The sequence below is a fragment of the Lacerta agilis genome, chromosome 12 (genome assembly GCF_009819535.1).
Source record: "Lacerta agilis isolate rLacAgi1 chromosome 12, rLacAgi1.pri, whole genome shotgun sequence".
Taxonomy (NCBI): domain Eukaryota; kingdom Metazoa; phylum Chordata; class Lepidosauria; order Squamata; family Lacertidae; genus Lacerta; species Lacerta agilis.
This window is the reverse complement of record NC_046323.1, coordinates 45,092,652-45,153,599: the sequence shown is the minus strand read 5'-3', so window position 1 is coordinate 45,153,599 and position 60,948 is coordinate 45,092,652. Positions and strand designations below refer to the sequence as shown.

General features: G+C 46.5%; 1 protein-coding gene across 2 annotated transcripts; it reads right to left on the bottom strand.

Annotated features, from left to right (window-relative positions):
• Positions 1 to 18,944: 18,944 nt before the first annotated feature.
• SHH (sonic hedgehog signaling molecule) lies at positions 18,945 to 47,801 on the bottom strand. 2 transcript variants are annotated; one of them, XM_033165235.1, is made up of 3 exons: positions 47,401 to 47,801; positions 38,732 to 38,993; positions 18,945 to 20,067 (listed from the first exon to the last, which is right to left on the bottom strand). In XM_033165235.1, the coding sequence occupies exons 1-3, from the start codon at positions 47,701 to 47,703 to the stop codon at positions 19,364 to 19,366; spliced, it is 1,269 nt and encodes a 422-aa protein (XP_033021126.1). In that variant the 5' UTR covers positions 47,704 to 47,801; the 3' UTR covers positions 18,945 to 19,363. The 2 variants fall into 2 exon arrangements, with proteins under 2 accessions (XP_033021126.1, XP_033021127.1); XM_033165236.1 differs by lacking the exon at positions 47,401 to 47,801 and adding an exon at positions 42,972 to 43,010.
• Positions 47,802 to 60,948: the final 13,147 nt, after the last annotated feature.

The following is a 60,948-nucleotide window of genomic DNA, read 5'->3' as shown; positions in this document are numbered from 1 at the left end:
AGCACATAACGAAAACTCTGCCAAAGACCCGCAAACTCTACCACAGTCGCTCCCTACTTTCTCAAATTCCAACTCCCCACAGGCCTCAAAGGTCAGTGCAAAGGCTCCTGGAATAGCTAGCTGTTTCCCCCCCACTCTTTGTGCGCCATTTTTGCAGTTTCCCTGGTCTTTTGGGGCCTCTTATGCGCCTTGTTTTCAGTTTTAATCAGTTTAGTTTATTATTTCCCAGTGTCGCGCATATACCCAGTTGCACACGAGTCTGACGTGCATAAGTGGGGAGACGCCCGTATTGCCCTGTTCCATTAGCCTTCCATTACACGAGCTCTTACGCAAAGTCTTAAAGTTACTGGCCTCACTGGTGGACAACCCTTTCTTGTGTCGTTCTTTGATCGCTTGCTTATATAACCTGTCTTACTGTCTTCTTAGCTTTATTTTGCAGCAGCAATTTTGGACAAAATGAAGATTGTTTTAAGAGACAACTGAGGGTTACAATTAGGTTTTAAGCCATAGGGTACCTCTAGACTCCTGACTTGTTGAGGGCTTACCTGTGGAATGTTGCGTTAGCATCGCTCTCTATATATCAGGATGAATTTATAATCCCAATACTATAAGAGGATTATTGCAGTAGTATTAAATCCTAAGGATTTTACGTAAGGTTTTTTTTGATAACCTGTTTAATCTTTTTTTTAAAAACGAGCTTGTTTAGCTACCTATATAAGCCTGGAGGGCTTATTTACATACCACTGATTCACATTGAATCTCATGTATACCAGCTTCTGGTATTTATACTTCTGTCTGGGGAGAATTTTTCTTGGGGTGGGGGATATTCAGCGGGTTTATTCCATGCTCACCTTTGGGAGAAGTGTCACTTTTCACATTACATGGAAGTTTTGTGTAGAAGGTCAACTTTTTAAAGAAATAACAATAATAATGAATTGCCTCTTTTCCTCTTTGGTTGGATGTAGATCCGATAAAAAGAAGGCAACCTGAACACTTGCTGATTTTTCAGAAGGTCATTGTTAGAGGTTATTAGCACATACTGACAAACTGGGAAGCTAAATCCATAAAACCCAATTAAATGGAGTATCTAGTAGGGTTTTTGTTTTTTTAAATGAGTTAAAGTAGGAATGTTATCTGTTCATTCAGTGAAGATCACTGTTAACTCTCAAATTGTATCATATTTATCTGATTATTTGTACATCTTAACTCTGGTGTAGCAATTTTTCTTTCTCTGATTTCTGCATAACTACAATTAAATACAACTTTTGTTTTAAATAACCAGATTACCTTCTTCACAGGTATAGGACACTGGGGAGTTGGTTCTTGTCCATCCCGTCCCGTCCCGTCCCCCCCCCCAGCTTAACCTGGAAATAAATATATTTCTTTTTACAGATACAACTGACGCATTAAACACTTTTCATTCACAGCAAACCTTTGGGCTAATGTATGTTATGCTGTCTAAGCTTTTTAAAAAAACATTATAACAGCTTAGATTCTGGTTGATGCCTGGGTTTACTTTTTATTCTGTAGCACTTTTCAATTCCAATTCACAAAATGCTTTATAGTTCTTAACTCATTGACCCTCAATAATAATACCCCGAGCAATAAAGCGGCCTTTGTGAGGCTATTTCCGCAGAGATAGTAGTGTTAATCTGCTGTAGAAAGTAACAAAGAGGCTTGTAGCACCTTGACTATAACATTTGGAAATATTAGACATGTGCCCAAGGCCATCCATTTAGCTAAACCTCATAAGGGGGTAAAAAATTCCTTCCAGTAGCACCTTAGAGACCAACTAAGTTTGTTCTTGGTATGAGCTTTCGTGTACATGCACACTTCTTCAGATACACTAAAACAGAAGTCACCAGACCCTTATATATTGTGAGAGAGTGGGGAGGCATCTCAAATGAAACTGATCTGTAGAAAATGTAACTTGAAAAAAGAGACATTGCACATACTTTTGTAAACCAAGAAACCTTTAATAAAAATAAGTTAAACTACAGAAAAATAAAATAAAAAATAAGGGGGTGTCATCCTTTTGGCCATGACTTTCCACTGTCCAATGCTGATTTACTACGTTTCCCATATAGCTATTTAAGAAAATAACTACATCCCTCTTTGCTGTCATCTAGTTCCACGGCTCTTCTTCCTATTTAGCTGGCCCGTACAACCCAATAAGTTGAACACATTAGTTTTCCTCCTCCTGGACCATTGCAGATCTAAGGAACTTCTTTAAGTTCTTGGGACACCTGCTTGGGAGAGAGAGCAGGGTGTGGAGAGATTTGGGAAGATGTCAGTGTAACTCTGCTGACACACACAAAGACTCTCCTGCTCCTCATGCTGAAGCATTGTGGTGTCTGTTGGTTGCTCTCCTCTCGCAAATGGTATTCCTGCTTCCGACTCCTTCACTGTGAGGTGTGGGAGGATCTTGCATGGAAGCAAATGCCATGGCTAAGGCAACATTGTAGCCTTGCACATTGCAAGGAGAACAGGGGAGGCACCCCACACCCAGCTTGCAACATACGGAACAAATAAAACACCATCCCTCAGTCTTCCACCAAATCAAAAGCTTGTTTGTGCCAGCGGTGTTTGCTCTCTGCTTAGGGCACGGCTGGGGAACCGTTGGCCCCAGTTCTTGGACTCCAGCTCCCATCAGCCCCAGCAAACATGGACACTGGTCAGGGTTGATGGGAGCTGTAGTGCAGCAACATCTGCAGGGCCCACAGGTTTCCCCGCTTTGGAGGATCCCCATTTCTGGGCCTTCCCCTGTCACAGAGGTGAACCTCCTTGAACCCCAAGAGTCCTCTTGGCTTCAGGAACCCCAAGCACAAGACTCTCAAGCCCCTCCAGCCATTGCTGAGCCACTATTTTTGAATCCATTTGGCCAGTTCGCTAACAAGGCACTTTGTATCAATATTTTAGATTGAAAAGAGGTGTTTCCACATCTCTTTGAATATTATCATTATTATTGTTGTTGTTGTTGTTGTTGTTGTTGTTGTTGTTGTTGTTGTTATTACCCCACCCATTAATACCCCACTCTGGGCGGCTCCCAACAGAATATTAAAAACACAATAAAACATCAAACATCAAAAACTTTCCTAAACAGGGCTGCCTTCAGATGTTTTCTAAAAGTCAGATAGTTGTTTATTTCCTTGACATCTGATGGGAGGGCGTTCCACAGGGCAGGCGCCACTACCGATATTAAAATATCATTTTAATGTTTGCAGGTGCTTTAGCTGCTTCCGAGGTGCAACTAATCTTTTTCTTTACAGGTTTTCTTCTTTTTAGGAACAATGTGCGTTGCAGAAAACTGGGGGATATATGATTTTACCATTCCACTTATATGCATTCCTTACCCATACAGGAGAGTGGTACCTTTGGCAGGCCTGAGAGAACAAAGTGTTATTAACCTTTTTCCTCCCCTTCTTCCTTTTTGCAGGCTCTCCTAATTCTCTCTGAATTCAGTGGTAGGAGTAGCTCTATAACATTTCTCACGTAGCAATAGTGTTAACCTTTTGAGCCATTTATTACGATTGCTGTGGTGTGATCCTATCCTGTAACTTCGTGAAATACTGTATACAGCTTGAGCACAAGAAGCAATGCCGTTCAGACTTGTATTTCTCTGATATGGACTGTGTTCATTAGAATAAATGCAAGAGACAGCTCTGACATGATAGTGACTTCTCCTTGTGTTCTCTACTGAATCAACAACCCAAGTTATTTTGCAGCTCATTTTGTTACATGTAATCTTGTGTGCATTTTTGCTTCAAAATTCCTTCTTGCCTTGGAAGATATCTCTGGAGGTTGTAAATGTGATATGAATGTAAAAATGCATGACTTCTCAGAAATGATCAGTGTAAAAAAGAGAGAAAAGATTGGATTCCAGATTTCAGCTGTCCTGCAGTTAAAACGCATCCAAATGTAATTGAAATGTGCAAATAAAAGTCCTTTCATTGCACCTTGTTTTTGTGCACTGTGGTTTATTTGACAAGCATTAAAACTATTTTCTAATGTGAATGCAGTTTTTCACAGTACAGTGGTACCTCCGGAGCTCTGGTCGGATCCCGAGGTTTCCGCAACCGGAGGTACCTATTCTGCGTGCAGTGCGTAGAGTGCTTCTGTGCATGCACAAACAGCGAAAGACCAGAAAAATACTTCCGGGTTTGCTGCTTTCGCCACCCGGAGTTTACGTTACCCAAGAGTAACGTAAACAGTTTCAGAAGCTCTACTTTCCATAGTTCAAGGGTTTAGGACAGCTTATCCTATACTGACTTGTCCCCACAATACCCTGTGAGGTAGGAAAACCCTTGACTAAATGAGGTGAATATGACTTTGCTGTGGTGAGAGAGAAATGAGACAAGATTGACACCCAGCCAAATCAATCCCTCCATCATTTTAGCTTCACCGCTGCCACCAAGTGAATATATGTATTGTTCCCTGGTTGCCTGCAATAAACAGCCCTTTAACCTCCTGGGCTTTAACTGACCCTGCCCACTCCCTGTTGCAAGTCCATCTACTCCTTCCCTATCACAAGTGGCTTTGAAGAGAGGGCATCATACTAAGAATTAAGGACAGGGTGCCTCTGAGCATATGCTCAGCCCTGGAAACAGCTCCACTCCTGATCCTGCCCCCCAGCGTTCCTTGTTTCCGAAGCCTAATTTAGGATGTGGTGGCTTTCGGTGGTAGGTGTATCGTTAGACAACTGGGAGTCAGAAACACCTGCAGGTCTACTGCAACCCCCCCACAGTAGATCCCGATCTACCTTTTGCCCACCCCTGCAATTAATTGGGTTGGCAATATTCTTGGTGGTTTTACCAGAGTGTCTCCACTAGGTGGCAGCAGAACTTGGCCGTTGTAAGAAGAAAGTTTGCGAGATTTCAGAGGTCCCTAAACCTTTTAGCTTGTGGCTGGCTCATACGCTTAAAAGCAACTCACGCCTACAATATGTGTGAGCCATATTTGAAGGAGATAGCTCCTTTTTACTGCAATTGTTTTTTAGATGCAATTGTTTTTACTGCAATTGTTTTTTACATATTTGAAGGAGATAGCTCCTTTTTACTGCAATTGTTTTTTAGATGCTTTGATTGTTTTATCCCTTTTGGGTTTGCTACCCTGAGCTCCTTTGTGAGGAAGGGGGGGATATGCATTTAATGATGATGATGGTGATGATTATATAAACACCATAAATTATTCAATTCCTCCCCCCCTCCCCCCCCCCCAGCTAATTGATGAACCAAAGTAAGGTACTTATCTCTCCATGTTTACCACAGCAAAGTCCCCACCAGGCATTTAAAGCACTACGTTTCAACTTTCACTAGGCATGGCTCCCCTCAAAGAGCCTTGTGAGCTGTAGTTTCAGGGTGCTGAGAGCCGTGGAGTGATCCTCATTCCCCTCACAAAGCTACGATTCCCAGAGCTCCCTGGGGAAGAGGTATTTATGGTTATACCGCTCTGGCAACTGTACCTCAGTGAAGGGAATATCTAGCGACTCTCGGCGCCCTGAGCAAACTACGGGTGTGAATTGGTGCCCAGCAACACGATGGCTAGGCCTGCATCTACTGTGTGAGCCCAAGAGAAGCCATGTTGTACCTATGCAGAAAGAACCAGTGCTATGCAGTCAGAAACAGACTTGTTTCTCCATTGTGCGGATGCCCTTCAGAGGAAGCATAGTCTGCCGTCCACCCCTGATGTTGGATGCCCAGCCATCACCCCCAAGAACCCCACAGGTGAGTGCAGTACATGCAGTATCTCATGATATAAAATCCCTACATACACGCAGCAAATGACAGGTAGTTTTGCTAGGGATGGAGTGCTCACGTTTCTCCTGCCGCTACATTAAAACACAGGGCCAACTTTCTTCAAAGCTATAAAGGTAAAGGGTAAAGGGACCCCTGACCGTCAGGTCCAGTCGTGGACGACTTTGGGGTTGCGGCGCTCATCTCGCTTTACTGGCTGAGGGAGCCGGCGTACAGCTTCCGGGTCATGTGGCCAGCATGACAGCTGCTTTCTGGCGAACCAGAGCAGCGCATGGAAACACCAGTTACCTCCCCGCCGGAGCGGTACCTATTTATCTACTTGCACTTTGACGTGCTTTCGAACTGCTAGGTTGGCAGGAGCTGGGACCGAGCAACGGGAGCTCACCCCGTCGCGGGGATTCGAACCGCCAGCCTTCTGATTGGCAAGCCCTAGGCTCTGTGGTTTATCCCACTGCACCACCCGCATCCCTTCGTAGCTATAGCTCTCCTTAATTGGGGGGAGTTTGTTCTCACAGTCCTTCATAAGCCCTTTCCTAAAATAGCAACCTTTTAGGTTAGAGGAACAGACACCTAGTAAACTCTGAAATATTATGTCCTTTCTCTTTCCTCCTGTTTGCACCCCCTCCTCCTGGGCCTTGCCCACGTGTCCCATTTAATCAACGGCATCTTGAACGAGAAATCAGTTCCTCTCCTGGAGAGGGGTGGTGACTGCATCACGTCTCATCAGCCAAACCCTCAATCACTCTGTTTCAGTCAGCGGGTGGTCGGGGGACCCTCATTTTCATTTAAGATCCATTTTTAGAGTGTCCATCATTTTTTCTGCTGCTGGCTCCCTCCCTCCCTCCCTCCCTCTCCTTCCCCCACCCCCACCCCTGCACACATGCCCCCCCCCCCCCGGCCTCTCCTCCCCACTTTCGCCTGCAGTTTTTTTTTTATTATTCCTTGGAGTTTGTGACTAAAGTGGTCACAAGCACCTGAAAATTATAGCAGCTAAAAGGCCGTTATGGTTGCAAATGAGGCTGAATGATTATATACTTGCCAGCTGCTTAAGGTGAACTGATTGGACCTAATTGTCGAGAAATAATTACCTCCTCTTGAAAGAAAGAAAAATATTTTATTTTTATTTTTTTAAAAGGCAAAATGGGCTCTCAGGCTGAATGCAACTGATGAAAGGGATTCAGAAAGGGATGGAGGCCTGGAGGGGATACTCAGGCCAAGAGTGGTTTGGGGTGTCTACATTATGCTGGCTTCTCCCCTATGACTTACACTGGCACCTACCAGCTCCCTGGCACCTTAGGAACTGGGTGTCCTGCTGCTAAGCCAACTCACTGGTCGTCCCACCCTTCCTGGGATATTCAATTAGTTAAACACCCCCCAGCCCTCCCCTGATTCTCCAGTTGTTGCTTGGAATGATGCCAAAATCCACCCCTTCTTCCTGATTAGAAATGGGGTGAAATCTCTTAGATGGGTCTTTTTTTATATATCTCTGGGAGGGCGGATTTGCATAATTTGCAGCAGGAAATATTCCATGGTCTCGAGCAAACATGTCTTTAAATCAGCAAAAGGCCCTCCTTTGCCCCCAGGTGCTGTAAGGGGGTTCAAGGGACAAATGCAAAGGACAGGCGAAGGGGGGTGACATTTGCAAGCAACCAGGCCATGGCAGCTTCCCAGCGCCCTTCCAGACTTGGGTCCTGCTTTGTTCTGTCGTACTGTACAGGTGTATTTTGCAACATGTCATTGAAGCATTAGGGGGTGGGCTCATACTGCACAGTGCACTCACCATTCTGTTTTATTCTGTTAAAATTCACTACGATTTTTATGTGAATTTCTCCAAATGCATACGTTTTTAGTGCATTTTTGCCAACTGCAATGCATTTGTGCGTGTTTGTCACTGATACATGCATTTCCACACACTTCCCCATAGCGCATGCATTTTTCTGCACAGTACTTGGCTGGAGAATGGCACGCAAAAATCAGAGAAAAGTGTTTTTGAAGGCTAGCTGCATTTCTGTTCGTATTTTGGGAAGTGTGAATTAAGTAAGCTTACCACTAAATATCTAAATTAAACGTCTCTTCCATCCCTATAGTAAATCAACTATGGCTATCTCATGGTTGGCAGTTTGGTTGAACCCATTCCTGGAGATCCTGTCCCCAAAGCCTCATGAGAGAATCAACACTGGCTTCCATAAGTTGCATGAAATCTGTTAGGAGTCTGTCCTGGGCAAAGAACTGAGGTTGCAGTATAAACTGATCTCTTAAAAATTGCTTCAATTTTCAATTTTTTCAATATAAAGTCTGTAAAATTTTTCTTGAATACAGTGGTTCCTCGGTTTACGAACTTAATCCATTCTGGAAGTCCATAATTAAACTAAAGCCATTCTTAAACCGAGCCACGCTTTCCCTAATGAGGCCTCCCGCCGCTGGTGCCCTTCCACCGTTTGCTTCCATTCTTAGGCAGAGGTAAAGTTCGCTAATCAGAACACTACTTCCAGTTTTGCAGAGTTCGTATACCGAATAGTTCGTAAACAGGGCTGTTCTTAAACCGAGGTGCCACTGTACTACATTTGTCAATGTGTATCTAAATCAAAACTAGGTCCCTGTTGACTTTTTTTTTTTATTCCTCGCTAGATTTACATGTTTATAATCTGCATACACACACACACACACACACACACACACACACAAAATAAAGGCAGTATACAATATGTAAGAATAAAATCAGCAAAAAGATGTAGAAAAACTTTCTTTAAAATCTAAATTTGGGGCCTCTAGTGACAGAGATGAATGAAGAAGTACCGGAGTTAGAGGAATGTCGCCCAGAACAGGCAACTGACTTGTTGATCCTGGACATGGAAACACCAATCTATGTATTCCCAGTTTGCTACCTAGTTTCTCTACTCTATCCGTTGCGACATACAGGTATGCCTTCATAAAGGCCAGATTCAATGCTTTCCCGTCAAACGTCATGGGTAACAGACTCTCCAACGGCCAGATTTCACATCTATGCGACTGTGATAGTGGTTCTATAGAATCCTTGAATCATATAATCTTTTGTTGTCCATTACATCTGGCTGCTCGGACCAGGTTTCTGTCTCCATTTTTATTGCGAACTGCGGGTGAAACTAAGGAAGCCCAATTAATATACTTACTGAACGATGAAGAGTCAAGCAGATCCCTTATGGTCGCTAGATTTCTGATTAATGTTTTATTTCAAAAGAAGAGAAATGGATCACTTTATGATTTTGATAGCTCAGCTAAACCAAATAACCATTAATGGGAACCAGAACTTAGCTGTAAAATTATATTTTATTTTATTTGATAGAGTCTAATTTAAGTTTTAGATGGACGAATGAATTTTATTGAATACAACTGTCTTATCCAACTGGAAATTTTGTATATATATAGAGGCTGTTTTAAATTGGAAAACTGTTTTAAATTGTATCGGTTCAAATGTTCAAATGATGTATTGTTGTTATTGTTGTTTTGATATGGACCAATGGTCGTAATAAAATTACTACTACTACTACTACCTAGTTTCTCTGTGTTCCTACATGCAGCAGGATGGAGAATGAGAGATTGACGACGGGGAGCCTTTAACCCTCTAGTTCAGAGGTTTTCAACCTTTTGAGTCCACAGCTCCCTTAACCAATTACATACTTTTTGCGGCACCCTTGTGGGGCTCAGGAGCCCAGTTATGTCACCCCTTGCCTGCAGAGCTAGCAGCCTCTCACCCTTTTTCAAACACCCTCCCTTGTGGAGTGTTCCCTCAGCCTCCCCTCCCCTCTCCTTGGGAGTCCTTTGGGCAGCTGCTGCTTCTCTCCCTGGTCTTGATGAGCTGCCCCCCCCCACACCCCAAAGAGAGGTTCCTCCCAGAAGCACCATTCGCCTGCGGAGCTTATAGCCAGGGCTGTTGCAACAAACAGCTGTGCAAGACTTCGGAAGACAGAGACGCGAGAGGGCATCAGAGGAGGGAGAGAAAGAAAGAGGGACAGAGGCCAGTGTTTCCTGCGGCACCCCTTACCATCATTCAAGTTGTTAGACTACAAACTCCCATGGGCCCCAGCCAGCATGATAGTACGAACTGCTCCCCACTTCTGTCATAAATGCTTTGCTGGTTCTCCAGACCCACCACTTTCTTCCCCCTTGCCCTGCCAAACACAACAAAGTATGCAAATTACAACACAAATCAATGAGATCAGTCCCCAGTGGATTTTCTACAGCATGTGGTCTCACTTGACCTCTGGGCTGACTGAAAGCAAATGGGCTGTGGTTTCCCTGCTAATTGATTTAAGGTTAGAATTAACTTTTAAATTAGGCAGTGTCTAATACTGAACAATAAAGGTAGGATCAGAGTTAGGCAGCTGTAAAACCGGCTGAGATGCAAACAGAACACACCTCTGCGCTAATGCACAGCCTGTGCAAGGGGTACTCTGACTGATCTAAACTTTACGGGACTGGGAGACTTGTGGTTCTCCTCAAATTGTTGGACTACACACACACACACACACACACACACACACAGAGAGAGAGAGAGAATCAAATGGTCAGTGATGGTGGACAACAACACCTGGAGGGGCCACAGGCCCACCCATGGCTTAGCCTTAGAGAATCCAACTCCCAGTGCCAATCCCTATCATGCAAATGAAACCCAGTATGGTTTGTGAGGCCTCTTGGCTCCAGCATCCTCAGCCAGGAACAAAGGCACAAGATTTCCCCACTGACCATTGTTGGAACCCATTTTGGCTGCCATTTTGGAACCCGTTGGGTGATTTCACTAATAAGGCACATGGGGGTTTAAATCCAACAACATTTATAAGGTCACAGGTTGGGGGAAGGTGGTTTTAGAGAAATGGCAGAGGTGTTTTTGCTTTGGATTTGTCTGCATACTGTCACTGCACTGTGGTCAGATTTTGCCAGGTTTGGAAGCATTTTGGAAACCCCCCCACACACACAGGTGGAGCTAGCTGCTCCGGCACCTGGAGTGGAGCACATGCTGTGCACCTGAGGGCGGGGCGAGCATCCCGGGGGGGGCGGTGTGGCAATGTCACGCCCCTCAGGGATGACACCCAGGGTGGGCCACACCCCCTTCCTCCACCAGTGCCCACACAAACCATCCTTGATCATAGAAGACAGCAAGAAACAGGACATCATTGTGAGAAACGGTGAGTCTGTCCTCTCTATCACAAACTATTATCTGTCGGCTATTACCAGGACATATGAAAAAGTATTTACAAATGAAGTCTAAACACCAACCACTGGGAAACACTGGCCTGCGAGCACTCCAGTTGGAGAACAGCCTTTACCAAAGGTGTCATGGGCTTTGAAGACACTCGAACTCAGGACGTAAGGGAGAAATGTGCTAAGAGGAAGGGACGCTTGGCAAATCCACACCGTGATCAACTCCCGCCCGGAAACCAATGTCCCCACTGTGGAAGGACGTGTGGATCCAGAATTGGCCTCCACAGTCACTTACAGACTCACTGTTAAAACCGTGTTTATGGAAGACAATCTTACTCGGCTACGAGTGATCGCCAAAGAAGAAGGAGAAGGACTGTCCCCACACAAGGCACGTTCCCATTCCTCAAATACAAGCCTGTGATAAGCAGGTATGCTCTCCTCTTGCATTTAAAATCAGTACAAGCAGTTACTATAACTCTAACAGAGGTCCCACCAGGGACTGACTTTTTAAATAGCTGCTTTCACTAATGCTGCATGGATGAATTGTGCTGTTCAATGGTGTTCCTGTAGAGACATCAATCGGTCACTAGAGGGCACATCTATTCCACTTAAAAAAATGGATTCCCAAAGTGAGTTTTCATAAAACATGCAGACTTTGCAGCTGCAGCATCAACAGAGGTCCTTCTTCTCCCTGCCTGATCCATCCTGCTGAAAAGTTGAAACTTGAAAGCTCCCTCACTAGTTTGCTTTGTTTTAATAATGAATTTTGTTTTGTTTTGTTTTAGTAAATGTGATATCTGATAATATCAATTTCCCATTTTTCGAGTCTTAAATGTGCATTATCCATATTTCCACACCAGTTGTTTTTAAAAACACACTCATGAAAATACACTAGTGTTTTAATGTGAATTTCTCTTCACAGACACTTTTGTGCATAGAATTGCCAAACATGCCCATTTTTGCAAAACAATTTCCCCAGATATAATGCATTATTTTCACTAATTTCATTGCTGTGCATATTTGAACCAAGTATGTGCATGTTTGTACACATTACTTGGCCCGGCAAAATTCAGAGAAGTGCATGTTTTGAGGGATGGCTGTTGTTTAGGTCTCGGCATTGTTTCTGGAAGTGTGAAATCAAATGCAGCGAAGAGAATCAAATGTATCCCCTGTTCCAGACAGCCAATGATGTTGGAGCGTATCTTAAAAACAGGAAATAAAGTAGGGAAACCTCACAAATACCTTCCTTAGCACTTCATAAGGAAGTGGGTGGGGGAATACAAATGCAATTTAAAAAAAGATATACAATACACTTTATTATGATCTAAGAGCTCCTTTACATTATAGGTTTCTGCTGCCATGTGTCAATAATACACATGGAGGGGTCTCTGCCTGAACTTAGGAACGTTGCCTGCATTCCAGAACTGCACTTGTGAATAGCTTCAGATTATTTCTCTGATCATTTGAATCAGCCGCTGCTGCTCTCCTCTCCACAAATTATTGCAGCATTTTTTTATTCTTCGTTTGCGACAAAATGTTCTGGTGTACACCTTCAACTCCGAACATTCCTTTATTCCGTGTATTCATGCGCTGCCTTTCTGTCAAGGCACACACACTGGCTTGTAAATTTGAAATATTAAATCAAGCAAGTGGGACATAGCATAGAGCAATAGAGTTTTCCCATGCTAGCTGCTCCCATTCAGCATCCTAGCCAGCCCATCAGACTCCAATCCATTCATACTCCCCCACAGCCACATTTCCTCCCTGGCTCCCAAATGGCTCCCAATATTCCGTGGCTACATAGCATGCTGTTGCTTCACTGAGCTGTTTGTGTGTGAGAGAGGGGCAGGGGCCTCCTTAGTGTTGTTGTTGTTGTTGTTTGTGGTGGTTGTTGCTGTTAATGTAGTTCTGCAAATTTCAGGTTTTTCTCAAGTTTGCCATTTTGTTTCTCGGTAACCCCATGCTGACTCCACTTCTCATCACGCACGTCTTGCACTTTATCAAATGCCTTTCCAAAAATATGATGGGCGATGCACAATACCAAAAAAAAAAAACCCCTATCATATGTGGAACGTCCTCCCATCAGATGTTAAGGAAATAAACAACTATCTGACTTTTAGAAGACATCTGAAGGCAGCCCTGTTTAGGGAAGTTTTTAATGTTTGGTGTTTTATATAATATTCTGTTGGATATATTTTACATAATATTTTGTATAATATTCTGTTGGAAGCCACCCAGAGTGGCTGGGGAAACCCAGCCAGATGGGCAGGGTATAATTATTATTATTATTATTATTATTATTATTATTATTATGCAAGCCTACTGTGGGTGAAGTCACAGTGTCCACACCTGTGCTCCCAGTCACAAGGTGGAATTAGTGAAGATAACGTACAAAAGGCATCCTGATAGAGAAAACTGTGCATTAAAAATACTGATGGGTTCGCTAATAAAAATTATCTGTTAAAAAAAAATACTGTTGGGTTCTTGTGAGGAAATAGCAATGCAGAAATGTGGGGGCCTGGATTTAATATTGAAAAACCAAGAAACTGAAATGGACAGATTCATCCACCCTTAGCCATCAGTCATCCCATATGATGTCATCTGCACACAAAGATGCTCTGTCGAGGTAAAGTGAGCCTGCACTTTCCACCATCGGTGCCCCTCAGTGTGGAGGAATAGGCTACAGGACTAACACACTTGCCTCCTGCTGTTGCCAATGTGTGTTGCCATATTGGTTTCCCTTGCACTGACAAAGGAGTATTTCGCGTGTAGATGCCATGATGCAGTCCACCCAAGGTTTAATCTGGGTGTGGGGATAAAAGTCCCTTACAGACACACCTCACATTCCTTGCATATTTCAAGCAAGATCAGGAGGCCCTTTGCACTTCCAGGCCACTTCATATCATCTGTACACATCACCTGAGCCATAAATGGATGCTTTGAGCCTTTTGCTCCTAAAATGTCTCAAAGAGAATCGGAAGAGGGAGGCCTCGCTAGTGCCACCCAAATAACGCGTCGTGCTTAAGAATGCAACAAGTCTTTGGGTTATTCCAACACAACTGGGTGAAGATGGTAGCTTTCAAACTTTTCATGTTCGCCATAATTACAAGCAGAAGTTGAACATATTGGTGTTCATTTGAGTTTTGTGACTGAGAGCTGGTGTCTGCAGCTAAGAGACAGGGCTGCAAACCAGCTAGTTTAAATCTTCCCTCTATATTCAACTCACTAGGGCAGAGGTGGAAAACTTGAGCCCAGAATCCAAACACCCCTCGCCACAGTCTTCTATATGTGGCTCTCTGGCCTCTCTTCATAACATCCCCTCGTGGGCTCTGTTTTGCACCCTCCTTGAGTGAAATGATAGAAGTTTATAAAAAATTATGCGTGGCGTGGAGAAAAGGGGATACAGAAAAGGAATTCTCCCTCTCTCAAATCGTGGCTATCGAATGAAGCTGAATATTGAAATGCATAGTTAATCTATGGAACTCTCTGCCACAGGAGGCAGTGATGGCCACCAAGCTAGATGGGTTTAAAAGAGGGTTAGACAAGATCACAGAGGAGGGAGCTATCAATGGCTACCAGGCATGATGGCTATGCTCTGCTTCCACAGCTGGAGGCAGTAATGCTTCTGAAGACCAGTTGCTGGAAGCCACAGAGTGCTCTCACATTCAGGTCCTGCTTGCGGGTTTCCCACAGGAATCTGGTTGGCCACAGGGTGAACGGGATGCTGGGCCAGATGGGCCACTGACTTGCTCCAGCAGGCTCTTGCGACTGTCTTTTGCCTGGCTGGAATGTCTCATTGAACTCTAATAATACTTAGGCGTGCCCAGATTATAGTCACAGAGGATTGTGTGTGTGTGTGTGTGTGTGTGTGTGTGTGTAGCTAACCTCAAGATAGCTCAGTTGGTAGAGCATGAGACTGTTGATCTCAGGGTTGTGGGTTCGAGCCCCACATCGGGAAAAGATCCCTGTATTGCAAGGGGTTGGACTAGATGACCCTCGTGTTCCTTTCCAGCTCTACAATTCTATGATTCATTGAGCACTCCTGTTAAAAGAGGAGGGTACACTGTTCAAAGGTAAGCTGTACATTTGCTGTTCTGCCCACTTTTGCATTTGGCCCCCTCCAACACCTGGGAAGTTGCCCAGAAGAGAAGTTGGCCTTTGCACTTCAAAAGATCCCCCACTAGGGTTTCTTAAGACTTAGGCAAACCACGTCTCCTCATGCAATTACACCCCCCAACACACACCACTACTTCCGCGTTGCTAGCTTACTGGGCAGAAGAGGGACTCAGATTATGATTTGACCATTAACATGCTCTATAGATTGTGAGTATTGATGGCTGATAAAAAGGGGAAGCTTCCCGTGCACATTTACTGACAATCTTGTAAAAGCGGCTCGGCAGGTGGAGGTAGCAGAAGGAGAGATGTTTTTGTAGCCTAGTTGTTTTGGGAGCCTGTTCTTGGTGTACTCTTTCCGTACATTTTGTTTGAGTGCCAGTGCAGTGCTGTGGTTAAAATGGCGGCCTAAAGCCAAGGGGGGCTGGTTTAAATTCCCAACACACTGTGACCTCTGGCGTCTTGCTCCTTTTTGGCCCCGCCTGCCGCACAAGGTTGCTCAGAGGATAACAATGGGATAAGCCCTGTGTGTGCTGGCAGGAGTGCTTTCCTTAATCCAAACCTCTACTCACTGCATGTAATTACTAATTTACATCCTAGAGTTGTTGTGAAGATATATGGAAAGAATTCCACAAATGTCACTTTGCTGAGATGGGTGCTAGATATTGGGGATGTTTTGTTTTCATTTCCACACTACATCTTGTAGTGTGCAAAGTGCACATTTAGTGCTCCTGCATCTATCGATGTCTGTGCTTTGCAGTTTGGAGTAGTTCTAGTGGATAAGTGCATGAGTACTCATGTAGATTTTTCTCCCCTTCTCGCTCATGGATTCCACGATTTATAGCCATGGTTGGAGCATCCTTGAAATGTCTTGGAAGAGGGATGGGATGCAAATCATATATGAAATGAAGAGTGAAGATCACAAAGGATCAGTGACCTACTTACTCATACAGTGGGTTACACAGGAGTATGGATGACTTCCATTAGTGGAAAGTATATACACGACTTCTAAATCAAGGTTGGAGAAACTACAGCTCTCCAGATGTGGCTGGACCATCATCCCTGACCATTGGCCATGCTGGCTGAAGCTAATGGGAACAACATCTAGAAGGTAACGTGTTCCTCATTCCTGCTATAAATAGTGGTTGTCTCTAGCCCAGAAGGAAATGTGATCTTCAATGTTAAATGTATGTCTCTTGCTTGTCCATAGTATGATCTGCAAGTCAATCTATTATGGTCAATATGGTGCTTCTTGAAACACCTTGATTCTTCAAAGTTTGGAAAGTGGATTCAGGAAGATTATACCACCAGTATAGCTGATAATGAGAAACCTCTAAGGTGGCTATTTGCAAAGGCATTAGGGAGGGAATTATCAATCACTTACAGAGAGAGAGAGAGAGCACCCCAAAATGTACATAATCTAAACTAAGTTTATAACCTCAGATGTATTAACATTCCATCAACAAAGACTTTACAACCTTGATGATATTGACACATCACCAGGTGAACGGAGAATGATTTTAACAGGCCTAAAGGCCATCACTTAGTTTGGAGAGAGTTCTCAGTTCCCCACTTGAAGGTGAGTTTACAACCCTGAAATTACTGGCAGACTGAAAAGCCATATGTGCAATAGCACACACAGTCTTAGTCAGAGAGGAAAGGAAAGATACGAGTCTTGCTATGGCCTGTTATTGAATTGAGGTCCAAAGGTCCTCTTCAGTGTGAACTGAGGATAATCCAAAAACCCTCCTCCATAGAATGAACTCGGGTTCTCCCATCTTTGGAAGAACTATACAGTTCCCGTTGCCTTAAAAAAGTAAACAACATTTTACAGGATCCATCTCATCCGGGATATAGTCTTTTTGCACCACTGACTTCGGGCAAGAGATATAGAACAATTAGATCAAGAACAAATAGATTGAAGAACAGTTTCTACCCAAGAGCTCTAACCATCTTAAATGCTGTAACCAGATAATATGACCTTGGAGAGTTGTGATGGGTGTGTACGTATGTGCACATGACAATGTTTTTGTTTTTTGTGCTGTTTTTTGTTTTGTTTTTATGGGATGGCATCCAATTTCGTCGCACTTGTACAACGTTGTACTTGTACTTGTACAATGACAATAAAGAAATCTTATCTTATCTTCAAACAGCACACTACATTAAATGTGTGGCTTCTGCCAAACCACAGGGCAAATTCCTTCTTGGTGATTTAGGGACCTTAGGGGAATCATTGGCCATCTGAAGGTAGCCCTGTTTAGGGAAGCTTTTAATGTTTGATGGACTACTGTATTTTAATATTTTGTTGGAAGCTGCCCAGAGTGGCTGGGGAAACCCAGCCAGATGGGTGGGGTAAAATAAGTAAGTAAGTAAGTAAGTAAGTAAGTAAGTAAGTAAGTAAGTAAGTAAATATTATTCCAGATGTTGTGTTGCTGTTGGATTCCAACTTCCATCAGCCCCAGCCAGCATAGCCAATGACCAAGGATGATGGGAGTTGGGGTCCAGCAGAATATGGAAGACCCCTAGTCTAGGGCAATATCTGCATCTTGATAGTAACCAAAACACAATTATTTGAAATTCACACATCTCCCAATCAGTTCTCCAACCAATCAATGTGTACAAAAATGTGTATATTTGGATAAAAAGTGTGTGTGCAAAGAAATACATTAGTGAGCATAATATAGAGGAAACGGCTTGCAGAAATGTGTATATTAGTCAAAATCGCATATAAAAATGTGTACATTGGAATAAATTTGCACTAAAATAATGATGAATCTTCATGAGGACTTTTTACTTATTATTATTTTTTTTTTAAAAAAAAATGCAGACGGCTGCAGAAATTTAGAGAAACTGAAATTGACTGATTCATCCATCCTCAGTTACCTAAAAATCAGAGATTTTAGCACAGCTCTGAAATTGGCCACTGGAGTGTTCAAAGGTAACTACGTTATTTGAGAAGGTGACTACGTAATAATGACAGAGCTTTCTCCATACAGCAGCCCTTGGAATGATGATGTCAGATATTCACATTTTCCTACCTCAACAACAGTTTAAAAAGGAAAAAAAAATGTGATGCACCAGGAATCCTTTGTTATTATATACTAACCAGACTGTGCATGGCACATTTTATTTCTATAAAACTATTAAAACTATTACAAAATATTCAAAAAATACATTTTAGTAAATTGACAGCGGTTATTTATCAGTTTATTAATGCAAAACATCCTTCCCCCTCTCCTCTGTACAAACTATTCTCCATTGTCACATAATAGCCAACATGTGCGCTTTTTAAAAAATATTTTCTCATAAATTTCTTCTTCTTGATTTTGAAGGTAAAAATAAGAGAGCTTCTCCCCACCTCCCCAGAGTTTTGCAAATGAATTAAGGTGTGTGTAACAGTCTTGCGTTCCAAGAGTGCGGTTGAAAGGGGTGGCTGTTATCTTTTATACAAAGCAAAATATTTCCAAAGACAATTAGAAACAATACAGAAGCTGACATTACATTTGATACTATTTAAATTAAAATAATATATTCTTATATTTTACACTATTTCAAAAAAAAAAAAGAAATGTGACTGTTAAGTATTGATCTCTCTCTAAAAAAAATTTGAATTTACAATTCTGTGTATAAAAATATAATTTACGGACCCCCTCCCCCCCTCCCTATGGAGTAGTATGTCTTTCGTTTGTTCCAGGACTCGCTGTTGTAGAAGATCAAAGCAACGTACAGGTGGGAGGGACAGAAGTTTTACTTTTGGAAAGTCTGGACACGTGTCACACATAGAAAAATAGAACTCTGTGCACTTTTGCTTGGCCTTGCAAAATAATTTTCTTCTCCCCGTTGAGTGTACAGTTCACATGATAATAAATTATCAAAGAAACTATTTAAGGCTCTTGAAGGTCGGGTTCATATCCTTTAAAACATCTATTTCAAAATACCAAACAAATAAATATCCAGGAGATGAGGACAACGAAACAATCAAACAGACAACAAAATAGAAATCAAATAAAAAATATATATATTTATCAACTAAACTGGGGGGGGGCGGATATTCCTGGGCTCTTCCTGCTCCTTAAAGTCTACTTTGGACTTTCCTACTATTATTATTATTATTGTTTTAAAGTCTTTCATTTTCTTTCTTTCTTTCTTCATCTTAGTTCCCCCCCCCTTGTACTATTTTCATCATCTTCCTTGTTCATTTGCAGGCCACTTTCCCATGGTAAACCATGCTCAAAGTGGCTCACAACACCAAGAGGTTTACATAAGGTGATTCTCTGTTCTTATGACAGGTCAAGGTGGGGTGTGGAGAGCCGTCCCCCTCAGCTGGCCATGCCCAGCGGGTGTATCATCTCAGAATCCAATACCCAGCGGCCAATGTGGTAGAGGAGGCGGGAATACCAGTGGACTCCTGCTGGGGCGTCGTCCAGGGCAGCGGATGGGAAAAGGACCGGGGAGGAGAGGCCGCTGGGGTACAGCATCGCCAGGAGAGCGTGTGTGACTCGGAAAGGAGCAAACGCCCAGTGGGCCCAGCTATGCTCCTCGATGACCGCATAGCACGATGCCAGCACCTGATTGATGAGGATAGTGCCCTGAGCAGTGAGCGGGGCGTAGGCACCCAAGGCCTCTTCCCGCAGGGACACGCTGTGCACCTCGGCCTGCAACAGTGTCTGGCTCCCTTTGCCCAGCACGTAGACGCGTTGTCCCGGCTGAACGCGGCTGGCGAAAACAGGCTGGGGCTTGGAGTGGTTCTGCGGCGGGGCAACGAAAAGCAGGTGAGCTGCCGTGAGCAAGAGGCGTGCCCGGGGCCGCCGGGTCTCAATCACGTAGAAAAGCTTGCGAACGGGAGGCTCCTCCTGGTCCAGGAAGGTGAGGAATTCGCTGTAGAGCAGCTGCCCTTGCACATCGGCCGCCAGGACCCGGTCGCCAGGGTGGAGGTCCTTCACCAACTTGGTGCCCCCTTGCTCCAGGTTCACCCAGGCCGATCCAGGGAAGCAACCACCCGATTTGGCCGCCACTGAGTTCTCTGGAGATGGAAGAAGGGAAGGAGTGTTAGAAGAGAGCAAGGACACCAACTAGAAACAGAACAGATTGGGACAATTGTCAGGGACCTATCAAAATCTGGATCCTGAATCTTACCAGGAGCAGGAGGACAGTATAGATTTGGAACAGTGGTGTGCAGAGGGGCATAGTTCAGAAGGCAGAAGTTGGGAAATAGTGGGTGGGCAACAGCTAGGAGAAGAAATACTGGGAGAGAGAGGGTTAACAGATTCACAGTCTCTGGGCAGCGTTCACACACACACACACACACACACACACCCTTCTCCAAAGTCACGGAGAGCTCAGAAAGAGCCAGAACAGAAAGCACAGAGGGTACAAGCTCAGATTACAAGATGTAGGAGTGATGTAGATTAATAGGGACAGAAAGGGGTGGGATCCTTAATTGGGAGCACCACCATTCTGAGTGCCACGGGGGAGGAAGCCGATTCAAGGAAGCCTGACAAAAACAAGCAATTCCTAGCAACAACACAAGTGAGACTCGGAGTTATCAGGGATACTAAACTGCCACCGCCCTGTATCTCTCTAGCTCCTCCTTCCGCACAATTTCTATGACATCACATGGTGCAACGTGATGTCATCCTGCCTGTGTGTTTCCCTATCCCAGCCAGCCAATCATGCTAGAATGGAGTGGGGAGGTGTGGCAGCAGAACTTATTGCATTATGTTGTAAAGCATGGCAAACCTTGGCCACTGGAGATCATATGCAACCCTCCAGCCATCAGGGCTCTCTCTCCCTAGGCCAGGCATAGGCAACCTTCGGCTCTCCAGATGTTTTGGCCTACAACTCCCATGATCCCTAGCTAACAGGACCAGTGGTCAGGGATGATGGGAATTGTAGTCCGAAACATCTGGAGAGCCGAAGGTTGCTGACCCCTGCCCTAGGCCATACACCTCACTGGTGCTGCTTTGTACTCTGCCTGGGTGTTTTTGCCTGGCTGGAAAGTGTCCTTGATCCCCATTAATGCTCTTTTGCTTGAATGGCTCGTGAATAGAGAGCTTGTGTAGAAACTAGCCTACCAAACAAAGGCAAAATTTACATTCATTGAATTCACTTTTAACTCTGCTCTGACCACCACTGGCAAGTCACCCCAGAAAAACTGCCCAGGAATAAGTGTGGCCCTCAAGTCCCATTCCTGCAGTGGAATTTACAAGGAAGAGGGATCTGAGAGACACAGGCTTTTGTAACTCTCTAGCCAATTGTTCTGCTATAATGTGCACCAAAGTCAATAGTTCCCTCTCAAATTTGGCTCAATTTAAAATAAACATCGGAACTAATTCTACTGTGGCTTCTCTAATAGTAAGATGGTGATAAGAATAATAGTGTTGTTGTTGTTGTTGTTGTTGTTGTTGTTAAACTGCCCTTCAACGCAAAGTTGCCCAAGACAGGGTACAAATATTCCAAGAAAGCACAACAACAGCATTAAAAAAAAAAATAATTACTCAACAAGATGGCAACAAAGCACAGCTGAAGATATTTCCTACAAGATAGCCTGGCTGCAAGCTTTTCTGTCCCTCAAAGCCAGAAACAACAGTTTCTGATGCTCAGGCTGTGAGAGCCAGTTCTCACAAATCGAAAATGGAGCTTTCCATGCACAAGTGGGCAATATCAGCAGGCTTGTGGGGTGAGGGGTACCCAATATTTGCAGAAGTACATAAATTCTGTAGGGAAGGAACCCTAAAAAGTGGGGGAGTCTAAACCCCCCCCCACACAATTCTATGTTTCTGATAAATCAATAAACTAGATATTTAAAAGAGATACATTGGCTGCTCAGCTCACTTTTGCCTCTGGTACCACACACCACTTGGTGGGAAAGGTGCCCCACCTGTGCTCTAGACTAGAGCACTGGGGGAAGTCCAAAGGATGGTTAGATACAGCCGTCCAGGGACTCAGCTACATTAGTAAAGAAAAAGCATTTTATATGCGTTATAACACCGTGACACCAGGTGGCGCTGTGGGGTTCCGTCTTTCACCAACGTGATGTATCCCACTTTGAGGTTTACAATGCGTCTTCCTGAAACGCTTTTTTGAAGTGTCTAGATCCAGCCCAGCGTTGCCTGAAGCGCTGCCACCACAACCAGAGCACACCACAACACACTGACGCAGCAGAAGGCCCCACTGTTGTCGTTTTGCTTAGGGCTCCTGTCAGACCTGGAGCTGGCCCTGGGAAGGACTGGCGTTTGTGACAAAAAGGGCTTTCTGGCAGCTCACTAAGAGACTTGGGCTGACACATCCTTCACAACCCCTTCCTGAAAATGGTCCCTGACTAAGAGTATTGGTATTCAACCCCCTCCAGCAGAGCACAGCCATCCTTTTGTGGCTGGGGCAGAGGCTCTGTGCAACTCCGACCGATGCACTGCGCTGCTTCTATTGCATCCCCTGTGTGGGGGTGCAAGATATCAGGTGCAGGAGCCTTTGGGGAGACCTCTGCTCTGCAGCAGGAGAGTGATGGGCCAGTGGGCCTTCAGGTGGCCCTGCAAGCAGATGCCTTCACTTTGGCCTGCAGCTTATTCACCTTGCTCCTAATCTTGCACTGAAGTGGAGTTTCTTCTGGAAAGCTCACTCTCCTCCTGGCTCAGGTCCATGTCTGCTCCTAGATCACTACTTGTAATTATGATTCTAATACATTCCTAAGTGCAAGGGAAAATCCAGGGCTTAATTTGAGTAGGGATCAGCCCAGGAACTTGCCTTGAATGCCAGAGGAATAATTAAGAAGGGAGTGCTTGGAACGTGCGTAAGGAAAGCCTTGTCTCCTCACCCACTGGACATAGATATTAAATATCTCGGGCTGGTTATTTCCTGCCTGTCCTTTTTGTATTTGAATGCTCAGTGCCTAGGTAAGACTGGGGAAATCCCAGCTGCGGCCACATTACCGATTCTCAGAGCTTGCTGCCATCATTTCCCACAAAACTCTGATTGCCACAACCACAGCCCTTACTGCTTTTATTCTCACTGGTACATTGGAACAAGCTAAATGCTAAATCACCAGTTAAATTAAAATGGGTCAAATAGCCACGGTCTACCTCTGCATATCTGGGGTGAGGAGACCGGCTTCCAGATTCAAGAGTGTAGCTCTGAGCCTTGCAACTACGACTTTTTTTTTTTTTAAAAGATTAAATGCTGGGAAAATCCCTACCGTTGGCAACAATGCTGGGCTGAGTGGAGGTGCATTATAATGCCAGACGAGGAGTTTCTAGCAAAACATGCCTGCCTCCTTCCCAGGACAGGCTAGGAAGCTTTGAAATCTAATCTCCCTCCCGCCTTGTTCCTTTCCCACCCGTGCATGTTTGTACACCTGCTCCCTTACCTATGAAGTTAGCACGCATCACAGTGGAATGAAAGAAGGAGCAGAGAAAGTGTAAAGGGGCTCTCCCTTCTTCTTCCTTTCTCAGCTGCCCAGATGCTACTCACACAAGTGATTACAATGAAAATTGGGGGGGGGGAGGAACCCCACCCAAGGCAGCGTTGCCCTTTTTCCTTTGTCTTTAAAGTTCGCACTTTCGAGACACCTGCCCCGGGGTTGCCGGTGTAAGGTGTGCGATGGGGACACAGATTGGCTTTCACTCAGGATGGGAGGATCTGTCAGTTTGGCTTCATTGATGTCTCTTGTTTTTTCCACTCTTAAGCTCAGCTCGTTTCCGCAGCAGTTCGCAACTCGTGAAAATTAGCCAGCATTTTAGTGTTCATATCTTTGGATGCAGTTCTCCCTATTAATAACATTTACCCACCCCATTTTGAAAATGTTTATGTTTCCCCTATTTTAGCAACTCTTTCATATATGCCCTTTGCCCCTTCATATACGCATTTTGGGGCTGAAGAGCTGCATTGCAAAATTCAGGGAAGTAAACATTTCTCAGGATGGCTGCATTTTGCTGCTGTGGGCAACTTAAATGTAAAGGGAACTGAATTTCTCTCCTATCCCAGGCCTGAACTCAAGGATGTGAAACCAGCTGTCCTTCTAAGCAGTGCCGGATTTACGTATAAGCTAAACAAGCTATACTTAAGGCCCAACTCTCTTGGGGCCCCCAAAAAATTTAAAGGAAAAAAAAACTGGATGTACATTTCCAAAATATAAGATAAAAAACAAATAAAATAAAAGCTACATACAGCAACAGTGTTTTGTGTTGTGTAGGCTCCTATGATGTAAGTAATGGGACCTGCCTGCTAGCCTGCTCCCTAAAATATCACTGGTTTGCTTGTTTCTATATACAGGGTGCCTAGGGCTCGCCGATCAGAATGTCGGCGGTTCGAATCCCCGCGACGGGGTAAGCTTCTGTTGCTCGGTCCCTGCTCCTGCCAACCTGGCAGTTCGAAAACACATCAAAGTGCAAGTAGATAAATAGGTACTGCTCTGGTGGGAAGGTAAATGGCGTTTCCATGCACTGCTCTAGTTCGTCAGAAGCGGCTTAGTCATGCTGGCCACATGACTCGGAAGCTGTACGCCAGCTCCCTCAGCCAGTAAAGCGAGATGAGCGCCGCAACCTCAGAGTCGTCCGCGACTGGACCTAATGGTCAGGGGTCCCTTAACCTTTACATTCTGCATGGACTTTGCATTTTGCATGGACTTTTCACCAATTACTTTGATAAATTACATATTTTGTTATGTGCAGATGGCTTTAGATACCTATTAGGTCCATAAATTACCACGTAGCATATATTCAACACAAAAAAACAGCGGCAATTTGTTGTTGACAAAGGACAGCTGGACATATGAAGGGCCCCATTACCTTCAGTAGCTTAGGGCCTCATCAAACCTAAATCCGGCCCTGCTTCTAAGGTTGGGTTGCCACATTTCTACGCAATGGTGCTGTCAGGGAACAATCGCGAGGCAGAAGTCCTGAGCCCTACTCAGTAGGAGAACAGGACTCACCACAATTTCGAGTTGAGTAAGTAAAGGAAAACACATCAAAAGGGTGGGGTCTGGGTCTGTACATGAGCATTAAGTTCAGAGTCTAAAATCAGCTCACTTAAGCTAGGGTTTATAGGCAGGGTTTCAAGTCCTCTAAATTCAGGGATCCGTTTATCCCCACCCCCTACCCCCAGTTTAATATTTTATTATCATTGAATTAAGAGTTCCTTGTTAATGGATATGGTGAATCATATCAAAAACAGGCCCCCGGTGACCAGACTTTGTTGACTGAACTTATATTTTAAAATGTCTTAACAACAACAACAACAACAACAACAACAACAACAACAACTCAATGCTGAACACTGTCTGTCTTGCTCTGTGCATTTTTAAAGATTATAATCAGAAACATGTACATTGAATAGGTCGTTTTTTATGCTGTTAAGGTTTAACCTAGTTACAGGTAGGTAGCCGTGTTGGTCTGCCATAGTCAAAACAAAATAAAAAATTCTTCCAGTAGCACCTTAGAGACCAACTACCGGTAAGTTTGTTCTTGGTATGAGCAAACTTACCGGTAGCTGGTCTCTAAGGTGCTACTGGAAGAAAGGTTTAACCTAGTTATATAATGAACATATTCCCTCACATCTCAACTCAGGAGGGTCAGAGCAATCCAGACTCCCTTATGGCGGGCTGGAAGGCAGGAGGGACATTGAAAGAACCTCCCCACCTACAAAAACAACACGGGTCATTCTGAGAGGAGATGGGGCTGAATTAGCCCTGGATCCCAAGCTGATTTCAGTCGATTGCTGGATTTTATGTCTTAATGTATTATATATTTTGATGTTAGCCGCCCTGAGCCCAGTTCCAGATGGGGAGGGCGGGATATAAATAAAATTATTATTATTATTATTATTATTATTATTATTATTATTATTATTATTTAACTGCAATCTGGTGAAAAGGAAATACCAAGTGAACATGTGCCCAACAACTCTGTTTTAGAGTTCTCTGCTTCAGTGCTTCAAGTCCATCAAGAACTGTAAAAAGGGAGAGAAGATGGAAAACACCCAGTAATTGTTATCAGACACACAGGGTATCTGATCGTGGTGGTGTCAGGTGTTGTAGCTATATTTCAGCTTTAGCAATGGTTTCTAAATGTGCATCTATACATATGAATGGGCAAATCTATCCTTTTTCTGAGCCATGCATTCCATCTTTTGATAATGGAAAAGTGTCCCCCCCCTTGGTTAGCCTTCCACCCTATCCCCCCCCCCATCCCTATAAGCACCCTGCCATGCTCACAATCATAAGGAGCTATTCAACTAAACCAGGCATAGGCAAACTCGGCCCTCCGGTGTTTTGGGACTACAACTCCCATGATCCCTAGCTAACAGGACCAGTGGTCAGGGATGATGGGAGTTGTAGTCCCAAAACATCTGGAGGGCCGAGTGTGCCTGTGCCTGAACTAAACCCACTGAAATGAATGAACATGACTAAGTTAGGTCTATGAATTCCAACAGGTCTACTCTGAGCAAAACAGAGCTGAATGCCACTCACAGAAATCAAAAGGGGATTTTTTTTTTAATTTCCACGAACACTTCAAGGGTGTAGATAGTGATCTTGAAAAATCCACCCTGAGCCAAGGAAACATTTGTGTGGGTGCTGCTTAGTCTGCCAAGTGGGTAATGTTTGGAACAATATCAAGGGCATCAGTTGCTGCTGGTTATTGTTGTTGTTGTTTTTCAAACCAGAAATGTTCCAATTCTAAAATGAAGCCCTCATCTTCAAACAAAAACTGTTATGTCACACATTTAAAAATGTCATTAGAATTCTATTCCACCTTTCTTCAAAGGTGGCACACATGGTTTTCCCGCCCCCCATTTTTTTCCTCACAACAACCCTGTGAGGTAGGGTAGCCTAAGAGAAAGTGACTGGCCCGAGATCACCCAGTGAGCTTCGTGAGTGAGTGAGGATTTGAACCCTGGTTTCCCAGGTCCTAGTCCAACACGTTAACCACCACACCACATTTGGGTTGCGTGCTTGTTTCTGAACATTCCTTAGCCGGAGGATCCATCTGCTGGCCTCACCTCGGCTATTGCCCTGCTTGAATGGCCCATGGCAAGGGCAAACACTTTGGGGCCAGGTTTCCCGACTGACACTGGGGTCAGAGGCCATAGTATGTTCATGCAGGAGATTTATCTTCCTAGAAAGGCTGAGCACATATGCCCTGCCCGCTCTCCCCTTCTATCAAACAACCAGTTCTTTGCACATGCAAAAATACATCCTATAAACCGGGGGTCACCAATGCAGGTGTGCCTCTGCCTATATAGACCTCATCTGGTGCCCACGGGACCCACAACCCCACCCCTTTCCTCACTGAAATTTAGGCTCAAAAGAAGCCTTCTTTTGCAGCTAACAGAACACTTTTTTCAAGCACTTCCCCGCTAGCTGCGGCCTACTTTGAAATTGCCCCCCCCCCACCCTGCTGCAAATTAGGCTTTAAAGAAACCCCTTCTATCGACTCCAATAGAAGACTATTCAACTGCTTGCTGTCCAATACTTCACACACACCCCCACACCCACCCACACACCAAGGTTTTGCACAAGACTCACGTTTGCCTTTCCAGTGCCCAACAAATAAAACTATACTGCTGCCATACTTCCTGTGGCGGATAATATACATGGGTGACTGTTGGAATCAAGGAAATTTGGGAGGGAGGATTGATGTGGCAGGAGGATAAAAAACAAATAAATTTGCTGTTTATTCTTCAGAACAACTCATACTTTAAATAGGTGCCTCCTACTCTCCTCCATCAGCTAAATCTGTACTGTGAAAATGTAATTTATACATTTGTGGTTCTGTGTCTGCCTCTGTGATTTGTTTTGCTTTGGTTTTGGTAATAATTTTTTATTATCTGTATATTTAATTCCAGATCCAATCTCTATGCATATAAAGTTGCCAGGGTTGCCATTTACACATTACCAAAGAAGAAGAGATTTGCCAGCACAAGAAATGAAGACACCAACAGGTGTAAAATTTGCACATGGACAGGTGACCTCCATCCCTGCTTAGTCTGCCGTCCAGGTGCTGAAACTGTTGATGGGACAATTTAAGACCCTTGCAAGTCTCCCTTCTGATGGACCTCTATCTATGCAGCAGACAGTCCTTCAAACTGACATCTTCTGATCGCTCTTCAAGATAGAGGGCTGACCTTTGCAGATTAGGGCTCCAGTCCTGCTAAAAGTAGCATATGCAAAATTGATGCAAATTTGGATCATGGGCCCTGAGTTTTTAAGTACCAAGCAATGCTCCTGTTCTTGTGTAAAATTAGAACCTACTTGGCAGAAAAGACAGCTCCTCCCACTAATATATGAAGTCTACATGTAAAAATCACATCCTATATATCTGTATCTATACAATGCACACACACACCTTTCAAAAATAAAGTCTAAATGTTCTTTTGCCACTCTGCAATGGCTTAAAAGAGCAAAAAGGTGTGGCCAAATGACCTCAGCGAGGCAACTCTCACCCTAGGGTGATTTTGCCGTCTCTATCAGATATATCTGCCAGATATAAATTATCATCATCATTGCGTCAGGCATTGAGTGCGGCTGTGTGGTAGCTGCAGTAAAAACATTGACTGTAGGGGCTCATATTTCTGTTTCATCCAAAGCAAGCAAATCCATGAGCGCCACCTATACTTAAGGACCCACTGAAGTCAATAGGCATGATCAGTCATGCCAATGGTTCTACAGTGAGTAGGACTTAGCTGAATACAACCCTTACACTGTGTGTGTGTGTGTGTGTGTGTGTGTGTGTAAGAGCGATAAATTTTATAAGCATATATATGTACATAAAACCTGTGCAACTGTTGCTGGAATAAATAGGGGCAGGATAAAACTAGGGAGCTGTACTCTGCAGTAGCCACTGAAACTCTGTTACTATGGAAACGCAGTTGCCAGGGAGAAGAGGGACCTTGTGCCCTCGGATTTGCTTCAAACAGCAGACAAAATCTGTGGCCCTCCTAATGGCTTCACAGGTCCCATGTCAGCACACTTTTAATTTGGCTCATTACCGGCCCAGTTTGAACAGGCCTATCTCGGCTGAGAGAAGATGAATGCAGCCACTAAAAGGTGCGCACGCCAAGATTTCTTCCTACTCATCCCTGGAATAAAGAGCCCTCTTATCCTGGGTCTGTCATTTTGTGACCTGTCCTTCGCCCAATCCCAAGCCTGCATTGTCCTCTGCCATCACCAAAACAAGACTGTAAGATCTTTGGAGCAGGGATTTTCGACTGAAGGTCCTATCATTTTGCCTGGACATGAGCCTTTTCGCTCTCTTGTAACATAAGGCCAGGCCAAAGCTGTTCGTCTTGAGCTGATTCTCTTTCAGCCAGGACAATACCGAAGAGCATGAGAACAAAGAAAAGAAAGGGTCTTCTGTCTCTCCCAGAACCTGAAGCCTCAATTCCTTCTCATAAACGTCAGCCAATAGCATGTCTACTGTAATATAAAAACTTCCTTGGACATATTTATTGCCTGAAACAATTTAACACCTTTCTCCAAAGAATCCAAACATATTGGGTGGGTCTCTGGCTCTACCCAGGAAGTTAAACATCAGAGCTCAAACAAACGCTTCTCAAGCTCAAACAAGGAGCAGTTTTCAAATTCAGATTCAGATGTGGGTTTTTGTTTCTTGCTGAATACTTGTATTCAGATCAAAAAACCTTTGAGGACTTTCTCTTGCTTACTGACACCCCAAATTCACCCAGGGTCAAGCTACTCTCTCACGGACGACACAGCAGCCAACCCCCAGGGATTGTGAGATGAAATCCCAGCTCCTTAGAAAACTTGGAAGAGATACTTAACCTTGTGCCCTCAATATAGCATTGCTTTGGATCAGCATAGTTCACACGGGCCAATTTTACAACAGAAAAAAAAATCCTTAGTATCCATAGGACCAGGAATAATAATAGTAATAGTGGTCCATCACAAGTTCTCCTTAGAAATTATTCATGGTCAAAGCAGAACTCCAAGGAAGGTGACAGATACTACAGTTTTATGAATGAGGAACTTCCTCAAGGTTACACAGAGAGTTCATGGATGAAAAAGGATTTGAACTCAGCAGGCCTCCCTACTTCAAAGTCAATACTCGGTTTGTTGCAAGAGTGGACAAGAAAGAACATAAAAGCACACCATGATCCTAAACACACTTGTTTGGAAACAAGTGTTTTTCCCCATGACATAGAGATACCATTTCCATGGTGCCACTATTGAGTACCAACGCACTGTGACTTTCAGAAATAACATGCACCAGGATGTAGTTCTTTGAAAGGCCACCACAGGATGATAATTCTAATGTATCTGGTGCCATAAACACCTCCTATTCCTGGAACTGCCTTCCGAAACACCCTCTGTGCCTCTCTCTCCCACTTCAAAAAAACCCCAACTCCAAACCCACATTTTCTGCGTAACCTTTGGCACAACCAAGTAGCCACTGGTTGAAACACACCACTTGAATGAAGCTCACAGACCACTGGTGGTCCATGGACCACAGTTTCGGAACCACCTGGGTCAGCCCATCTGCTGGCAATCTAAATGGAGTCATACCACAAGTCAGAACATTCCATCCAAGGAGATCTGGGTTCCAGCTTCATTGCTATGTTTAAAGCTGCTCTTGGCTGTGGGTTAACTGGCTTAGACAGATGAAGAAAGGTGGTAGCCTGGCACTGGAGGGGAGCCTCAGGAACAGTTAGCAGCTGCCAGACCTTTTCTGAGTCAACTGGAATGAAAGACTCAAAGGTTGCTTAATACCCTAAGAACTGCACCATCATCCTTGAATGTCATAGAAGCAGCAACCTTTCTGCACCAAAGACAAACAGTGCAATCCTGTAGGTGTTTACTCACAAGTAAGTTGCACGGTGTTGTAAATTGCTTCACGACTTTTTGTTGTGGGAAGTGAGTCACAAATTTAATTAACCAATAAATTTAACGGGTGTTGAGTGGGGTATTTTTCCAGGGAAGGGGCACCGCTCTCAGTAGGTACCTGAAGGACTTGAGATACATGTCACATTTGCGACATTGTCACAAATCTTTATAAAAATTGCATGTGATTGCAGGTAGTTTGGATCTTACCAGAATTGCACTTTGCAAGTGCATCCAAACTGCAGAAAAATATTAAAGGGGGGGGAAGCAGGCAGATTGGGGACTTGAAACAAAAGATTGTGGCTTCAGCTTCCTGGACCAGCTGTGTTTCCATGTAAGTGTGCATAGTGTTGCAGTCTTAGACTGACTACTCCATCTCCCCAGAAATCTTGATGAGCCAGGAAGGGGAAGAGGGATGACTAAGGGTATTAATTAGAGAACTATCAAGTACCCCCACAAAACTACAATTCTCACCATCCTTTGGGAAAGCTGTTGCAGTTAAACTGGTATACATTTGGAATTCAACAAAGAGTTTCAAAGGGTGGGCCAAGAAGACCCATTTGAAGATTGCTGGACACCCCGGACTCTCAGAAAATAGCACCACAAGGCAGGATGTGGGCATAAGTTGCCCTCACAGCCTTCTCTCAAAAGGAAAAAGTAGAACTGAGTGCTTCTGCCACACTTTCCAGACATGAGACATCATGGTACAAGTCTTCCTACCCCAAGATGGCACACTCTAATGTTGGACTCCAACTCCCATCAGCACCAGCCAGCATGGTCCATGGTCAGGGATGATGGGAGCTGGAGTCCAACAACATCTGAAGGGTGTCCTGCCCCACTACATCAGGTGTAGTGTTCGAGGAGGATGTGCAGGGCCTCACTCTGAGTGAGAAGGGAGGCGCTCAGATGCACTAGGGAAAGATTCCCAGATACATATTGCCAAGACTTCCCCATATGACCATTCGGTCCAGTATCTAAAATTACCTCACGGTCCCACCCTCCAACATCAAGAGGTTTTGCAAAATAAGCTGCGTGAGCTGGCTGAAGTCAAGTGCTGTTCTGGGTTTCAATGGAGCCAGGATGTTGAAACCCATCTTCCCTCTCTGTCTTTCAAGTTCCCTCTTCCTTCCTGAGTGGGCTATTTCCAGAGCAAATTTCCTCCTAAAAGCAGGCTGGGTCGGGGCGGCCAGTGGCTCAGCGCCTGCCCTCCCTCCCTCTGTGGCTAGCCGGCTGAGCAATTACACTTTGAAATCAACCCTTGGAACCTTTCCTAATGCCTTTTCTCAGGAAGGGGTAAAATAGGAAAAACGAAAACAAAACAGATTGGTATTGATCGGCTAACAATTTTATCTCCCCGGCTTGGGAGCGGAGGATGGGGAAGGAACCGAACAGAAATCTTCGGAGAGGGGGACATGCCAATGAAGAGGCAAGGACGTCCTTTTGCAAGGAAGCAAAAAGAAAAGTCCCTGACACCTTCAGACAACCTCCCTCCCTCCCCACCCCACCCCACCCCCGCCAGCCACCCGTTCCCCCCAAAGTCCCGGCTTCTTCAGCCTAGGCTTTATTTGCACACTCGGAGGGGCCTGATGAATAGGTCCAGTTGTGTAGCAACTCAGTAAACATGCCAGCAAGCTGGCGGAGGTGTGAAAATCTGCTTCTTTGAGCAGGCCCTTATTTGGGTTCTCTAATTAAAATCCAATAAAAGGCCAGCATTGTCATTCTGATCTGTGCAATAAAAGGGAGGCACTCTCAGAAGAGAGGACACTTCCAACACTCCACCCTGGGGCCCCCCAGGCCCCCTATTTGTTCAGGTGTGGGGGGGGGGGCTCTATGCCAATTCACACACGCATACTTTTGCAAAAAGAAGACCCTATACAACCCTGCCCCCCACCAAAGGCCTTCCAAGAGCTATTTGCACAGACCAAGACACTTTTCCAAAACACTCAAGATGTGTATTTGAAATTGAAATGGAGGAGTTTGCTCTCTCTCTCTCCCACCCCCACCCCCTCGCCCGCACCAGCCCCCACGATCCGTCTTGTCTCTTATATGGTGCCTTTCCCCTCTTGACAGTCATTCAGGCCTTGTGGGGGGCAGCTCGCCTCTTTTGCATTCCAATCTCCGGGATCATACTTTTTGCAAACAGAGATGGCGGCTCAGAGAACCTCCCATGCCTGGAACGCTTTGGGTTTTTTTTTAATCTCCTCATCGCATTCTCAGTCATGAAACCAGAGCTCGGCCATTGGAAACCAGCTGGAGCAGACGGGATTCAAGCCAGCGCTGGGGAAATCCACGTTGTACAGTCACACGACCTCGTGTGACATGCCCTCCAAGTTACCCCCCTCCCTTCCCAAATCCTGAGCGTGCCCTGAATCTCAATGCCCAGATTGAGCCTGTTGGGGCAATTTGCTTCTGATGGAATTGAAGATGGAACTGGATGGTGCTGAAGAAGAGTATGGGCACCCAGCTTAGGCTGGCCAAGAGCAGGCTTTACCAACATGGCACCCTCCATGCTACAAACCAGGGCTGATGGGAGTTGTAGTCCAACAATCTTTGGAGGGCACCCAGTTGGCAAAGCCTGCTCTGGAGGATAACACTTGAAATGGTTGTTGAAAGAACCATAAAGGGTGAATTCTTCCCTGGCATGAAGGCCCTATAAAACAATTTATTATTGTAGTATTGTTCCTTTTGTGTTGACCTTGTGGGTGGTAGCTTGGCTAACGGATAATTCATTCCAGAAGGCAGGTGAGATTGAAAACTTGGATTAGAGCAGATTTGACTCCTCCGGGAGAAACCAAACTTTAAAAAGAAATCCTGCTTAAGTGGGGGTTTAGAACTGGACCTAGGAGGCATGGACATAGCCAAAAGGGGAGTGGGGACAGCTGCCCCCCCCTAAATCAAGTAAATCAATAAAAATACTTAATTGACTGACGTTCTCACCCCGCCCCTGCCCCCCATTGCTGGGAGGCAAGCTGGAGCAAGATCTATTGCTCAGACCTAGTAAGTTCTTCTCCACAACCCATCTACCCCAGTTTCCCTTTCCTATTCCAGCTCTCACTATGTAACAATTTGGGCATGAAAACTACGGTTTCCTAATTCCATTTAAAATAGCAACAATATTATAGAAATTATAGAAGTAAGGTTTTTTTCAGGGGTGAGAGTAAAAGTAATAACTTTGGCACCTTGATATTAAGTGGTAGTGCCTTAAAATTAAATGAGCCAGACTTCAAATCTAAGTTTCATTTAAAAAGTGCACTGTAGGTAATTCTGAAAGACAAATTTCAGTGAGAACCTGGAAATGTTTGAGAGATCCATAGAAATTCTGAGATCAATGGGAATTTTTAGTTCCAAACTTGGACAAGATTTTGTTGCAGTTCCCCCAGTTGTCTAATTTTAATATTATTGTTATCATTATATTGTGATCCATCTGAACAATTATAGGGTGGAAATGCTGTATTTACATTTGTATATAAAGGTAAAGGGACCCCTGACCATTAGGTCCAGTCGCAGACGACTCTGGGTTTGTGGCGAACCAGAGCAGTGCACAGAAACACCACGCCGGAGTGGTAGCTATTTATCTACTTGCACTTTGACGTGCTTTCGAACTGCTAGGTGGGCAGGAGCTGGGACAGAGCAACTGGAGCTCTCCCCGATGCGGGGATTGAACCGCCGACCTTCTGATCAGCAAGCCCTAGGCTCTGTGGTTTAACCCACAGCCCCACCCGCGCCTCTTTTCATTAGAGGCTAGTTAGAAGAAACCCGAGTTGCTTCCATCCTCTTCTCAATGAAATCATCTCCATTGACTTAAATGGGTGCCTGGTCCCCGCCCTCCTCCCAAACACGGGCGCGCCTTAACTCTTGTTTCTTATGTCAATCGATATATTTAGAGCAAGTTCATTATTTTTCTTTCGCGAATGCATGTTACTTGCCACGTTTAAAGTGGTGGGTTTTTTTTTTTTTTTTTTTTTTGCCCCAGCTGAAAGCTGCTACTGAACTACTGTTTAAACGCCAGGCAACAAACAAACGAGAGGAGGTGGCAAAACAAGCGGCCTAACTCCTCCGAAATAATTCACCGTTAACTGTTTTGCTAAAAAGCGACAATTTATGCAGATAGCTTGAGGGGGAGGGGGCCGGCCACATGCGTGCATTTCTCCGCCGGACCAGCAGGTGGCGCTGCAAGCACGGGGGATTCCCAGTACCGCCAGGTGGATTATAAGAAAGAAGCTGAAGGTGTATGTGACGGGGTTGGGGTGGGGGCGTGTTTTTGGCCCATACACGCTGTAGGTTTGGGCTCATCTAAACGGTGGCCATTTGTGATCCAGATTAAAAGAATTTGCCTCATGTAAATGTGCCGATTTACAATCCGGATTTGAGGAAACAACTTTTTTTTCATCGGAACTAGGGTGGTTTTATTGCAGATGACAGAGAAGCAGGAACAAGAAGAATAATGAGGAAGGAGTTTACTAATTAACCTATTTTAGGATGAATATAGGGCAAGGCGTGGTGGGAAAGCATTTGAAATCCAGTCGACACAGGACTTGGCCTCTTCCAGCTCGTTGCGAAAGAAAATGGGGTCTTGGGCACACCCTGTCTGTCAGAAAACAGCACTGGCCCTATGTAAGAGCAATTATGCTGGGTAAATTAGTTTGTGGGTCGCACTGCCTGTTGGAGAGTCAAACGCATGAGAATCCTCTACTAGAATCTTTTTCTTCCTCCCAGAAGAGCTACAAAGGGGATTGCCCCCCATACCCAAATCCCAGTGCCAAAGTGCCCTAAATGGCCTCGGTGCAGTATACCTGAAGGAGCGTCTCCACCCCCATCGTTCTGCCTGGACACTGAGGTCCAGTGCTGAGGGCCTTCTGGCGGTTCCCTCGCTACAAGAAGCCAAGTTACAGGGAACAAGGCAGAGGGCCTTCTCGGTAGTGGCACCCACCCTGTAGAACACCCACCCACCAGATGTCAGAGAAAAACAACTACCAGATTTTTAGAAGACATCTGAAGGCAGCCCTGTTCAGGGAAGCTTTTAATGTTTAATATAGTGTTGCATATATTCTATTGGAAGCCGCCCAGAGTGGCTGGGGAAACCCAGCCAGATGGGCGGGGTATAAATAATAATAATAATAATAATAATAATAATAATAATAATAATAATAATAATAATAATTTGCTCCAGAGTCATTGGAAAACCTGGCTTGCCTACAAGACTGAAGGATGAGCAGCAAATGACTGAGCTGTTCCTGCCTGAGAGCTATTTGCATTTGAAGTGACGGATGGGCTTCAGTTACAGGTGGGTAGCTGTGTTGGTCTGCCATAGTCGAAACAAAATAGGAAATTCTTTCCAGTAGCACCTTAGAGACCAACTGAGTTTGTTCTTGGTATGAGCTTTCGTGTGCATGCACACTTCTTCAGATAGTGGGCTTGAGTTGGGGGTGCCAGCTGCTTACAATCCCAAGGAACTATCTAGGTCGGCCCTGAATGGGCTGAGTCAGTTCTAAGACAGTCTGAAGGAGCTGGAATTGGATTGTAAAGCCTCTAATCTTACTACAGGTGCAGCAATGCACTACTACCACGGTTTGAGCGCTAGGCCAGCTCAACTTTCTGATGCTCACCAGGGAGTTAAAAGTGAGCTGAGGAGTGAGTTAAACTGCATCATGGGCGACCCACGTTGTAGCCACACTGACTTGGAAGCCTGTGCCCTTCGAAACCAGCCTCTCTCACTCGCTCCACCTAAATCCATCTTCTAACTTTGACTCGCAGCCTCAAGTGCATTTGCCAGTGATTCAGCAGAGAAGGAATCCCGACTGCTAGGGGCAAGCCTGGCCTATGACCAGTGAGCTTTGACTCTTCCTCGGGATAGGGTAGGGTGCGTGGGATCTAATCTCCTTCTAGTGAGAACCCAGCATCTCCCTGCCTAAACACAGTCCTGGAAAGTAAAATGCTATTGCTTGCAAACAAGTCGAAATAAAGCTGCGCAGACTTTGCACTCAGGAGTCGGAAGCAGAAAAACAAAGGGCTTAACTGGCTTGGGGAGAGAGGTTTTCAACCACCTCTCTGTATTCAGATTCCTAGACAGTTTTCTTTGGAAGTAAGTCTCACTGACTTAAATGGAGCTGGCTTCAAGCGGGCAGGGGGACTGCAGCCTTTAGATCTGACAGGCAAGCCTGGGGTAGCTTTTTCCTCAGGTAGTTTCCAGAGGAGGGTGGGAGCCACATCTCAGTGGAGTCTGGGGCAAGGTCTCCCCATGGCAATGAAAGACAGGTCCATCTGTGAGAGGTGGATTCTCCCTTACATTGTGGGTTCAATGGACATTCACTGCAGATTTCACATTGGAGTTTTGTCTCTTAGGGCAATTGGGGCCCTTCCCCACCAAGCACAGCCTTGATTCCTCCCAGCCCATCTGCTTGCCTTGCTGGCACTGCTTGGACCTCAGCCTCAGCGTTGGGCTTGTACAATTCAGCAGAGAGGACAGTGGAGACCAAAACTAGTCAGCTCTCCTTTCATTGGCTCTGGCTCCAACTATGGTTGGGCTCCCTGCCTTCTGCCCTACCATTTCCGCTGGACACCAGCCACCACCACTTCTCCATAAGCCTGGTTGGGGAACCAGTGGACCTCCAGCTGTTGCTGGACTACAGCATCTCTGACCATTGGCCATGCTGGCTGGGCCTGGAGGGAACTGGGGTCCAATAAGGTTTGGAGAGCCACAGATTCCCCAGTCCTGCCCTAAACACCATTTGTTCTCCACACAAGGCACAATGAAGTCAAGTTGATGGACACCAGCAACCAAGGATTTGGCAGATTTGTGGAGAATGGGCCTGCCAGTGGCTTGGCAGACCAGCCATGATAGCTAAGCAAAAACCTCTGCACATAAAGGCAGTCTACCTGTGGATTGCTGACTCTGGGCTAGCTCAACACCTTCACACCTGCTTTGTGAGTTTCTCAGAGGCATTTGCCTTGCCACTATTGGCGACAGTAAGCTGGGTTAAGATAGGCCTGTTGGGTTGCCCATGAAATCACACATCACAACAAAGCTCTTTGTCTTTTAAGGTGCTATAGCTCCACTGGTGCTTCTTAAATTATCTAGCCAATTGCCATGGAATTGTTCCACTCTCCATTCCTTGCTTGTCCCCTTAATACAGAGTAGGCAGTATTGGGAATACTAATCCTAAATAACTGTAGTTGTAGCAACTGTCCTATAGCAGGACTAATTGTTGGCTGTGAGATCCGGTGACCAGTCCTTTTCAATATTTCAACTAGCATGTCCCTGGCACAAAGTGAATGTCAAGTACTACTAGTACTATGATTTGCTTACTACTAGCAGCAACAGTTACAATAAGCTGTTGTGATCAAAGACCAATCCCTTCTGTGTGATCTATACAGTACCTGCTATGTTGTTTAGAATAAAGAAACAGATGTGAACTACTACTGTACTTACTACCTGCTTACTACCAGGAGTCAGATCTTAGCACTGCCCCTTCTCTTTCTATACAGGCCAAGCTATGTGTGTGGTTGGCATCTGTCTTTCTATAGAGAGACAATGGAGTGCGTTGGGGGGGGGTGTTGAAGTCAAACCCCTGCATTAGCAGCACTGAAGTGGGGCGCAAGCCTGGGCCAGTGTGTCTGGGAGGTCCTGGGCTGCCCAGGCGACAAGCCTTGGACCTCGCTGATGCGTCCAAAGGAAAGCAGAGCACCAGCTTGGCTGCAGGAGTTGCCGGAAGGAGGCGCACAAGGCGCCATCCAAACGTCTTGGGGACTCCAACCGTCTTAGGGACCAAACTATCATTATTGTGAAATGCCGCTAAGAGGTTAATAACAGAGCAACATCTATATTTATTGGGAGGGGGTGTTAAGGGTTGCTTCTTACCGGCCTTGACCGAGCAGTGGATGTGCGCCTTGGACTCGTAGTACACCCAGTCGAAGCCGGCCTCGACGGCCAGGCGCGCCAGCATGCCATACTTGCTGCGGTCCCGATCCGAGGTGGTGATGTCCACGGCGCGGCCCTCGTAGTGCAGCGACTCCTCGGAGTGGTGGCCGTCCTCGTCCCAGCCCTCGGTCACGCGCAGCTTCACGCCAGGCCACTGGTTCATCACCGAGATCGCCAAGGCGTTCAGCTTGTCCTTGCAGCGCTGCAGGGGGTGGGGATGGAGGGTTGTGTGTCAAGCAGAACACAGGAGCATCGCGAGGGGAGGAAAGGAAGGAAGGCGAGCCGCTCCCTGCTTCCCCACTCCCGCCACCCCAGAGTAGTAGCAGCAGCAGCAGCAGCAGCAGAAGCAATGACCCATCCACACCTCCCTTCCGTGCGCATCTTTCTGGAGACGCAAAGGGTTAAACAGCACTCCGGTACCCGAATCGTATCGCTTCCCTACTCCTCGCATTTCGAGGCGATAGATCAGGAATGGGGAACTGGGGGCCCCCAGGAGCTGCTGGGCCCCCTATTCCCCGCCACTGGCCATTCTGGCTGGGGGTGGTGGGAGCTGGAGCCCAACAACAACATGATGGAGGTTCTTTATCCTTCAACCCTAAAACAGATCGGTGCATTCATTAATATGGATCTGGTGCGGTCCTGTCAAGGCCAGGATCCGGAAGGGATATCAGCTAGGATGGTGCCCGCTCCTCTTCCCCCTGCACTCCTAAATGGGCTCCAATCCCTCCCCACCACACAGCAGTCTCACTGCTTTTGGGCGCTGATGCGCTCTCCCACTCTGCGTGGACCCCCGGGTTTCCACGCAGAGCCAAGAGGAAGACTCAGACTGCGAAGGCATCCATGGCAACCATCCCAGCGGCTACCCGTGTCTGTTGCCCAACCGGCTAAGCCCATCCCCCTCCCACCCCAAGGATATTCATTCACTCACTCACGCACACACACCTTTACTAGACGTTGCTTATTTCTAGGGAGCGTTTGGGAGCACAGCGAATCGAATATGAGACCATCTTAGAAGGCAGGGCGGGGAGAAAGGTGCGATCCACAGATGTTTTGTGGGTGGTATCCTCCAGTGACTGAAGCATTCCATCGCAAACATTTTTTTTTTTTTAAAGAAAAGCTCTTTCGGAGGAAAGAAAGAACCGTGTTGATTTCGATACCGGGAAGGGGGGGGGGGAATCTGCTTAGGATCTCAGCCTTAAAGCTTCCCATCATCTCTCCGAAAACCAACAAGGCTTATTTACTTCTTAAGCTATCTCCTCTGCCCACTCACTACGGAGGAAAACCCGTGCGCACCCATGATTTCATCCTGAACGTTCGTGCCTGTTTAGGATATATCGCAAGTCGGTTTTGCGAGCAAAGTATCCAGTTGGGGCAGGTAAAGAAGCAGGTGGGTAGAAAAGACGGGAGTAGGAACTACAGGGCAGAGACCAACGGCATGAAAAGGAGGCTGTGGATCAAGTGGAAACTTCCTTGGGAATAAGTCCTTCAGTAGAACTTGCTCCTGTGTAAACGTGGACAGGATCGAACTGCACGAAACGTGTGTGTGTGTGTGTTGCGGTCTTAACCCTTAACCCATCACGGAGAACGTACACATAGGATCTAATCTCTGCCCCGAGGATCGCTCACAGGCAATACGCTTCTGCGCCACCCTACCTGGACTCTCCCGAGAAGAATCTTTTTGGATCCCATAATTGGAACGTGGGGATATAGGAAGCAGCTGACAATGAGGGTCACTGTAGCTCCATACCGTCTACACTGACTGGCAGTAGCTCTCCCAGAGTTTCAGCAGGAGTCTCTCCCAGCCCTCCCCGGAGATGCGCGGAATTGAGTATGGAAGCCCCGGCAATGCTTCCCACTGGCGCCCACGGCCCTTCCAAGCGCCACGGGTGTTCGCGTTCCCTATGTTTTTAGTGTGTTGCGGGAGGGCAAGACACCTTTATCCACACTGGCAGCCAAGCAAAGTTTACTGGAGGACACAGTTGCCTTCTAGATATCCCTGCATCTCATGATCTCGTGTGTTCTGATCCAACGGAATCCAGCTGCTGCAGGGTCAAGGAAATGTGCCTTTTAGATAGGAGTCCCAGGACTGAAACAACGAACCTTGGACACGGTTCCCAGAAAACAAGCAGGTGCACCCCAGGGAGAAAGAGGTGGGTGAAGAGGCTGGTTTAAGCTATGCCCCATTGGAAAATGCACCCACAAGGTCAGCCTTACCAACAGCCCCGGTTATCTGATAATCCAGAAGGACACCTCTAAATGCGTTTACTCCGAAGCCAGTTCGCTTCGCCTTCTTCGAACCTATTTGCAAGTAAAGTTGTGGTCCTTACATGGGAGTAAGCCTTGCTGAACACAATAGGACATACTTCTGAGTAGACAGGCCTGCTAGGCTCCTGCCCTTTGTATGCTTAAAACAGCAGCTGCTGGAAACCTCCCAGGTGTCCATGGGAGTGGCCATCCCATATCCTAATATTTTTACTCCCAAGCAGAACTGAGGTTAAAATCAGGGTGCTAAATGGGGAAAGTCCCGTTCATTTCAGTGGGGTTGACTTTTGAAGCAAACTGAAGGCTAACTTTCTATAAAGTTAAGCCTTCCAATACCTGTATATCAACAGCATTGTCTCCAAAGGTTCAGTCAGAAGCACACAAATGGCCAATGGGACTTTACTCCTTGCTACGCAGGATTGAGGACTCAGCCCCACATTTTCTGCTCTTGGGTCTACTACTCTACCTACTACCTTATTCAGAATAAAGTTGTAAACCGTAAAGCCTTTGCTAGACTGTGCCACTTCAAGGTGAAGTTCTGTGCAGGTCTGACGGCTTCTTTCTCCAAACAAACCAAAACCTCTCTGTGCACTCAAAAAAATAAGACCAGGCCAAACCCTTCTTCTTCCTGAAATGCTGTTTCTTATCTGCATGAAGATTGTTTACCTTTTGTGTGGAGGAAATTCAAACATGCAAACCCCCCACCTGTAGCCTAAGATTATTATAAAATCCAAGAGCCACTGCGCTATATCAGTGTCTATACTGGCCTCCTAACCATCAAGACTACTGGCAAGTGCCAAGACTGCCGTTTCCTTCCTGCATCTTGCTCAGCAGCTACTGCTGAATGTACTTTCTGGGGCCCATTTGGGCGGTGATGCGTGTGGGTGTTCTTCGGCTGCTTTTAGGGATGGAGAGAGAGCGAGAGCCGTAGGTCGTCAGAAGAGCACCTGCTCTGAATGCGGAAGGTCCCAGGTTCTGACTGTCCCCAGCATCTCCAGGTGGGAGGGAAACTTGGCCGAGGTCTTTCTGTGTCATCTACAACCCCTCCGTTCGTCTCTCTGCAATCGGCAGCCGGGGAACCTCCTGGCGCTCGCTTTCCCTGACCTCACTATAGCTATCAAAGTCCCAACAAGCTTTGCCACGGGCCTGGATTGGCAAGGGGAGGAGAGATTGTTTGAAGGACAGACACAAGTCCAAAGACACATACCAAAACACAGGTCGTTCTTTCGATTATATTTTTCCTCCCCCCAGACATGGAAAATGTATAATCTGCCCCCAATTAAATAGCAACAATCCGGGCAACCCGCTTTTCTATGCATTATGCATTCCGAATTTTAAAAAAAGACTTTGCCTTTCTTCGGGGAAAGACACCTCCCCCTGCATTGGAGGGAGCTTCCACTAAGTAGCAAACTTTGCAATAAGTAGCAAAAGCCACGAGTGCCCTTTTCAGGTCCTTCAGAAAGGAGGGAGGTGGGGTTTTTTGTTTTTTGGGAGGGGGGCGTTTCTGCTGCTCAGAAGGAGCTTCTCCCGCGTCTGTCCAAGAAAGCACCCAGCCGAGGCCTAGGTTTTCGCTTCCTACGAGCAAAACGCCACCGCTTAGCATTGCCGGGAAGGGCTTTGTATTAACAGTGACATCATCACCGTCGTTATCATAATTGTGGAAGGAGAGGCGAGAAGCTGATCACGCAATGAGTAGAAAGTGCCCAGACTTGGCGCAAACTCCTTGCGCAGCGTGGCCCGGGTCGTGGCGCATTCCGCCCCACTGGCCGGCCTCTTTCCTTTCCCTTTGCACCGCGGAAGAAAGAAAGAGAAAAAGGAGGTGGGGACCTGCTGAAACTTTGACCATCGCAGGCTAGGCTGAAGGAGTGGGGGGGGGGTCCGTAAGGAAAATCGTACACCCTCCGACGAGCCCAGACACCTGAACTTGCAGGGCAGATTCCATTCTCAACGGGAGGCCTTGGAGGGACGAGGCGCACGGTGGCCGGCAGGGAGGAAAGGGCAGCTTCGGGGATTCTCTGGCGGCTCCGAGCAGCCTCTTTGCCAAGCGCAGAAAGGAGGGGGGAGGGAAAGACCGGCTGAGCCGGGATTGTCAGAGTCAAAAGCCGTGAAGCCTCAGCTATTTATTAATTCATCGGGTCGTGTGCCGCCGATCAAGCCCCGCTCTGCTCAGCCACCGTGAAGCGCAGCAGGACCGCGTCGGTGGGCGCCGTGTGCGTCTGCGCGCGCACGCCAAAGGGGCCTGGCCGAGGGGCTCAACAAGCCGCCCGCCGCCTACGCCCCTTCCTCTTTCCCCGGAGCCAGCCGACCCACGCTTCGTACAGGCACCTGTCGGGCCCGCCGCAGCGCGATCCTGTGCGTGCCTACCCCCAAGCCAGGCAGCAATCGTTTTACCCGAGAGTAAGCCCCGCTGGCGGTGGCTTCTGAGTAGGCAGGCAGACATAGGATCGCGCTCCTATGCCAACAGTCAATACGTTCAAAGCGAGGCTGTGTGGAGCCGTCCCCGCCCCACTCTCTGTGAGATTTACTCTCGAGTAAAAGAAGTCCCGGGCTGCGAAAATCTGCAACCCTATGCCCGCGTGCCTTGGGAGTAAAGCTGCAGTCTTATATATCGCTGCTCAGAAGTAAACCCCAGTGAGCTCAGTAGGATTTACTCCCGGTAAACAGCAGTCCCAGTCCCCTTGAACTCGGTGGCACTGACTTCCAAGTAAATATTCATAGGATCGGGCTGCGAGAACGACCTTCCAGACTAGGTCTGCGTGCCTCTCTTTGGCTCCCGGGAGCTCAGAGTTCCCGGGAGCTATGAAGGGGGCGGCGGTTCCTTAACGGCTCCCCTGGGGTTTATTATTATTATTTCAGACGAATTCCAACTTTATCATAAAAGAGCTGGCACCCTTATCTTGCCTGCAGATCCAGCCAATGGCTGGCCGCGTGTGTGTGTGTGTGTGTAGGGCTGGGTGTGGGAGGCGGGGTGGGGAGAACCCTTCAACCAAGAGCTTCTGTCACCTGTAAACTTAGGAATCACCCGCCAGCTCCGAGCTCTCTCTATTTGCGCTCTTCTCCCCCTCCCCACTCCCGGAGTTAATATTAACCAGCGGCTAATGCATTCAAGCAACTGCTCTGAAAGTTTAACAATTCCGTCCAGGGCGTCAGATCTCTCTCTCTCTCTCTCTCTCTCTCCCCTCGCCCCGCGCCTTCGCCCCTTTTCTCTCTCCCCCCCCCCCCCAAGGTTGAAAGGAGCAGGCAAACGCTCGGCTGAATCTCGGCTGCGCCGGGACGAAGCAGGAGGCAAGGCGTGGGGGAACAGATCTGATGAGTTGACCCACCAGACGAGGATTCATTCATACTGACATTCTGCATATCAAAGGCACATCCCGCCCCACGCTTTCTACCCCTCGCTCCCCACAACCTGCAGGCAGCACCTCACCCACACTTGAGATCGCAGCAGATTCGCTTCTGCGGATGCCCTCGAGGCTGCCTTTGCGCTCCGCCTCGACGGACTTGGGCACCGAGGCCTGCTTATCCGGCCCACCCAAACGGGGACCCCACTCTCCTGCTTGGTTCTTGCTCTCTTTTTAACCCACCCACCCCCAAAAGTCTCGCCCCCACCCTCGAAATCCCCACCCAGCGTCCTTCCAGGTCCATTGGACAAGTGGCATCTCTGAGGCGCCTGCCCGGCGCAGATCTCCTCACCCTGCCCTTGCTCCCATTCCACACACTCCGCACCTCGCATTCCCAGGTGCCCCCTTTGTATACAAGGGAATAAGAAGCACTGTGAAGCGTGTGTGTGTGTGTGTGTGTGATGTTGTTTTTCTGTTTCCTTCGTCTGAGGGAAGTTGACAGAAGGTCAGAAGTTCAAACGCTGCTAGCTAATGCAGCAAAGGAGGCCAGCCGAGTAGAAGGAAGGGAAGCGTTGCTCTGCACTATGCGCTCAGAGAGAGAGAGAGAGACCCCAAGGCGCTTGGGAAGAAGGCTGCGGGGCTGGAGAGGGGGGCGGGCGTGTGTAGAGAAGCAACCTAGAGCCGAGCAATAGAGGCCGGCATCTCCTCCTTGCTGTGCCCCCCCCCCCCAATTGCTCATATGTATCTATGCCCTGTTCCCAAGCTCGTCCCATGCTCTCTTGGGGAAGAAGGAACTTGCTTGTGATTGCTTTTCTGATTGACTTCGCCTAAGAAGATCTAGACATAACATGTTAAGCTCGTGCAGTAGGGATGCGCGCACAGAGGGAGAGGGAGAGGGAGAAGGGGGGGGGGGTCTGTTCCTGGAGCTTCCGCTCCACACAGCAAGTCAGCAGCACCAGAAGACGGCAGCGGCAGCAGCAGCAGCAGCCGCCTCGGCCGCCTTTCAAAAGGATACAAACTGAAATCCTAGCCGTTGCGATCGATACAAGAGGAGTAAGTGGAGCTGAAAATGCGAGATGGGCTGGACTGGCCGCCGCACAGCTACCCCCCAGTTCTTGCGTCTTGGCAGATGAGGAAAGTGCGCGCGTATGGGGAGGTGGAGGGGGGGGGGAGATGATGGAAGGAGACTGGGAACTGGAGCAGAGGAGGAGGTCGCCCACAATGGCACCCATCTTCTTCCTCGCTGCTGGCCTTGCCCTCTCCATTTGCGGCGCTTCGCCTCCTTTCTCTCTCGCCTTGCAGGAGGCGGGATCGGGCGCTGAACTCTCCCCAAGCCCCGCGCGCTGGCCTGTCCCTGGTTAAGGGAGGCTCGCGCGCCTCGGCGCGGCGCGCGCGTCAGCACCCTCCTAAGGTGCAGTCAGATTTAAGGTGGTCGGCTGGAGATCGCGGCCGCCGCTCTTCCGTTTGGCCCGGATAAATCTCCTAAACGTGCGGAAAATCAGGCCGCGGGAGAAGAATGGGGAGGAGGAAGAGGAGGAGGAAGGAGGTGGGGAAGAGGAGCGGAGAGGGCAGAGTTTAGGAAATCCCCCCCCACCTCCTTGTGGAGACTCCAGCTGAGCTCTTATTATAGAAACGAAGGTGGGGCTTAAATATATTAATAGCGACTGAGGTGCGGGGAGGAGGGGGGCAACGACTGTTGACCTATATTTGGAAGGAAACCCATTTCTAGGGACTGGATGACATTGCAGGTAGTTGGAAGGAACTCCGAAACTAGGAGGCTGGGGCGGGGGGGGGGGGTTGGAGTTTATGGCAAATAGTACCACCACCCCTGAGCAAATAGCAATCATTAGCTATGATTCAGGATGATCAGAAGAATTCCTAACCTAGTAAAAGGTTGATGGTTAATGGATAATAGTTCCAGGATCCAATCTTTAGCCCATATCCAATATTTATGGAATCGGGTGCGTTTTGAATATCTATATCTATATCTGCAGATAGATAGATAGATGATAGATAGATAGATAGATAGATAGATAGATAGATAGATAGATAGATGCGCCAGCCCATACATCGGATATTCTCCTTTTCTCTCAAACAAGTGATGCAATGCTGGTTAAGTTACTTGTCCCTCCCCCTCATGAGGTGGGGGCGGGGATGGGGGCGGCGAAGGAATATAGCTCTGGCGGTGAGCATCCTTAAAGGAAAATCGATAGATTAACGCTCTGTTTGGCACAGTTGCAAAAGATGGTTTTGCAGCAGGGCGATAAGTCGAACGCGCCTAATAACGGTGATCACGCTGTTATTATTTATTTTATTATTATTATTATTATCATTATTATTGCCACTGAACTTCAAGCTAGCCTTTCGGAAGTGCAAGATCCCGACCTTACTAGCAGAAGCTTGCAAGGTGCAATTAGGGAAAGGTGGTTAATTTAAACTGTATGTATCTAAATTTAAAAAATAAAAATAAAATAAATGCCCAAGGGAAAGAAGGGGTTTGGCACAGTCAATATGCACTTAAGGGCCCCATTAGCGTCACCCTATTCGTTAGATCCAAGTAGGTCCCTTAGGGTGTGGGGAGGGGGGCAGGATGCACTCAGAACCAGCTAACCAACCAACTCCCAGGGAAGGGCATAGCGTGGTTCTCCCTGCAACTATCACACCATTCACACACGCGCGCTCCCCCTCTCTCCAGCCTCCCTGGTCACAGCCCAGGAGAAGGAATAAATGCACACAGAGAGGCAGACAGGTAGAGGCGCCCACCCGCCCACCTTTCTCTTGCAAACTTATGGAGACCCATTGAGAAAACAGAGCTAAGAACAAGGAAATGGGAGTATGGGAGGAGGATGCCGGGATGCCTTGAAGGAGAGGACGCTCCCACCGCGACTGCCGCTTAAACTCATGGGGTCCCCCCTCCCCACCCCACCCCGCCCCGCCCCGCATACACGCACACACAAAGCGCGAACGTCTGAACGAGAAGAAGCGTGAAGGGTGTATTTTTTTCCTGACCTGTGTCATCAGCCTGTCGGCTCCCGTGTTCTCTTCATCCTTAAAAATAATGTCAGGGTTGTAATTGGGGGTGAGCTCTTTAAAGCGCTCCGAGTTGCGGCTGATCTTGCCTTCGTACCTTCCACTGGCGCCCAGCGTCTTCTCTGCCACGTTGGGAATGAACTGCTTGTAGGCTAAAGGGGTCAGCTTCTTCGGGTGCCGCCTCTTGCCGAAGCCCCTGCCCGGTCCACAAGCCAGCCCGCAGGAGAGCAGCAAAGCGCCCACGAAGACCAGCAGGAGACCAATTCTCCGCAAGAGCAGCATTCCGTCCGTGGAGGAAACGGCCACTTTCCACGCGCGCGCACGCACGCACACACACACGCGCGCACACGGCTCCCTGCCTGGCTGCTGGGTGTGTGTGTGTGTGTGTCTCCTCTCTGCCTTTTTCGGTCTGTCTGTCTGTCTGTCTGTCTGTGTCCCTCTCTCTCTCTCTCTCTCTCTGGAGATCTGCGGTTCTTTCAGATCCTCCTATCGCCTTTTCGCTGCCTGCTCCTTCGGATACTCTCCCCCGATCCCTAGCCAGACAGGTGCTGGAATGGCAGCTTCGAGGAGGTCGCTTGTGATAACGGAACTCATCGGAGTTTGGATCGTGGCACCGGGAGGCAGAGACCCCCCCCAAAAAAACGTTCAGGAAAGCAAGAATGAAGGCGGAAGGAAGGGGGAGGGGAAAAAAAGGTCTGGATTCTAATGGGAGCTCAGCTACAAACGCTTGTGAGTGGAGCCTGCCTTTAGTTCTATATTATAGCTGCCAGGGCTGAGTTCTGATTGGCCGAGGCGGGAGAAGCTCGCCTTCTGATGTATTAACCCTGAAGAAGGCAAAAAAAAAAAGCATCAACAACAAAAAAAATCTTGGAACATCTCTCATTCTCTCTCTCTTCTCCTTGTACCTGAAGGGCTTGGAAATGAAAGGGGGTGGGGACTGAGCTTTCTTGGGATAACATCAATTACATGTTTTCTTTTCTTTTCTTTTTTCTTCTTCTTCCACTCCTCTTAAACTTTTTTTTTTTTTGGCAGAGTGGTAAATTTTGTTATGAAGAGTAACAGATGCTAGTGTGGAATATATAGAGCGGAGTGGAAGCGAGACACCTTGATGCCTGCCCATCTAGATAGAAGCACAATGGAAAGGACCTTTTGAAATCGCGGGGGCCGGGGGGGGGGGGAGAAGTGACACCTGAAAATGGCGCACATCAAAAATAGGATCTTGCCAAGCAATTTGCAAGTACTTGGTGGGGGCACGAGGGGAGAGGAAGAGCTCAGTGTCCGTTGATTTGAGCTTCCAGAACTTAAGGGGGCAACTTCCCAAGAAAGTTAGACTTAGCACCTCCGCCATCCTGGCCTCGAAGACAAGGAAGGGGGGGTATTTTTAAAAGGATTTATTTTTACATAATAAGGTTGAACAAAGCTGCTTTTGTTGAAATAACTTTGCGGATGAGGTTATGATATATGCAAATAATATAAAATACGGATGGGGGAATCCGAAAGTTTTGAAAATAAGTTTTGCTTTATCAAAGTTTGTTTCTTCCTCCAGTTGCCGTGGGACTCCTCACACGTCATCAAGTGAACGGCGCGGATGGGGGCTAAGTTTAATGTGAAATTAATGGTTGTCTCCCGCTGGCTGGCAACGGTCGCCTTTATCCCGGGCTGCAGAAAGCTCCTGGTCGGACAAAGGTGTTGAGAGATGAGCAAAATCGTGGAGAGATGGGCCTGGAGATAAGGGCAGCTTCAACGGCCTTTGCCGAGTCCCAACCATGAGCAAACAGGTTGGTCGTGCCTGTCGGAGAGACCTGTTGTTCGCTTTGGAGGTTTCCAAAGAAAGTATCCCACAGGAATTCAGCAACGTCAACCCACTGAAATAAATAAGGACTTTTTTTCTGAGGAGGGGGGTATAAAAAAGTTACCACCTATTTATCAAGCTACCCACTATGATCTACAGAATGTCTCCAGACTTTTCACAAGACTCTCGTTACTTGCAAGCCTTGCTTGGGAAAAAGTGAATTATCATAAAATCTCAAACAGACCCAAAGTTTCGAAAGAAGTGGGTCATTCTGCAAAACCATAACAATCTGCAGCAAGCATGGGTTTTCCCCCTACTTACTCCGGAGTAGTCCCATTGGTGTAACAAGATTGCTCCGGAGGTGAGCTGTATGTTTTAAAGCACAGATCCCTACAGGAATTGCCACGTTGAGCCCCAAGTCCCAGGTTGGTTTCGAACTTCGTTTCTTTCCAGATGTTTACCCGTGAGAAACGTCATGTCGACCTTTACTTGCAAGTAAAGTTGCTTAAAAGATCTCTAGGGAGAAGCCCCGATCCTTCCCGTACTTCCTTAGAAAGTAAACTCGGCGGGAATCAAGGGACTTACTCCTAAGTAAACCAAACTATTTACTGGAGTCGTGAGCCCCAGAGTGAAATGGCTCTCCTTTATCATTTTAGTGCATCAGCTTAACCAGTTTGGGGATCCGCGCTTTCTAGGGCAAACGCTGGGTTGCCAATCGAACCTGTTGCAACCAGATGCACCACGCTCAGCCGAAAATTCAAAAATAGAAGTCAGACACCACCCCCCGCCTTTACATTAATTTATTTTAATGCGTCATCATTGATTTTCTGTCAGCAACCACCCAACCCCAACTCCCGACGTCTTGTTGTGATTCCAAGCTAGAATGGACAGCCTTTAAAAGTTCGTGACGTCCCGTCTAACTTTTCAAAGAGAAACACGAGGGCTGGAAACTGGCCTGACATTTTTTTAAAAATAATAATAATAATCACACGTCTTATATATGCTCCCTGTGTGTGTAAACAGATCCGAAGCATCTCTCTCTACAGAACCTTATTAGACAAGAAAGACGGGTATGGCCTTTTGATGTGGCTTTTCTTGGAGCTCGTCGATGAAACGGGGCCAGGAGTCAGAAGGAGCAGCTACTCCTGACTGGCGAGTAGGATCAGGGCTATTGCAAAACTTGGATCGCTCCCCGCCCCTCGCCCTCCACCCCACCCTCCACTTCAACGTACAACGGGGCTCGAAGCCATAGGTCTGGGGGCGCGGGAGGGCGCGGAGGTTGCGCGCCCAGCCAAGCGCGTCTCCTGCAGGAACAAGGAAGCGGGCCCCCCATCCCGGCCTCGCCCTCCTCCTCCCACCCCGCGATCGCCTCCTTTTCATTATCAGCTCGCCATATGTACAAACCAGTGACCCAAAGATCACTGCAGGAGAGGAAACGCGCCAAGGAGGAATTAATTACTACGCGCGAGTAATAAAAAAAAAGTGGGTGGGGGCGGGGGGCGGCGGCGAGGGAAGAAGGAAGAAAAGTTGTAACGAGGTAGGAAGTTCAGATCAGCTCCGCTATCAAAGGGGAGATGAAAGAAAACAGAGCAGCTCTTCGCTAGGGCTGGGTCTAGTCAGCTTCACCTAAGCTCTGGGGCTGCAGCTGTTCCACCCTCCTCCTTCTATCTCTCCCCCCTCCCATCTCTTAAAAATGATGCAAAGGAAGGTGGAAGAGAGAAGCGCAGACGGAGCCCCAAGGTGTCATTTATTCCAGGACTTTCTCCTGAAAGAGGACATTCCGTACACCCCCCCCCCCGACACTCACACAAAGAGGGGTGCCTGCCCAATCATTCTTGAGAGCCACCTAACGAAGATTGTGCGTAAATGTCACTTTTTAAAGCGTGCTCCTTGAATAAAACTTCCCCGTCCCATGTGCCTACTTCATGTTGTCCTGCCTAAGGAGTGGTGGCGTGAAGAACGTGTTTTCCTTTTTCAGAGGGGACACCACAGAAGCGAGGCGTGAATGCTGAGTTCTGGCCTACACTGCAATGCTGTTGGCTTCAATGACTCCAATATTCCTCGCAGGCTTCTGAAGGCTAAAACATCTCAAGTCGGGCGGGGGGGGGAGGGGGAAGGATATTTGGAGCTTTTAAATGTTTTGAATCACGTTCAGCATGATTTATGTCTTTGGTTTAAACCATTTCTGTACAGCTTTATGTGTGTAAAAGAAAATCCTCTGAGAGGTGTACAGCGACTAAAAAAAACCTGGAAAATTACCAAAATGCAGCAAAACAATCAGAAGAGCAGTAAAAAGGAGGCAAAATATGGTAATGTACAAAAATGAGAGGGTGCAGCTGAATGATCAGGGAAGGCCTGGCGGTGGTGGTGGGATTTGCCTTCAAAGGACACCTGAAGCAGGTAATTGACGATGTTTCCCCATAGGGTAGGGGAAAACTGTGTGCATATGTAATATCCACAGTCATACACACAACGTGTGTGCCTGCCTGTGTCCAAGCAACTCTAACCATTAGATCCTGGGCCTAGATGAACTCTGTGTGGGGATTAATCTCTTAGCCTCTTGAATTAAAAATAAAATAAAAATCAATGGGAAACCAGTTGCCTTTGACTTCTGAAACTCACGCTATGGTTGGCTCTGTCTTCCGAAAGAGTCCAAGAAATCTGCCCTCATAGCTGTCGATCGAAGCGATGAAAAATATACCATAGACACCCAGTTGTTCAGATGAATGGCTCCCCACTCCAAGACCCGGGATGGGGGGCACGTGTCACCACTTAACCTTTCGTTGATGTATATGCATATATGTTGATGTATATAGCGAGATAGATAAAGAGATAGAAATTTATGTATATATAGAGGCAGTTAAAGAGACAGATGTTTTTGACACCATTTTCTTTGGTCTCGGCGTCTTGAAGGCAAGAAAAAACCCCTTCCCTCACAAGGCGGACAGCCCGTCTCTTTCCATGTGGTCCCCCATACCTGAGTTTTCCCCACAACCAAGCAAATAATACGACCCTCCCTTCCTTCCCCTGCCCACCTGCCTGTTCAGGTTACACATAGTTCTGGACTTGAACCCTCAAGTCCATTTAATGGAATAATAATGGTTGCTTGCAGCTCAGTAGCTGTTGCTAACCTGCACTTTCAAAATGTGAATAACAACAAATAGTTATTCCATTAAGGACAGTCAAGATGAAGAAACGGGGTGGGGGATGGGGGGTGGGTGAGCTAGGCGGACCAGTGGTCTCACCCCGTATATGGCGGACTCCTGTGCTTCTTCACTATGCCTATCACCCTGTTCCTCTTAATTTGCCTTAGAGACTCATAAAAGCCCACCAGGCTTGCTCTCTTCTCATGCCTTTCCTCAGGTTCAAGGCCCGACACTTCGAGGTAGGGCTGGGAGAGACCGCTGCCTGAAACCCTGGAGAGCCACTGCCGGTCAGTGTGGGCAATACTGAGCTAAATGGACAAATGGTCAGTCAGTATACAGCTGCTTCCTCTTTTCCACAGGCAGGCGATAGCTCTTCTCTTTATTACACCACACAAGACCTACCGCAACCTTCCTCCCACCCCATCGCAGTAGCACCGAACGTCTCCTTGCCTGTGAACTTTCTAGTATCCCGTAATAGCGGCGCAGATCCTAGCTAGCAAATCTGGAACCTCTGTCCCGGTATCCACATCCCGGAGGCTTCTGAAAACCCCTCAGCCCAGACATTTGCATTTATGTTCCCCCGACCTCTGTTTTATTATTCCCCTTTTATTGCCAAGCCTGAATAAAAACGAGTTCTCTCAGAAGTGAGTTGCACTGATTTAAAGTTGCACAGACATCACAATGTCGTGGTGGGGGGAACGCAGCATTTTAACAATTTGAGCTTGAAAAGGTCTTTGCGTCTCTCTTCTCTGGTGCAAAGGCTGTTTATCTGGCTCCCCTTTGTCCGCAGGTAGGGGCGTGCCCTCATTAAAAAAAGAAAGTTACTGGTCCTCAGTGTTTCTCCCAGCCAGCCACGCACTCCGCATCTCTACCTTGCTTCCTTCCTCTTTCAGAATCCTCCCCACTATCCCCAGCTTCGCTTTCATTTCCACTGCTGAATCCTGACCTTGGTGGGGGAAACGGCCAAGCTCGGAGTCGCTTCGGGTTCTTCTCTCCTCTATTAAGTCGAGGAAGTTGGGGTCTCCCGACTCCCAGCACTCCGACCCCTCGCTTTCTCCAAGGTCCCTGCCTGCCAGTTCCTTCCCGAAACGGTAGGAGGCTCCCTGGCCACGGCGCGCCTTTTATTTAGAGCAGCCGTAGCAGGATGGCGCGGGGCGCGGGGGCTAGTCTGGTGACCTGCGAAGTTTCTCCCGGGACCTGGGCAGAGCATACTCGTCCCGGGAAGCTCCCTCGTCCCTCCCATGCCAGGGTCTCTCCTTGGCATTCAGGCCGGGGAGTTTACAGCAGCGCCCTCCGAGAGGTTCCGCTTCCAAAAGCGTGCGCTCTTAAGCGCCCTTATGGCGCACAGCGGCGCTGCCAGGCTACTCTTTCCTGTGGAAATCCACCGGGTTGAGCTCAGTGGCACTGTCAGCACCGGCCTTGCGAGCAGAAGGGAATGATGATGATGATGATGATGATGATGATCATAGTGATGAAATCTCCAGGGCGGCTTGGAAATGATCCCTGCCTGAAACCCTGGAGAGCCGCCGCCAGTCAGTGTAGACATTCCCGAGCCCGATCGATGGCCCAATGGACAAGCAGGTGTGCGTGCTTTGGGAAATGTGCAGAGTTCCCTGTTCACTAATCAGTTTTCTTTGCTGCACCCAAGCCATCTGGAATCAAATGGCTCCGGCACAGAGGGGTCCTTTTCTAGGCAACGAGGCGCTTTGTGGGCTTGTCTGTCTCAGGGGCCCGTACCACCTGACTGGCTTTGGGGCTCTTGGTTGCACCTTGACTGGGTAGCATTTCCTCAGGCAGCACAACATCCTGGGCCGGATGGCACAGCCGGGTCCTTTCTACGCTCCCTGCGAGGTCCGCCTTTCCCTCTTCTTGGTGCGCAAGGAGATTCCAGCGAGCACAGCGCGCAGGGCCCGCCTCGTCCTCTTTTGGGGATGGGCGAAGGATGCACTTCCTCGTCCTCTCTGGTAGGGCCGGCGGGAAGGGCTTCGCTGGATCGCAGTCGTGGTCAGCAGGACCAGAAGTGAGAGAACTCAGAGTTTTTAAGAAGCACTGAAATGTGTACAGGTGTAGTGCCTGCCTTCTGTACATAGGGATGGAGCTTAATTAAATGGAGAATACTGAGCTAGAGGCCACATTAAACCTAACCAACCTACTATGTGTTTCTCTTGTCCAGGCATTTACTAGACCCAGAACTACTGAGTTTTAGGAAGCCTAAAAAAGCCAAAAAAGGAAAAAGAATAATCATGTGCCTTAATACCATTTCCTGGAACCACCTTCCCAGGTACCCAGGACAAAATGAATAGTCTTCTTGGATAACAACCCACCTCCCAAATCTGCTTTGCTGCCTTCTAAGTAATAATCCTTCAGGTATTTGTAAAGTTCTCTGTTTTCTCTTTCTCCAGTGCAGCGTTTTTTTCCACTGCTCATCTTTCTGTGTATTATCAAGAGCAGTGCTGGGAGACCTCCAGCTTGCAGGGCTTATCAGGGTCCATTGGGGGCGGGGTATTTTGGCCAAGCCACGCCCATCTGCCTTACAGGTAAAAAATCTGCTTGAGCCAAAAGCAGGGGGCGGGGTTTGCAGATACTGCAGATCAGATGATCAGTGGTGCCTGCAAGGCACTGTGCAAGAGTGTGCTTTGAAAGATGCTCTGCAAGACCTGATAACTGTTGGGTCTTCAGAATGCTGAGCGTTATCTGGAGGTGGCCTTAGCACATTTAACCAGGTGCATTTGCCTTGTTCTTTCCTCACCCAGCAACCTTGTGAAGGAGATTAGGCTGAGAGGCAGTGGCTGGCCCAAGCTCCTTCAGTGAGCTGGATGTCTAGGTAGAAAGTGAAGCTGGGTCTCCTTAGTTCTAGTCCAGCACTACATCACACCGACTCTCCTCTTAGCACAAGGCAACATGAGGTGGCACCACCTCAGATGAAACAGTCTGTATGCTATGAAGACATGAATATTTTTACTAGGGTGAAGATGATCATGGAAATGGTAGCAGCAGCCATTCTCCACTAGTGATAAGGAAGAGACTTGAGTCTCATGACCTTGTGGTACTCTTAAGAACGTGTGATCTCTGTTGTTCTCCAAATCAACTTGGTTTTCTCTGAGCATTAGGACTCTTGAAGGAAGCTCTGCTCAGGCATTTGGCAACCTGGGCTTTTTTGTTTCTGGGGGTCCATAGCAGGCTCACGCAGCCATGTGATATCATCCTGCTTTCTTTGTATTTCTTGATTGGCTAGGACAGGGTTAGCCAATGGGATGTCCTTCATATGTTGGCTGAGGTTGAGGGGAGTTGTCGTCAAGCACCATCTGAAGGGTACCATATTGGCACCCACCCTGGGCTATGATGCCTCCAGATTGCTTTAGGGTGATTGAGAACAATGGAAACAAGACCACCTTTCCTGCTGAACAGTTCAACTTACTTCTTCATCCTTTCCAGCCTAGCTATAGTCAGTCAAATGAGTTTTCTGAAACCAAAGAGAAATGGGGAAGAAACACATATGCCATGAAACAATCCACATTTCTGGTCTACTGCTGTGCAATACTTCTGGAAAGCTGGCATCTCTTTCCTCTCTGTAGCCTCAGCCCGCGACACATGGTGGAATAAGGTGGAAAGACCTTATGGAAAGGTTCCTCTGAACTGAACCTGGTGGCTTTGGTGGGACTCAACAACCCCACTGCTCATTTTCCCAGTGAATTTCCATTGCTAGCCTGACTGCATCATAGGAAGAGTCTCCCCCTCGGGTAAGCCCAACTGTGAAAGACCTCAGCAGCTATACTTTGCCTTCATTATTCCACATCATGATTCGGTACTAAAAAAAGATGAGAGATCTCATCTATTTTTATCTGTTTTAGTTTAAAATAACTGAACTGGTAGCCTATTACTTTGCATTATTTAAGGGCAGGGAGAGGCGCTGGAGCATCTTCCCTTGTAGTGGAGTTTGCAAAAGTCTTATTTTTAAACTCTCTAAGGTTCAATGCCCTGATGTAATTTGCTTTTATGAATGCAGTGGCAACACAGTGGATGAAGATGGTTTCTCTGCAGAGGGAGGGGGGCAACCCCAGACACTATATTTGTGTAGTTCCAAGACTGGAGTTTAATTGCTCTCCTAACAAACACTCCTTCTGCACTCACCTCCTATAGATAACAATTATCACTTTAAGTGAGTGTTAAAGCTGGATTTTTGGAACCTTTAAAAAACTGTGATATTTATCATGAAAAGAGCTTGGGCCAGATTCTTCTCTCATTTGAAGTGAAAGCAATGTATTAACACTGGACACAACCCTTTGGGAATGTCTCCAGTACATGCTCCATTGAAGTGAATGGGATTTGTGAAAGGGGCACATGAATGGCCTTGAGCAGCTCTTATTTATTTCAATGGGATGAGTGTGATCATTTCTTAATGAGTTGTGTCCAGCTGTGTAAAATTTAGCACGAAAGAACCATGCCAGAAGCTTAATCTCCAAATAATTATTTTCTTCACCAACAAGATTAGTTTTAATACTCACTATTCACATTTTTTCACAATATTTTTTGAGTTTCAAAACATGTCTTCCTTTTTTGGCCTATGTCATCCTTAATTGGCTACGATGACCCAAGAGACGAGGAATATACAACAGCAAGAGAAAAGGCAATGGCACTGTTCAGGAGTGGAGGGGGGGGATATTCAAATAATTGAAGTATTCTTCAGGATATATTTCTATTCAACTGAAATTTCTGTTTTTGAAAACTAAAAAGGGAGACTATTCAGTGGAGTCATAGTAAGTATTAATGTGTTATCCTTACTGATAGTAGCCAAATGGTTCTTTCATAACAGTGATAAAAGAGACACCCACAGACACAACCCATTTTATCTTCACAATAACCCCGAGAAGTTAGAAAAAGAGAAAGTAACTGGACCAAGGTTTCCCAGTGATCTTCACATGCCTTCTCCTTGATCCAATTCCAACATGCTACCCACTGCACAACATTTGCTCTTTAACACTCCTGACTTAAAATATTACATTATTGCAGGATATTCATTAGAGTGACTAATACAAAATGTCAGGTAATAACTTTTGCAGAGGACTAGTAAAAATGAATGGTTTAGCTTTTAGCTGTGCTGGGTGCACCTCTGAAATGTGCCAACAGTTGTTGTACAGCATATGATACAGTTCCTCAATATCTTCACTCACCGCCCCCCCCCCCCAAGAAATATGTAGGCTCAGCAAGTCACCAAGTACCCCTAATATGTTCACACAAGATATGGCATCTCCCGTGACGACACTCATGTTGACTTCACCACACAAAAAAAGTCACTTGATGGAAGCTTGAGGATGAGTGGCTTATGTAGAGTTCAGACCCTGGGAAAGACATTGGTGTGTGCGGATGTGGAGGAAACGTTGGATGTGAGGGGAGATGGCATATAACTGCGTAGGATTTAGAGAAGCAAGCCCATGCTTGGAATCCTTTTTGGTGGTTTTCGTTTGTGGAAGTGAGTCAGGCAAGATTTGAGAAGATCTAGGGATGATTAGAGAAGTTTCACAATTGTGAACATTTTTATGTTTTGATTGACTTCCTGTGCTCCTCCTTACCAACAGGATCAGGGGTTGTTAAGAGAAGAGGAGGTTGTTATGGATTTCTGCAGGTGTCTAACCAAGAAGGGAAGCAAAAGGATAGACTGGAGCATATAGACAAGATAGGAGCAGATGTTGGTCTTTCAACCATACCCTGTGTAAGGCCAAAATTTAGCACCCCCACAGGTAAGAGTACAGCTAAGCAGGACCAGGGCCAGAGTGAGGAATGGAGTCTGTGAACCCTACAAGTGGAGTGCTTTCTTTTGGAGAGAAAGTCTGCTAAGAGGTTTGGGGAGCTATAAAGGGCAAGGGAAGGACAGGAGGCCAATCACAATGAGCAATGCAGAGAGACACGAAAACTACTTGGGCCCAAGAAGCCTATTATACTTTCCCAAAGAGATACAATGGCTCAGCTAACATCCCGGAAGGTTTATGATCTGAGTCCACCCATAGACGCGTCTTCCCCTGACAACTCCATCTGCAAGACGTTCTCAAGCACGAGGTTCTATGGCGTTGGCACCTTGGCTGGTAACAATATGCACATTCAAGGAAACCACTGCTTCCTCTGCATGCTAAATGGCAAAAGCCCTCCCAGCATAGATGGCAGCAGGGTTTGTTGATTATTAGGATCTACATTTTAACTCCTTTGTCTTCTTTGGTGAGGGAAGCAACGGTGGGCTTAGCATGCAGGTCATGCTTCCAGTTGCATTCGATTAGGCAAAAAAAAAAAAAAAAGTTTTCCGGGTCACATTTTGGATTTTCTGAACGATGAGATGTTACCACGTCTTCAGCACACAATCCCTCAAAAGGGAGATGCTAAGAGAAACCCAAAGGCATGAGTTACATTCAGCCTGAAACAATCTTCTTAGCTCTAGCAGGGCAAAGTTGGCTTGCCTAAAGTACACAAACCTGCAGACTGGATCAAGACTCACTGTTTGGGTAAGGAGGAGGAACAAAGACTGCTCTCCGAAGTCCACCCCTCAGCCATGGTAACCACTGTATTCACTGGCCCATGGTAGCAGGCGAGGTATGTGCAAGATTGTCTTGGGTTTTTCTTTTTCCCGTATGTTTGCAGACCATTTCTGAACCCGGCTTCCATGATTTCTTTCACCTCTTTGACATATTTACACCCTTGCGTTTCAAGATACTTTGCCGGATTCAGTGGAGAGGTTAGCAACCTGTTTGTGTGAAAGTTGCCTTTTCCTGTATGGGGATGTGAATGGGAATGGCTTTTAACGGAGGGTGTTCCCATGTGACTGTGCTTTGGAAAGCCCAACAGCTGGGCTGAAAGTTGCTAGAACCGCACACTGGGTTGGTTTGTGGAATAAGAAATTGGATAATGGAGCAATTTCTGTGTTTTTGCAAGAAGTGTTGGTTTACTTTATTACTGCAGGTGGGTGGGTGGGTGGGAGAACAAACCCCGACCAGAGTCTTGGCAGCATTTGACAAATACACGTTTGTGCACACATCTCTTCCACGTATGCAAGATACATTTTAATCTCAGTTGAATGCACATATGCCTAATCCACCCCCCTTTTAGAGGGAAGGATTGTGGGGGGCAGGCATATGCAGATTCAGATATACGCCTCAGCTACCACACTGTCTCACTTTTTAAAAATGTGATAATTTTACTTAGTTTGGTGTCTTTTTTGTATTTATTTATTTATAATTTTCAATTATAACAAAAAAGAAAACATTTCGCACATCTATCAACAGTAGTCATTTTGAATCTCGACTTCCCTCCCGCTTTCTGCAGTTCTTTAAACTTGTTTTCGTCTCTCCCTGCATATCCCAAATTGTCTCAACCTATTCTTCTTTTTTAAAAAATAAATTTGTTATATCTTTTTTTAAAAAAAAAAAAACTGCAAGTTTTTACAATAGTCCTGCTAATGTCTTGATCTGTTTGCAATTTGTTTGTAGGTATTCAATAAACCATTTCCATTTCTTAATAAAAAGTTTGTTATCTTGATTTCTTACTCTTCCGGTAAGTTTCGCCATTTCTGCATGTTCTATTAATTTCTGCAGCCATTCTTCTCTCATCGGGATCACTTCTTTCCATTTTTATGCAAATATTCTTGCGGCTGTAGTTGCATACATAAATAAGTTTCTATATTGTTTAGGTAGCTCTTATCCCATTATCCCAAGAGAAAAGCTCCTGGTTTGTTTGTTTTTTTACAAATGCTATCTTAAACATCTTTTTCAGTTCATTATATATCATTTCCCAGTAAGCTTTAACCTTATTGCAAGACCACCACATGTGGAAAAAGGTACCTTCTTTCTCTCTACATTTCCAATACTTATCTGATTTTGATTTATACATTTCTGCCAATCTACTAGGTGTTAGGTACCATCTATATAACATTTTCATATAATTGTCTCTTATACCATAGTATGCCGTAAATTTTAACACTGTCTCACATGTTTGATGGTAGGCGTATGCATCCCAATGCTTTGCTATGAATACATGAATTCTGACTAGCCACAGTGTGAGCCAGCCTTGATCCTAATTTGTTGGTATATGTTAACTGTGGCAATGAATGGATTAACATGTGAGGGGTTGTAATGATCAGTGGCCCAAGACAGCTGACTGCAAGGAATATTTTATCTACACTGCAAGACTGATGAGAACACAGCTAATCTATGGTAGCATAGTAGATCACTTTGAACGCTACTCATCTGGATGTGTATCTAATAAATCTACATCTAATAAGAACATACATAAGAAGTGTCGGGCTGGATCAGGACAAAGAGCCACATAGTCCAGCATCTGTTCTCACAGTGGCTAACTGGATGCTTGTGGGAAGGCCACAAGCAAATCCTGCCTGCAACTCCACACTCCTTGGAGCCAGAAAGCCAGTGTGGTGTAGTGGTTAAGAGTGGTAGACTCGTAATCTGGGGAACCGGGTTCGCGTCTCCGCTCCTCCACATGCAGCTGCTGGGTGACCTTGGGCTAGTCATACTTCTTTGAAGTCTCTCAACCCCACTCACCTCACAGAGTGTTTGTTGTGGGGGAGGAAGGGAAGGGAGAATGTTAGCC

Bases quoted from the DNA above. Each gene is read 5' to 3' on its own strand.
- SHH (XM_033165235.1), bottom strand. From the start codon at position 47,703: ATGCTGCTCTTGCGGAGAATTGGTCTCCTGCTGGTCTTCGTGGGCGCT. The intron at 38,994-47,400 runs GTCAGGAAAAAA...CACCCCCTGCAG, and splicing joins CCGACAGGCTGATGACACAG to CGCTGCAAGGACAAGCTGAA. The intron at 20,068-38,731 runs GTAAGAAGCAAC...TTCCATCTCCAG, and splicing joins CCACTGCTCGGTCAAGGCCG to AGAACTCAGTGGCGGCCAAA.